The sequence below is a fragment of the Carassius auratus genome, chromosome 50 (genome assembly GCF_003368295.1).
Source record: "Carassius auratus strain Wakin chromosome 50, ASM336829v1, whole genome shotgun sequence".
Lineage (NCBI taxonomy): Eukaryota > Metazoa > Chordata > Actinopteri > Cypriniformes > Cyprinidae > Carassius > Carassius auratus.
This window is the reverse complement of record NC_039292.1, coordinates 6,811,788-6,883,876: the sequence shown is the minus strand read 5'-3', so window position 1 is coordinate 6,883,876 and position 72,089 is coordinate 6,811,788. Positions and strand designations below refer to the sequence as shown.

The 72,089-nt window shown below is 36.1% G+C and overlaps 1 long non-coding RNA gene and 1 pseudogene across 1 annotated transcript; both read right to left on the bottom strand.

Annotated features, from left to right (window-relative positions):
• Positions 1–28,045: 28,045 nt before the first annotated feature.
• Positions 28,046–33,234, bottom strand: LOC113066437 (uncharacterized). Its single transcript, XR_003279162.1, has 3 exons — positions 32,003–33,234; positions 30,498–30,567; positions 28,046–28,593 (listed from the first exon to the last, which is right to left on the bottom strand). It is a non-coding gene; the product is annotated as an uncharacterized LOC113066437 (long non-coding RNA).
• A 9,862-nt stretch (positions 33,235–43,096) lies between these two features.
• On the bottom strand, positions 43,097–48,613 carry LOC113066820 (DET1 homolog; annotated as a pseudogene).
• Positions 48,614–72,089: the final 23,476 nt, after the last annotated feature.

The window sequence follows — 72,089 nt, the reverse complement described above, 5'->3', positions numbered from 1 at the left end:
ATACTACGAGACAAGTAAGACTGCTATACTGAAACTCAACTGACTACAATAGAATAATAGCCTATACACATTTCGCATTCTAGGCCAACACACAGCCATGTCATATGGTCTGACATGACTCGCCCCGCTGGGGTCAGCCATCCACGCCAGATAAACCATTGTTGCAGCAGACAGACATTAAGGAACAAAACACACTCCACGGTGTCCAATCCTGGGATCTGGACGTTGCCATCCAAACGTAGCACCAAACAAAATCAACAGAGCTCATTAACAGACAAAACACAAGTATGGCTCTTTCTGCTTTTATGTTCGACATGGAGAGAGAGCGGGAGGGCCGCCGGGTCAAAAACGCCAGTGCGTTGGCAGTACGGACACAGCTGATGGGCCACAGCACTACAGAGGGAAGAGATATGGAGCGTGTCCGCAGGCATGGCTCAGTCTGATGGAGGAAGCATGGATGATATCTTCTCTCTTTTCATCAGCTGTGTTCACTCCAGCAGAGCACGCTGAACCATGTCCCCATGATACTTGCGCCTTTCGGACCCACCACACGCTGATAGTTCCGATAGAGTGGGTTTTTGAAAGAAATGTCTGCAAAGGGCACCGCAAAATTCTTCTTAAAGGAACAATTCACCCATTTTTTTTTTTTTTTTTTTTGTTTTAGAAAAATACAATTATGTTTTGAATGTATTCATTTTTTTACATTTGAATATTTCATATAAAACTACTGTTTGGTTTCAGAAGACTTGGAGCGTAGCACACAAGACCCGTTTTATTGTGCATTGTTAGTAAGAACTGTTGTTGTATAAAAAAATTATATCTCAATAAATAACACAAGTTTGGAATTATGTGATTAAAATAATTAATTATTATATTTAATCGTATTTATATTAGAATTATCATATTTATAAGTTTAACCCATACAGTATGCTGTGCTACAAATGTCTGACCTATTTTGGTTCACAAATGTAACAAGCTTGGGGGGGGGGGTATTTATATATAGTAAGTTTTAGTACAATGTTCCAACATTAACTAGCATTTTCAGGGAACCAAAACAAAAAAACAACAACATATATTCTCTCCGTGTCACAACATGGGGTTAATACCTATAAAAAAAACTTTGGAAGAATAAAAAAAGAAAAAGAAACAAAAAAAAGATAATACATGATCATTCATCAGCTGTTTGTAGACTGTTTTAATCATTTTAAGCTCAGATAGTCAAATTAAGAATATGATGAATCATTTTTTTTCTCATTTTAATCATGGGACATTAGCCAGGAATAATGCATTTTTAAATAAAGTCTCAGACTTGCAAGGTTGTTTGGCAGCTCTCGGGCTGCCTCCTCTGCGTTTGGTAATTTGCATAGAAGCGGCAGAGTCCTTTAAACTTGTCTCCAGTGTCTCTTGGCAAGGAGGCATTTCCATAATAGTGTCATTGACAGGCTTGGATGGGCCACTACAGTTTTGAACTAAGACTAGTCAGCTCTAAGTGATTAACGTCTTTGAGGGATGAAACACTTGTAAGACAAATGAACCTCTTTTGGCTTGGCAAGCTTACTTCCAATGTGGGTTTGCTTTGTGTGGAATAGTTAAATACACAAAAAAAGTTAACATTGTGACTTACTAACGAAAAAGCTCCAAACAAAACCACATCAGAATGTGCTTTTCAGCAAATTATTTCAAAGGTAATCCACTGTCCATTTCTCAGCAGGTTCCTCAATAAATGTACATGGCACTTTAGTTTACTGCAGAAAAAGCACTTTTTGCCGGCTATGCAAACCTGGTAGACTTCTTTGAACTTAATACATTATAAAGTAAGCTCACTAGGGATTTCTTTTTATTCATTTATTTATTGTATTTTTATTTATAAATTTTTTGTTTATGGGAAGCTCCATTAGAGGCATATGGTTTATTTGAAGTTAATGCTTGTTGGATACAGCATATTTTCATTTTCGCTGCAAGTTTCTAAATCCATCTGTGTGAGCAGAGGTGATTAATGAGATTATTATCATGGGATAAAATGAACTCTGTGTTGCATTCAGAACATAAATCAAAAACAAATGGCCCAGACTTTATGGAGACACATACATTCAAACACTTGCACAATATCCTAAAAAGATATGATGGTTAAAGCGATATATATATATACACACACACACATATATATATATATATCAGCTCTGGCTTAGTCAGACCATCCACTGGTCCCTTAATGCTGTTTTTTTTTTTTTTTGGTAATCTGTGCAGGGTTGTCTTGCCCTGGCAACCAAAAACACACCTCTTTTGTGACATTTCGGTCTCTCGCTCTGATCAGTGAATGTCTGTTGTGCTCTCAGTGCTCTGCTATACAGGAGCGCACGCTCTTCCGGCAGAAGTGCCCTTAGGACCCATATAAGGAAATTCCGCTCCATCTAACGTCACACAGACCCATACTCGAAAAAAACTTTCCGAAACTTGTGACAAACCGGAAGGAGTATTTTTGGAACAGAAATACTCCTTCAAACATACAACTTAATTTTTGAAACTTTGTCCATGTTTAGCATGGGAATCCAACTCTTTAACAGTGTAAAAAACTCAGTATGCATGAAATAGCATTTCACCCCACCTTTAACCCGCGGAAATTAAACATTAGCATTCACACTCTTACCATCCACAATATCTTGATTATGACTACTGTATTTATTTCCAACTTTAATAAGTGTTCACATGAAACCATGCCAAACCGGCATTACACATCACGTTAAAACAGCGACATGGAAATGCATGAGCTTATCATTATTAATCATGCGGCCCACCCATGTAAACGCTGTCTCCCTTGTCCCGCCTTTTAGAGTCAATTAGATCCCACAGTGTAGAAGGGTTCCTGTTCATTGCTCATTAATAATGCACACAGCAAAAAAAGAGAAAAGAAAGTACCTATCACATCAAAGGGATGCTGTCTGTGTGTTTAATTAAAAGAACCTGCTAAGAGCTATTAACTATACCTGTAATGGGCATTATGAGTTTCCTCTGGCCCCCTAGATAGGTCACTAAACAGAAAGCAACTTCCATTTAGGAGCGTATTGTGATCCACTGGTGTTCACGTTCGATAAATTGTGCCAGAACTAGTCCCTTGGGTTGTTCGATTTTACAACCGAAGGTTTACAGGGAGAAAACATCTCCACACGTCCACAAAGAGCAGTTGTTCAAAGAAAGCAATATCAGGAAGACTTGAGAGGAAGATGGATAGTGATAGATAGAAAAACAGATAGGATAGACAGATTTTTTTCAAACAACAGAATGTGGTTGTTTGGAAATTGTCTGAGTCATTGGTAAAACCACTATGAAGTGTAAAACTCGAGAGAAAATTCACTCTATGATCTGTGTTTCCCACCCACTTGTCTTTGCCTCCCTCTAAACCAACAGCGTGTGACATAATGCACAGGAGGTGAGTAGCAGTTGGGCCTTTTTCTGCACTAAAAACAGGTATTAAACACTCCAACTGCTGTTTTCTGCAAGTGGCTCTATTTACTTTAACTGTTGACTTCTCAGGGCACTGAGAGCTTTTTCCATCATCTTTACCTCCCCGTTGAGCAGAGCAACATGGCGGCTACAAAGATGAGGAATTCTGTTTGAATACCTTTCCAGCATGCCAAGGTTCTTTTATGTATTTTAGACAATTATTGATACAAGTTACACTTTGTTGGGAAAGTAGTCCCACTTTAGAAAAGATTAGATATTCATTGTGGTCCAAACTGGCTTTTGTACTGACTTGTAGGTGATAGAATAGAAAGGACATGCTTTTCAGGGTTATGTGCTACTGAGATTAAATTGAGAAGGACTTTAGCCTTCCAATTCAGTTCCTAAATTTGAACTGAAAAGGATACCGATTTTTAAGGAAGTAAAGGGCTCTAAGGAAGTGCAGAACTGTAGATAAACTGATTTAAATAGGTAGGATGATAGACAAAATGATAGAACAATAAAATCATAGAGCAAAAGATAAAATGCTAGACAGACAGGACAAAGAACTGATCAATAGACGGAGACCACTGTCGCTTTCCGCAGTGCTATAGGGTTCTTCTTTGAGATCCAGCACTGGTCAGCAGGTTGCCTGAAGTCCTGCATGGATTCACCTCATGGGCAGCAAAGCCTGCTGATTTATCATTCAGACATATCACAATCACTTTCTTACAGACCAAGTGCTAGAGACGATCACCCACTGATCCTGGTAGGTGGTACCCAGCAGGGAAATGCTGTTGTTGTTTCAATCTTTGCCAACAAATTCCCTCTATTCTTCAGTCTTTTCTGAGGCTTTCTCTTTTTCCTTATCGCTGCATAAGGGGTTTTCTGTAAAGCTCTAGGCTTGATAGCATTCAAGAAATTCGGTGAAATGCCTAGCAGATTTTTTTTTCTCTCTCACTGTATTTTTCTCGTGGTGTTCTTATCTTTGCAGATACTTTATCCAAAGAGATTTAAGTTGCATGTAAAGTACACATGTTATCAATTCAAGCATTCCCTTGGAATCAAACCCATCATGCTCTGTTGTTTGAGCTAGGACTGCTTACAGCCTGGGGAAGGTCTTATGGCCCAAAGATGATCGTAACACCCAGAACATGTGGAAAAGAGCAGACGGAAATCATAATGAAAATATGTTGCCAAAATAAAGGTTTCAGCCACTAGCCACTGCAAAAAAAACACATTTTCAATGGTTTATCAAAAATCGTGTGGCCAGGAGAACAACACAGTGATTAGTTCCTTCCAACTAGCTTCAGCAGTTATCTGGTAAATATCTGAAACCACATGTAGTGTGCTTTAAGATACCTTAAGTGCTAAATATATATATACAGTTTATGTGTTGTATATGTATGTATATCATATACAAGCTATAAACGTATAATAGTGTGTCTATATATCAAACATTCAAAAGTTTTGGGTTAATAAGGTTTAAAAAGAAGCCTTTTATGCTCACCAAGGCTGCATTTATTTGATCAAAAATACAGTAAAATAGTGAAATATTATTAATAATTTAAAATACCTATTTTACATTAAAAAAAAAAATTGTGGAAACCTATTTCATTATTCTTTGAAGAATGGACAGCAAAAATAGAAATTGTGCAAAATTGTTTGATCAATTTAATGTGTCCTTGCTGAATAATAATAATAATAAATCCTACTGTCGCCAAATAATTTGAATGTATGCAGCTCAAGTTGTGTCAAACAATGTGCTCTTGAACCAAGGATGTCATATACCTCCAGGGCTAATGTCCCAGTTGAAGTACATCTGAATGCTAACAGATAGCCGTCTCCAGGTATATTAGACATCCCTTTTGTTCCTTCATTGCCCACATCATATCCCTGTCCAGCTCACAAGCCACTAAAAGAAAATAAATAAAGCAGACACACAACAGACTCCAGACAAATACATGAATAACAGTGCTGACAACATATTACACCCAGGTTCTCTGATAGCTGAACACTGATAGACCAAAGTTCAGTGAGATGGGTAACCTTAGGAGCCAAACAGTATTTGATCTGCTGACCCATCACTAACACATTTTTAATGGGATTACACCGCATCCTTTGCTATTAATTCCTACTTGGGCTGGGTTATCCTGCTCGGCTAATGTCTTTTTACCACTAAATTCCCTGAGCATCAGCACCTTGGCCCTAATCAGCCCATTATCTTGTTCTTCTGATGACTTCACTGGATACTTTCACGGCCCTCTGGATGCTTTTCCAGGGTGCCCGTGGTTTCAAATGCTCCTGGACTTAGCATTCTGTGCATTTGTGGTCGTTTTATGGCTTTTCTCTCAGAGCGAGGCTCCATGGGAGATGTTTTTGGATGTGGCTTCGGAACGCTACTGTCTGGGTGCTAATGTTCCTGTGCGGGCAGTTACAAAATGACCATGTTTCCCCGGTCACAGAAACAATTAGGGCTGTATTTATGGCGGGTGAGTAGGGTGGGTTTGTAATGGACTGCTCCTGCAGAGGAAGCTCTGAATAAATTTCCTGCTTTGTGCTCTGTAGTAAACCAAGTTCAAAGCCAGCTACACCAAATGCTGCAATGCTTATTGTGAATAAGAGTTATGAGCGATTGATAGCCATCATGCACATTAAAATTAACAATTATGTGATTGACAGGGTCAAAGAGATTGAAAGACAGTGTTCAGAAGCATTCTTAATGCTTTCTAAACTGCCCTGCGGGTTTGTATTTCATGAACACTGCAAAGTTTAATTAGTAAAGACAATTTACTAGCCTATTTAAATTAGAGCTGGTAATTTATAAAAAATGTTAATTGAAATAACTGCATGATATTCTGAATAATTAATACTGCATGTATTTTTGTTTTATTTTACTATCATTGAACATAAGATTATTGGCAGTTTCTTCGTAAGCATAATGTAAAACATAAATTGATGAAAATATTCATTAACGTAATTTTTTTTTTTTTTTTTTTTGCATTTTGTTAATTACACTACTTTTCAAATGTTTCAGGTCGGTAAGATTTCTTTACATTTTCAAAAGAAGTCTAATTCTAACCAAGGCTGCATTATATATATAATACAATTTTTTTAAATGACATTTAAAACAATTTTTGGACCCACTTTATATTAAGTGGCCTTAACTACTATGTACTTACATTTTAATTAATAATTTAGTACAATGTACTTATTGTGTACATACATGTTTTTACATTGTACTTATATTTTAAAAAAACCTACATGTAATTACACTTGTATTTAATTTCTGTAATTACATTTATAATTACACTGTTGACCCATACTTTACACCTTAACCCACCCTTAAACTTACCCATACCTCCAACCCCCTCCCTAACCTTACCCCTATCCCACCTCAATAGCAGCAAAAGTGTTTTACAATACAATATAAACACAATAAGTACATTGTACTTATTTTTTATGTAAGTACATAGTAGTTAAGGCCACCTAATATAAAGTGGGACCCAATTTTTATTTTATTTATTTGTATTTATTTTTTTGCTGATTTGGTGATCTAGAAACGTTTATCTTTATAATAAATATTTTTGTGCAAACTGTGAGTTTTTTAGCATGTTTTATCAAAATATTAAGAACAGCATAAAGAAAAGAACATTTGCTTGACATAGAAATATTTTGTAACATTATAAATGTCTTTACTGTCGCATTTAATCCGTCCTTGCTGTACAAAAGTATTAATTTCATTCTTTTTTTCCCCAATTATTCAAATTTTGCACTTTCATTTTACATTTTAAATCACAACTATAATGATAATAATTCTCATTTTAGAACCCATATTATTCAGAAAAAAAATATCACTAACATTTATAAATGGCATTATGAAATACTGACAAAATGTAAAGGATTTTTATTTATTTATTATTATTAAACTTTCTATCAACAGATAGCAATAAAAAAGGCACTGATTAATGCTGCAGTTCAGAAATCAGGTTCAAAAAAGCTTATTCCTAGCAGGTAACTCTTTACGAAAAGTTCCCATTAATTAATTAACGTTATTTAATTCGCATCTGTTACAATATTTTGCTAAAGTTAATTTGTACAAATATGACTGGTCATTCTTTATCATTTTCCTCTATTTTTCCCAGACCGGCAGGAGTGCAGAGTTATCGGAGAGGAAAGAAATGAATTTGATAAACTGAACTCTTCATGTGTTGTAAATAAATAACACAACTGTTTGCATCAATCGTTTTCAGTTATGACAACTTCTATTGAAATTATGTTCAACCAACAGACTACACTAATTTAGAGGAACTTAATAATAGCACAAACACCAAGTTTCTGCAACTATTTTTGTGAGTAATCTTGTGTATTTCAGTTAAAATCAACAAATATAGCTTGTACTAAAAACATATAATAGTGTTTAAATTTAAAATTTGTATTTTTGTAAAATTTGTTAAATATATTTAAAATATCATGTGATAACTATTTTATTTAAATAAATAAATTAATAAAACAAAATTAAAATGCCTCATTTCAAAAACAAGTTATTTATTTATTATTTTTTCTGAAACAACATGGCGAGCGATCAGAAATTTATTTTGTTCTACAAATTATAATTAGCAGATTGGAATGAGAATATTTCATGCAAATTACCCGTCAACTGACGTCAAACAATCATGAGCTGAGCCTAGCTCTCTCCACGCATTGACTGTTAAATAATTCTCACAAATATCTAGCTTGTTTATTTGTTAATTATGCTTTTTTTTCATCTGTAATGAAAATCATTCTCTTCCATATTAGTAGAGTAAAGATGAAAGTAGAGAGCACTTCTTATCTCATCGGGCAACCCTTAAATATAATCAGCACACACACACAATTGTATTTCATCAGCTATCTACTTTCAGTTTCACCAGCACACGCACACACACACACACACACACACAACGAGTGTGTGCTGTTTTTCAGTCAGATACTACAGCCACAATTTCACCTCCTTAGCAAGCCCGATCTTTCCATCCAGGTGAAAAAAGAAGAAAAATAAACAGCACATCTCTTCCCCTCTGAATGCGAGTTATTACTGACTGCTTCAGACCGGTAATGAGATCACATCTATCTGTGCTGTAGATCAACTGGACCATATTTTAGGTGGTTTTCAAGGTTCTCGGGATGCATTTCACATGCTGGTGTCAGAGCTGCCGTTTCTTTTCCCTTCTATCATGCTTGTTTGCGCAGTGTGTCAGAAGCTAAAGAGATACAGACCAGCAGTTTGTCAGCCACAACAACCATAACGCTGTACCTTCAGCTAACTGTACATCTACACCTTTTTTATTATTCATAACATTAGGCACTTATTAATGCAGTTTAGTTTTTGTTTTAGTTTGTAAATGTACATATTTTCTATTTTCTATATTTATTATGTATTTATAAAATATTATATATATATATATATATATATATATATATATATATATATATATATATATATATATATATATATATAATCAGCTTGTTATATATTAGAATATTTACAAATTCAATAGTTAATTAATGCTGTAAAAATACTGTGCATTGCTATTCATGATACTGATAATAAATTTATTAGAAAATGATCATTCATATTTGCTAGTATTTTTCATTGTTCGTTTGTGATGCTTAATTCATTAAATAATGAATTCTAACTGTGAAATATTACAATGTCTATATAATATAAAATATTAAATAATTATAATTTCCCAAACATATTTACTTTCATTTTTATTTGTACATTTTTTGTACATTTACAATATATAATGCATTTATATTAAGTAATAATTAAAAAATATTTATCAAAATAATTGAATGTTAATTGTGTGTATTAATATACACACAATTAACATAACTGATAAAAAGTAAAAGTATTGTTAATTGTCCGTTCATGATACTAAATGCATTTAATATAGTACATAATCTAATACATAATACAAAATATAATACATACATTTTAAAAAGAGTTTGCCATGGTCATCCACAACAAACTGCTTATAGAGCTGTATATATAACTACTATATGTATAAATATATATAATAACTATATATATAAATAATAACTGACTAGTAATAGCAATAACAATCAATGTGTTAAAACATAGCAACCAGCCACCACACCTTAGCAACATAGTGTCGGGATTTGCATTAAAAATCCTAACATTAATAGAAAACTTTAGGACTATAAGATTTCAGTTCAGCCAGTCCAAGCTATCACAGTTTTTCTGCAGTAACAATAACTGTACTTTTTGCAGAAACTAGTTTGGCTGTAAGGAACACTTCAAAAAGCAGCAATACAAAGATATTAACGGTCGTTTGCAAGGGTCAGTCATCGCAAATAGGAGGAAATTGCCGGTCTGTACAGTGAGGTTTGTTCAAATCTGGTTTTAAGAGGCATGCAAAAGCCTGCACACATATATCATGCTGCGTGGGGCTGCAAGAGGTAAATAATTTATCTGCAGATTTATATGGAAAGGTGAAGAAATGTCCCTCTAATGGGTTTAATATAGCTGGCTCCAGGCTTCATCTATCACTATGGGCTGTGCTGATGCCGCGCAGATTTCTCTTTCTTTCCACTTTCTCCCTCTCTCTCCTCTTCTTTTACTGCCTCCATGATGGCCACTGTTTAACCCTGATCCAGGCAGTGTGCCGCACATCCTTTGTCTTAATTACTGTCTCCAGGGGCCTATTTTTCTCCTTTCCTACTCTTCAATCCGTAACCCGTTTGTGTATCTGTTGGTTATTTTCTGAGATTGTTTTTCTCATTCTTCAAGCCCAGATTTCATTTTTCGTGGTCTGCATGTGATTAATCTGCTCTTGGAGGTGCAGGAGGTCAGGACGGTCTGTTGGCTCGCCAGTCGACTCGCTATCAGTGGACACGCTCTGAATTACTCAAACAATACTCACAAATACACACAGACAGAGAGAGAATATAAATTATGCTAAAAAATTATAGTTGCTTTAAATATTTATTATATAAAATATACAGTACAGACCAAAAGTTTGGACACACCTTCTCATTCAAAGAGTTTTCTTTATTTTCATGACTGAAAAAACTTATATGGGACACATATTTATACATAATCCTAAAATAATTATATATAATATAAAGTGTCTTAATTGCAGTGAGATCTAGAAAATGCATAATTGCCCACAGATTGATAGACAAATAGATATAACTTAATACATATATATTAACTATTACTATAGTTATTTATTATATAATATACTATTAAAATAGATAAAAATAATTTAAAAAATCTAAATTAATTGTATGCAAATAATACAAATATATACTTTTGAAATCACAATAAGAAATGTGATTCGCAATAACAATACAACATGTACCAAAAGATTTTAAGTAATAAATTAATATACTGTATATGAACTTTAGAAATTCTTAATTTATATGTAAAGTAAGATTTTAAGAATTTAAGAAATTATATATATCAGAAAAAAAAGTGTCACCTTTTCCACAAAAATATTAACCAGAACAACTCTTTTCAACGTTGTAAATAATACAGTTTTTTTTTCTCTATCATGAAATCAGCTTATTAGAATCATTTCTGAAGGATCATGTGACACAGCTTTGCATCGCAGTAAAAATGACATTTTAAAATATATTAAAATATATATTCACTTATACTAAATTGCAATAATATTTCGCAATATTACTGTTTTTACTATATTTTTTATTAAATAAATGCAGCCTTGGTGAACATATGAATCCATCAATGGTTTGAGAATCTTGTGACTAGAAAATATGACACAGTAAAGCTTCATACCACCTTTCTAGTAGCACTTCACTCTTGGCGATGAAACTGTCAATGTACCTCTGTGTAATTGCTGTGATTATGCTGTTACTGCCTTGTGTAAAATTATACATCTGCAACAGGGTACATCTAGAATTTACTGACAATTTTCAGATGACTGAACGACTGAAGTCATTATACACTCGAGCTGAAGGAAAATATTACACACATTTAGTTATTCCTGAACTCTTCTGTGTGACAGTTGAAATGGATTCGGGGGAATGGAAATGAAACATTTGACATTGAATGTCATACAGTAATTCTGTGGGGGGTTTTTTCATTCTGTGTTTTCATTTTCATCATCATTTGCCTCCGAACTGATAATGACAGCTGTAACTGCAGCAAGCGACCGCTTGACGGGTCTCAAAAAGTGAAATGTGAAAACAGCATTTGCACATTAGGGTTTATCAAATCAAAAGACATTTATGGCGGGGGTGAAATAAAACGGGGCATGAGGGAAAATGAATCACTGCCCAAGCTCAGTTTACTCACAGCAGATAGCGTATCGCCATCTGGGGCATCAACTTTGATTCACCATCTGTGAAGGTACAACAGGTCATGACCAAGGAGTCATCGAGCCACCAGAAGGACGGATAGATTGCGTCTGTCGTTTATTTCAGTGCATAGATATTTTCAGGTCTGGGTGAGACTTCAACTCAAGCTGATATCATGTTACTATAATTATATTGGGATATTTTTAGCTTTACTGAAATGCCATTTGTATGACAAATTTTCATAAGCGCAAGTTAATTTTTGCAAAAGCATCTAGAGTCCTATGATGACAGACTATTAATGCTAATATTCAGTATACTGTATATAGGTTGAGATATAAAAATTGCAAAATTTCAAATCGGAGGTCATTGGCAACACAACAAATGAATGCAAAAAAAAACATAATAAATTGATTTTATTTTTGATTAATTTTGATTAATTGATTTTATTTTTGATTAATTGATTGATATATATATATATTACCTTTTATTTCTATATTTTATTTTTTTTATTTTAATATTGGTTAAGGTTTTAGTAATTTTGTTGTGTGTTTTATTTGTCTTTATTTGTTTTCATTCATTTTTTCTATTTGTTTCATTTAGTTTTAGTTATTGTACTCAAGTTAAACTAAATAAAAATAAGAAAAATACAATTATTATTATTATTCTTAGTTAACATTTATTTCAAGTAACGAAAATGTTTTCATACTTTATATTTCAGATATTCGTATTTTAGTTACCTATAAAAACCACAGAAATTCTAAACATAGAAGAAGAAGAATATAATAAAAGGAAAGGTTTAGAAAATACAGAATCTCATCAAAGACTCTTGAACGATAGTGTAAACAGTTTATTTAACCCTTAATCAGAGGGAGAGCAGACCACTGAGCCAAGGAACAGCAAGACTGTCCTTTTTTTCTTTGTGTATTATTAATTCTGCTTTGCCACCGTCTTCCTAATGAGGTGTCAGCAGGTCTTCAGAAAGTGATTCTGTGATTCAAAATTAAAATGACCGGTTTGAAAGGCAGATTTTATAATGCCTCCCTGCCCTCCTGCACAGCCACGCTTCCTTTAAGAGTTCATCAGCCTTCAAAGATGCCACTGAAATCAAGGATCCATTCTTTGCCCCCATAGCTTAAAGAATAGTGTGACGCTATTAAATATTAAGGCATTCATACAGAGATGGAGACAGCCTTTCACCTCATTATATGACAATAAGCATACTGCATTTTGCCAGTAATGTAAAGCCAAGTCAGTCAAATGAGGATTTTTCCATAAATGCATGAATTATTTCATTTCTGAACAGTATTAATATATAAATTCTTGATGGGTGTATAAACACTGTACAAATGGATAACAATCAAGCTGATAAAAATAGCTTTTCTCAATCAGCTGTAATAGCTAAATTATCTTTAAATTACAAACTATATATGTATATGTATGTATGTATATATATATATATATGTGTGTGTGTGTGTGTGTGTGTATATGTATTTATGTAAGAGATAATATACGGTTAGCTGAGCATTAAATGAATTTTAATTCACAATGCCAAGACAGCCAAGAATTAGGTGGAGTGCATTAAAATCGTTTAACGCACAGCTAGCCTTGCATTATCCTACTTATACCATGGTCATTTGCCAAAGCTGTTAAAGATATTTGCAGTTCAATATTTGACTGGAAAGTTAAAAAGAAGGTTATTTCTGTCAGTTACAGCTCATCAGCTCTAGCATTCTGCCGGCTTCAAATCAGACAAAGAGATGAAATAATGCAGTGAGACCACATTTATTACAGAATAAGTCAGAAACTACTGCATAACTTATTAAGAGAGCAGCGGACGCTGGTAAACAAAGCTCTGGCATAGTACTATATGATACTGATACTGACAAATACAGAGAAAAGCACAGAGAAATATGAGTGTTCCATCGATTTTCATGATGTTTGAAAAAGATCTCAAACTGTTACTGGCGCCCTCTCACCCAGCATTTACTATTGATGATAGCAACCGTTCCCTGTAGAACTGAGCAAACACAATCCTCATGAATATTTCAAAACTATATGCCAGACATCCATTGCTACCTTTCGGACCATTAATCCATGTGGTCAAGGGGGGGGGGGGGGGTTACATCCCTATATTCAAGAGGATCCAGTCCATGCCGGGGTTTAGAATCCAGGAAAATAGCCACTGTTAATACACAACACTGTCTGGAGTCTGATTTTATCCTGAGCACAGCAAATAACAGCATTTACACAATCATATACCATCTGTAAATTATGACTTACAACATGCAATTTTTATTTCTACCTTCTACATTTGTAAAACATGCGCAAATTGAGTACTAGTTAGCTTTCCTTGTCAATTGCCAGCTGCATAATCACTATTATTATAGCTCATACTAGGGTTAAAGATTTCAATATTCCTTTTTTCTCAATACAAATGGAGCTGTCATACAGAAAATCCAACGAATGAGTCTGATGAATGTAAATTAATAAATGAATAATTCCTAAAAAAAAAAAAAGGTGTTAATTGCAAGACACTTTATACAGCTGCAATTATTCATGACATCTTTACATTCTGACATTATCACGTCAGCATCATGTTTATGTGATAACTGATGGATACAACAGCTGACAGATCTGTGAACTTTTTTAGACAAGCATGCAACAAACTCGCATCGCAAGAGACACATTTTCATTCCGCCCGATAGTCCCTCAATAGTAATGCAGGTATTATATTATGCATGTTTCTAATAGTAATAATAATAAAGGAATCAAGGAAGGACTCCAGCCAAGAAAGTTCTCAGCCCAGAAAGCAGTGTGCCATGAAATGGAGGAGGGAGTGCACATCACTCACGCCAGTAGGGGAACGTATGCTTAAGCTCAAAAATATTATTTACTTTGAAGTGTAATGACCCAAGAAGAGTCCACACGCTGAGGAACGATAGGGCTCCTCTTAATTTAAGTGAAGGCTGGGTGAAGGATTCATCACATCTTTTTAATCTATGCTTGGCTGGTTTGGTCTTAATGGTGTGATGCCATTATAACGACAACACCTCTAGATGAGAGATTGTATGCACTCGGTATAAACAAAGTCATTTTTGCCACTTGTTTTTGATACATGAAAACTCTACAAAATTGTTCAATAAAATGTAGATTTTTTTGCAGATTCCAGATTTTCAAATAGTTGTATCTCGGCCAAATATTGTCCGATCCTAATAAACCATACATCAATGGAAAGCTTATTTATTCATCTTTCAGATGATGTATAAATTAAATATATAAACATATTATAAATATAAATTGTAAGGAAATACTGTGCCACAACAGAACTGCAATAAAGCATTTTCTCACTTATTCTCTCATTTAATTATGATATATTTAAGCATAACCAACACAATTATGATTTCTATTTAATGTGTTCTGAAGAAACACAAAGTTACACTACTATTCAAAAGTTTGGAGTCAGTATGACTTTTTGGTTTTGAAATAGTTTTATTCAGCAAAGTTGCATGAAATTGATCAAAAATGACATTTAAGAAAGTCAAGTTAAAATGTTACGACAGATTTCTATATCAAATAAATGCTGTTCTTTTGAATTTTCTATTCATCAAAAAATCCTGTAAAAAAATTAATTGTAATAATATTTCACAATATTAATGTATTTTTTATCAAATGCAGCCTTGTTGAGCATAAAAGAATTCTTTCAAAAACATTAAAAAAAATGCAACTTTTGAATGTTAATGTAAATTTGATGGAAAAAGCAAGAAAAACAGTTCCTCATGAACTAGTGTCTTAAAAACAATGTTGGCTGTATTTCAAGTGTATCACATAATTTTGTCATGTTTTTTAAACGGTTACAATTGTGGGGTCTTTGTTTGTTTTGGGTTTTTTTTTGGGGGGGGGGGGGGGGGGTTTGGCAGTTGTTACAACGTAATGCATAGTGCATTTAGGGTTAAATGATTCTTGTCTAAAAACTGGTATACAAACTTATTCAGATTCCACCTGAGTGTGGTCTTCCATCTAGATCTGCATCACAGCTACACAGTACAGCAGAACAGCAACTGTTGAATACAGCAAATAATATGTATTTGCGAATTCAATTAATAGCTGCTGAGCTCAAACGTCTGTGTACACAGCACACACAATACTTGAGATGCTTTGAAGCACCATTTACTGTACAATTTAGCCACCTGAGATTTGCTAGCTTTTAAACTAAGCTGTTGCCTTTAACTTCATAAAGCCCCTAGTCAACAAATCATCGTCACTAACCTGAAATCCACCACAACCCTCAGCGAGCACATATAAACTCATGTAATGGGTTCAGGATAGCTGGTTCTGATCTAGCTGGACTTTTGTTTATTTAGCCTCATGGCCGTTAGCTTGAACATAACGCTATTTTTCTACAAGCAAAGTATGTTACACCTTTAAAGACATTGGGCTCAATCCGAGTAGTCATTACAATGAAGGCAATAGTTTGAATTCCCACCGTGGCCTGTCCTGTTACTTATGCATCAAGTGTATGAAGTCCGAGTCTCTCTCTGAAGACTGATGAGGTCAAATGCTGCAGACATCAATATTCAAGTTGACTGCAAATCAAAAAAAATTATTCAAAGGGCATTGCTCATTCATCTAAAAGTTCAGATTGACTTGAATTGCAACTTTCAACTTTACTTAATTCTTCAGATTGTAACTCCTTAATCTAAATGTGCAACTAAAACTCATACTTCTTCAAATAATCATTTAGTCAGATCTTCAGGGCTGTCTGGTAGCTTCAGGTAGCTTCTCTAAGCCAGTAGGGTGTGAAGATCTAACAAAATCACACATTGCCAGCTACGATTGTATTGTATTTTAGTCTGTCTGTGAGTGTGTGTGTGCTTTAAACCTGTCGGTGTATTAAATGGCAAAAGGCACGGCTGGTGTCGGTCCCCTGAGTCTTTGTGAATTGTGAATGAGAGTGAAGTGGAGGGTGACCCTGCCGTGACCACACACTGACACTGAGTCAATTAGTAGAGGGAAGTTTATCTGCAGTCCACGAACACCCACAAACACACACAAGTTTCGCTCCCGGCTCGCCTGACCTGATGCCACATCACACACCACTTCTGAGAATTTTCTTAAAAGATAATGGGTCACAGAGGAAAACAAACACCTTGTGCATTCTCTTTCTCTTCGAGAAATAAAACAGAGCACTATGCCCTGCATTTGAAAAGAATCTTTGCCAAGCAATTATTATTATTTTTATTTAATTTTTTTACATTTCTATATTTTTGCACTATAATTATATTATGTTTAAATATGTATATTATATTAATAGTTTTTATTATTATACTTCTTATAGTAAAACTGATCAAATATAAACAATCATTAAAAATTACATCTTATTTTTATATTTGTAGATATGTTATGTTATGGTTTTTGTCTTCAAATCAAAATCGAAAATCAAAATAATTTATCTCCCACAAGCGCCTGCACTCGAACACATAACACCAGTCGGCACGCAATAATTCAAGTTCAAGAAAGATGACTTGTCAATATCCCCAAGTTTGTGTGACTCCGAAACAGTCACGCGCGACAGCTCGAGCATTTATTTATTCAAGCAATACGTTTAAAGACAAACACGGCAATCCACTGAGTGCCGTCTCTGACACGTGTGATAACTCAAAATCTGGGACGGAAAGGAAAGAAAGGGAAAGTGAAAAGACAGGAAGAACATCCTCAGAAATCCCCAACCTGACAAGAAGTCAAGCAGTCAGCTGTCAAAGTCAAAGGAAGAGCTTGCTAATCGTGTGATGCCTCGTAATGTGACAAATGTGGGGGCTCTAAATCTGCTTCTTTGTTTCTTTTTTTTTATCTGGCCTTCATTGCCCTAAGACTCACTTCACTCTGTGACGGAATCACTTTTTTTCTTCCTCTCTCAGCTACCTATCCACCCTGAAGCACATGCTCTGAGCGCTGTCTTCTAATAGAGCGATTTTTGCTCTCTCGCTTTATCATTCTCCAGCTTTTGTTGTTCTCTGAAACTCTCTCAAGAACCAGAATATACACAAATTCACTTTAAAAACATGAAATTGGCATACAGCCAAATATGGTGACCCATACTCAGAATTCGTGCTCTGCATTTAACCCATGCAACGTGCACACACACAGCAGTGAACACACACACACACTGTAAACACACACCCGGAGCAGTGGGCAGCCATTTATGCTGTGGTGCCTGAGGAGCAGTTGGAGTTTAATGCCTTGCTCAAGGGCACCTAAGTCATGGTATTGCTGGCCCGAGACTTGAACCCACAACCTTAGGGCCATATATTACATATGTAGTCTGTCAAGCTCCAAAAAGACAAAAAAACTCAATCAAACATAACACAAAAGCAGTCCATGAAATCCTGTGTGGCACCCGGCAATTCACACTCCAGTCCAGTAGGCGTTGGAAATTATTTAACATTTTCTATATTTTTAGCACTGTAATTATATTTTTATTTTATGAACGTTAAAGGAATAGCTCACCCAAACATTAAAATTTGCTCACATTTTGCTCAACCTAAAGCCAAGCCAAGATGTAGATGATTTTGCTTCTTCGATTTTTTTTTCACAGACTTGGATAAATTTAGCATTAGATCACTTACTCACCAATGGATCCTCGGCAGTAAATGGGTGCCGTCAGAATGAGAGTCCAACCAGCTCATAAAAACATCATGACAATCCACAAGACTCCAGCTCATCAGTTAACATCTTGTGAAGCAAAGAGCTCCATCTTTGTAATAAAGAAAAAAAAAATGTTTTCAAACTGTTTTGGACTGTTTTCAAAGTCCATAATCCATATTATTGCCTTCTCCAGTGAAAAAGTTATCTGAATAAGGAGAGAAATATAAGCACAGTTTACAAGCTAAAACAGTATAAAAGAGTTCTAAATAAATATGTGGAAGGATTTCGATGTGAAAGGACAACAGGAGATGGACCTTTTTACTAGAGGAAGCAATATTATGGATTATGGACTCATATTTTGGCTAGAAGCCTTGATGGATTTGCATATTACAAACACGCAGTTACAACCCCTCACAGCGTTTCAAACCTGTATTAATTTTTTAGATTTAAATATCATATTTAAGTCCCACAAAAATATACAGCAAGCAAGATTTGTCAATTGTCAATGTGTTACTGATCATATGATCATACGTCAGTAAATCACATTTCTGAATTCACTCAAAAGTTAATTCTGTATAAACACTACATTACTGTACTGACAGAAAGATGCATCAAACAGGTCACAGGGCTTCATATTCTGCCTCCTGGCACTTTCTGTATTCACAGAGGAAGAAGAGAATGGAAGATGACGTGTTAGCTTGCTCCACTTATGGCCAAATCTTCAGCACAGCGGGTGGCTCCTCATCTCACTGTACAGCAGTTATCTTTACTGGGGCTTTTAATCAGTGCGTGTGGCCAGTAAGCTTGTTTTAGTGGAGCTGTGGGTTTCTGCTGGGCGGAAGAGAGCAGTTACAGAAGAGATATGAAAGGAAATGGAGGTATAATCGCGGTTTTCTCATTCACATCCTCTCATTTTATCTTTCTTCTGCTTTTTTAATACATTTAGTATGTAAGTCTGAGTTTAGCAAAGGTCAAATGATGAAATGGGTAAAGACATTTAAACACAAATTGATATGTATTGGACAATGCGCCACAGGTTTCATAATTCTCAATATCATCACATTACAAATTAATCAAATAGCTAATAATAAATTGATAATTAATAATGAAGTATACAGCTACTATAAGCGTATCCAATCATACCCGGATATATTTACATTTACATTACATTTAATCATTTAGCAGACGCTTTTATCCAAAGCGACTTACAATTGAGAACAATAGAAGCAGTCAGGTCAACAAGAGAACAACAACAGAATACAAGTGCCATGACAAGTCTCAGTTAGTCTAGTATAGAACGCATAGCCAGGTGTATATAAATATATATATTTTTTTATTTTATTTTTTTTATTAAATGAAAAAGACAAGAAAAGGAAAAGTACTGGTGTTAGTAGGTTAAGTGCAGGCGAAAAAGATGAGTCTTTAGATGTTTCTTGAAAATGATATATATATACAGTACACTCTCGTTTAGTGGTATGTACAATATAGCAAATCTCAACCGCTTGACTGATATATCATTTTAAAAATCTCAACTATATTATAACTTAGCATATATTAAAAGTTGTCTATTTAGTGGACTCTACTCGGCCTGTATTTTGATGTAACGCAAGATATTGTTGCAAAGCTGTTTATATCAGTGCAAAATGTAAACTGTATTGTCTCGCAGCTCTGTATATAAAGCTGGATATATATTATACCCAACTTTTACTGTACTCTGCTAAATTTGACTATAAGGCACAAAGATATTCAGATATTATAAACACATAAAATCTCTATAAATTGTGTTAATGTAATATTTTGCCTGCTTTTTCGACATGTCAAAAGCTTGACCACTTAGAAAAGTAAACCCACTCTACTATTCAGTAAACAGCATCACTTTAAATCATTTATTTCTGGAGCACGAATAGTGTCAAAGCACATGCACTAACCAACCCGATCTCACGGCAATTCGTACATTTTTCACAAGGTGACTTATTCGTACGAATTCGTACGACCACACTCGTACAAATTCATACGATTGTTGCCAAATCGTACGTATTTAACGAGTTGCACAATTCGTATGAATTTGTACGAATGACCTAAACCTAACCGTCACTGGGGTTTAGACAAATCGTATATAATCGTACGAGTGAGGTCGTACAAATCCGTATGAATAAGCCACCTCGTAAAAATACGTACAAATTGGCAGAGAGATAGGGTTGGCACTAACAGCTAGAACACCAACCTTCATTGGAAAAGGTTTCTTTTCATTAACAGTCTTGTCTTAAGGACAGAGCTAAACTCATTGCAAATGACTTTACCTCCATAGACCGTTGCACTGCATCTGTCCTTGAAGTTAATTTGGTTGTTGGTGGAGAGTGTGTTTTGGCTGCATGCAGGGGGTTCCTCGCAGGGGTTCTGAATTGAAATTGGGAAGTTATCCAGAGCTTTGTTTTCCATAATTTTGGCAGATAAACAAATGTAATGTAATTGCTGTTTTCCTTCTCGCCTAAAACTCATATACACAAAAGTCTCACAAACAAAGTCTTTCCACATCCTTCAATCATCTGTATTTGTGCTGACTTTACTGCTGAAACTGTGTCAACATGCATCCCTTTTCGATCATAATATTAATATCACACATTAATCCAGCAGTTACAGGTTCCTGGGAGGATTAAAGATCATTTTAGACAAAGCCAACTGCTGAAGCCTTTAACAATTCATTTGTGTGAAACAAAGAATGAGAATGAGAAAAATATCAATATATAATATATATATATATATATATATATATATATATATATATATATATATATATATATATGTATACTGTTCTTTAGAATCACAAGCAAAGACTCGTTCTCAGGCCACCTTTCCTTAACATCAAACCAGGAGCCATAACTCAGTGCTGAATTGTAAATTAGGCTGTTTATGAGCTTGGGGGGGCTCATTTAAATTTAATTTGAAATGGTATTTCTCTTTAGGGTCTGTCTGCTCAGCAGAACAGCACAAAAATAAAAGAAAAATACATTATAACCCCTCAACCTACAGGTGTGGATGCTCCAGAACAAGGGATTTGGGAACACACCATATTCTACAGGCAAAAAAAAAAAAAGTGAGCTGTGTCACAGTGACCAGGGCTGGGGCAGTATGAGTATAGCTCAGTATTCAATGTGAAAAAGAGAAATAGAAATGATAGGAAGTGACCTAGACAAAACAGCTCTTAGGAAGAAGTCCAATGCTTTAGATTTGGTCTATTATGGTTCATTATATTGGAAGGAGAAATACAGAAACGTATGGAAACACATGAAAACACATGAAAACAATCAGGCCCAAACGAACTGTTTTTACACAAAGCAAGAAGAGAGTGGTTTATGATTTAATACTGTAGCAAATATTGTTGGGAATATTATATCAAATTTGCCATACATAGTGAAAAAAATGAAAACACTCCAGTCTCCATTATGAATAAAACCATTCTTGCCTTTGGAGCAGATTAATACATCACTTGTAACGTTGAGAATGATAGATCTTGCATGTAAAACCTCATTATTGAAATGTCTCGTACTTACAAATTGGAATCAACCTGGACACGAAATGTCTTCAAATGGATGAGGATTTTATGCAAATTATCCAGACATATGGTTTGTTCATATCAGGTCTTGTTCACATCAAGTCCACTGTAGCCCATTTTTAGGAGGTATTTTTTGCACCAAACGTGAAATAAAATTGAAAAAGTAAAGTATTTTATTTTTAAGGCCATCTATAATGTTAGAGAGAGAATGTTAGAGAAAATGTATTGGAATCGGAACCGATTTGGGGAAATTTGGCATTACGTCACTTGCTCACTAATGGATCCTCTGCAGTGAATGGGTGCCATCATAAGGAATGATTTGGAGTTAAAAACATGTTAATAATCAATTTGTTTCTTGGCAACACATAGCTTTACACTTCACAAGATGTTAATTGATGGACTGGAGTCATACTTGTGGATTGCGACTTTCATTTTAACGGCACTGATTCACAGCTGAGGATCCATTGGGGAGCAACTTATGTAATCATATAGATATATGCATAGTTAATTATACTTAAAAATGTCTCTCTGCTGAGTACAGATAATCAGCCAAAGAAAATCCCTCGAGCAGAGGTTAAAATAGGACATCATTTCAGTATCATAACAGCTCAAAATCTCCTTTTCATGCCTCCTACATATTCTGCATGTAGCATTTCCTCCTACATGTCAAACAGTGACAAGCGACAAGAGCAAATAAGGTATCACAAACTTTAGGGATGTTATAACTGTCTTTCTGTAATCTGCCAGACAAATCATGAAAAAATGCATCAAAATGACAAGTGGTAATCAGAGTCACAAACTAAATAGCTCCTCTTGCTTTGGTGGGAAATGTATATATTTAAAAGACCATACATATAAGAAACACTGGGTGTCAAAAATCGGGAAATTTTGCTTCTCGAAGGTCTCAAAAGGTTGAGGAAGCCCTCCCAGCAAATCGGCCTGGAGATTTCTCGCATGTCAGATGATTGTGATGCATTTCAATAAGCACAGTAGGAAGCTTCCTTTTCATCATCCTGCACTGATTCCCCGCGTCTGAATGCTGCATTTCTGCTGTGTCGCTCGGTGTTCTTAGTAATCATTTATCTATGCAAAGCATTTGTGCTATGAATTTGAATATTTATTCAGGTACGCTGGATATAATAAGAGTTTATTGAAGTAGTCAGCATGTCCAGAGGGCTAAGAGTTTGCATAATTTATGAGATTTTGCTGCTGATATTTGTTCGTCCAAAACTGCATTATATACACATACATACAGACACACTGTGGTGCTCAAGAACTAATTGTCAAATTCATATTTTGAGGAAAAATTTTAGTGGAAACTTTTTTTCTGGATTCCTCAATGAATAGAAATTTGAAAGGAATTCAACTTTTATGAACTTTTTGGACTCTCATTCTGACGGCACTCATTCACTTTTTGGAGGATCCATTGCTGAGCAAGTGATGTAATGCTAAGTATTACAGAGAAAGAAACAAACTTATTTACATGGATGGCCTGAGGGTAAGTAAATTTTATTTTTTTTAGGTGGCAGTATTAATGTATGTCCTTCATGTTAGAGTATATGATTTGTAATATGTGAGGGAATAAAAGAAACACATGAAAGTCGATCGGTCAGGGCTGGAAGCGACAGTTCGGTCCTGTAAGCCGTGGACCTCTGACAGTTTAAAATTACCTGCAGGACACAACCCCTGGCCCAAGGTCACCTCTGTGGCCTGCGCAGATGTCATTTTCAAAGAGAAGCCTTTGTGCTGACATGTGTGCCACAGAGTTAAAGATGTCGAACAAAACATGTGACATCTGTCAACAGTCAGAGTATCAAGAGGCCGTCCTGTTCAGAAATGTGTTGGGTTGTTGAGTGAACCTTAAAGTCCATGTATATACAGATAAAAAGGGGAAAACAACGTGAAGTGGTAGAACAATTGTACTCTCCTATGAAGAAAGACAAAAAATAAACAATTTAAAGGGATAGGTCCCCATTTCCATAGTATGGGTGTGGGGGAATAAAAGCACAATGCTAGTCAATGGGGACCAGCAACTGAAGGTGAACTATCCCTTTAAAAAATGCACAGCCAAAGTCCTTCCAATGAAACACAGTTGTTATTTCTCCTTTTGAGGCATAAATTATTCCTAGCATTGAGAGGTCATTTTGACAGAGCTAATTATCTATTGTACCAGCAGAGGGCAACAACATTACTATGATCTGGAGAAACATATGGAGTTTATTTACTCACACACAAACATTTCCACAGTCAAATTAACCCTGGGTGAAAACCAAGATGGTAATATGCGCTTCCATAAATAATATTAAAATGTCTGTACTTTGATTCCCTGCATACAGCCTACTGAATTCACAAGCATAAAAATATGCTTTATGACTCCACATTAGAAACAAATGGAGTAAACTGTGCTTTTGCATCCACAGATGCTATAGACTGTAACATTCTGCCAAGTCGTTCTTTCAAAGCGAAATGCACCAATGTGATTATGCTTTAAAAATACAGCAGGAGAGTTGTTATTTAATGGCCAATTGAATTAAGTATTAAAAAAATGACTGTCACTTACCAAGTCACAAACTAGAATTCATAAATCAGAGAAAGTGGAAATATCCCTGTGTGAAAGCAACACCTGACTGTGTTTTTTTTTTACAATTTGCAGAGGTCAGAGGTTGGGTTATTGACACTATTTACAGTTTAGGCAGTTTCATTTTAAGCAGGAATAGTTTTCATGAAACATTTTATGCCCCTCATATTAACCACTGTGTGAATGAGTCTGGAAGAGTCAGGTAGTTGCTAAATGAAGATCTCGATTTTAAGTCGCCTCTTCGAAATGTCAACACAGTGAAAGACAGCCTTGTATGGGGACAATTGAATTTCTCTGACTGTACCGCTCTTCAATGGAGAGAGTAATAATGGAAGAAAAATACCTCCTCTCACATGGAAAAAACCCCACCTGCATTAATATCAAAGACCTGCCACAGAGAGATGTGAAATCACTGCAGCTTTACAGAGAAACGGTGACAAAAACTCAGTGGGGTGGATATTTAATACCATCTCAGACCTTAGAAGTTAGAACCATCTCCGCTAATATGTCAAGTGTGGGAATTATTGTCAAACTTCATTCAAATTCTCATTCTCTCGTCTCCTCCCCATCAAACCGACTGTTGGCTTTATTTGTTTGTCAGCTAACACATGCTCTCGACAATCCAGCGGAATATAGATTAGCTTCCGGCGTCAGAGCGCAGGTACAGGCATGTGTGGTGCTTGACTGATAGCCTCAATTCACACTCAGAGATGGCATGACAGCAGGCTGCAGGCAAGTTATTTCTTGAGGATGAGGAGAGCGAGCCTGTGGCCCAGTAGGCAGCTGCATCCTCAGAGACTGATGCTCCATCCCCTACTAGAGATATCATGCAGTGTCCATCTCATACCCAAGTCACCTCTAAATCCAACTTGTGCATTTCAAACAAATGTCATTTTGCTCAGAAAAGCGCTTTTATTTCTGCTTGTTAAAATAATCTAAATCTTTCTATACTGTATTAACTCACCTGTTTCTCCATGTAATTACTCTTACGAAAATGGTTTCACAACAAATAAAAACAAAAAACTGTGGTTACTGCTGTTAAACCAGGTAACCACAAATAAGCCATGGTTTTGCTAACCTCTATCCTTAGTTTAATTATGATATATGTAGTGAAACTGTGCAAATGTTAATCAATCTGTCCAAAAAAACGATATGGTTAGGCTACTGCACTTTTACTCTAATTAAATCATGGTTCATTTTAACAAGGGTAACTTCATAGCGCTTACATTTTTGTATTGTTAGATAGGTATTTTTGATCTACTTTGTTCTGTTAGCAGCTTGCTAACACATTTGTTGTTATTTTTTTTTAACTATATATTTCAATCTGCTTTGTTTGGTTATCAGGCGATAGCACACGCGTCTGCATGTCTGTTAAAGATCGCTTCATCTGGAAAGCATCTGCTGTGTACAAACATTTGATACGTCAATTTTCCATCTTGAACGTCTATGTGACATAGGAAATATCCTATAGACGTATTGCAGATAAGCAAACACTGAGGGAGTGTGTCAGCACTTCTATTCTGGATTTCATTTATTAACAGTATTACTCAATGTTTTTCAGTCTACTAGCAATTTGCTAACATTATAGTTAATTTAATGTTAGCTTATTTTGATCTAATCACTTTGTTAGAAGGTTGATAGCATATTCTTGATATCAGTTTTAGAAATCACTTATTTTCCTTCAGTTAGCAGTTTGCTAGCACTCATTGTTGATTTTATTATTAGCTATGTAACTTTCAATCAGATTTTTTGTTAGCACCTTGCTAGCACTTCTATAATTATAGTTAGCTTAGTTAGCTAAGTAACCCCTTTTTTTCTTTTGCTAGCACTTTTGTTGAGTGCTATTTCAAGTAAGCGAGTTATTTTAGTCTTGCTCTGCTATTTTTGCAGATTGCTAGTACATCTGTTGTTAGTTTTATGTTATGTATCTCAATTTCTGCTTTGTTCGGTTATTAGCTTGTTAGCACATCCTTCATGACTACAGATCTCAGTGTATTACTCGAACCGTTAGCGGCTTGCTAGCACTCACTGTTAGTTTTACACACTGGCTTATTTATTTTTTCAACTGATTTTCCATAGTAACTTGCTAGCACTTTAAAATTAGCCATGGTTTTATTGTAGTAAAAAATTTAGTAATCATGTTTATTTGGTGTAGCATATTAATTAATCATTTGTATAACCACAGTTTCACTACAAATACCACGGCTAAATTATGGTTGTTTAGCAAAACCATGGTTATTTGTGCTTACCATGGTTTATAGTAATCATGCATGTTTTTTTTTTGTAGTAAAACCATGGTTAATTTATTAGCTAATTGAATATGTTAGCTATTTATGAATATATTTAATATAAGTATCCCTGCTGAAAAAATAAAATTACAAAAAAAGCTGGTCTCTTAGCTGGTCAGTCAGGTGGTCTCCCAGTCTTAACCAGCTAAAGAAGTGGTCAAAACCCCTCTGAAACCAGCCCTATATATAGTCTAAGTATTTTTTTTATTCATTTTTTTTATTTGCACCACTGAGATCGCATTGTAGATGGAGCTACCCAGACAGAACAAATAAATGCTAATCTGCCAAAGAAATGTCCTATAGCTCATTGTTTCTGGAAGACACATTTTATACATTCCCTGGAAATCAAAGCCATGACCTTGGTGTTGCTAGCACCATGCTCTAGCCAGTGAGCTACCTTTTAAGGCATTTATAAGGCACTGTTTCATTGTGGAGATCAACTAAATGTTCTCATTAAATAGGCCTACAAATGCAGTATATATAGTACAAACTAAATGGACAGAAAATCTATTGAAGAGATGTGACGACTTTCCAAACATAAACCCTTCAGCCAAACTTTCACATAGCAACAAGTAACCTGCAGAGCTTAATTCAAAACGACAGATTGCTTTGCCTTGGCAAGACTTGGTTGATAGCGTAAGATTCAGATCTTCCATTTATAGAACAAAAACCTGCATGCGATAATTCAGTCTTGAGGAAACAATAAAAAAAGAAACACCTGTGTGCAGGGTCTATTTTGGGATTGGAGCAGTCAAGGTCATCCATGCGGAGACAAATTGTGTAGGAGGCACGGCTAACAAAGGGAATATGTTAGTGCTTTCCACAGAGCTCGGCACACAAGCAGGTGGATCTAAGAAACAGACCTGCTGAGAGGCTGATGGGAAGAGAGCTAAAAGGCGGGAAAGAAGTCTATCAGTTACTGAAGAGGAGCCATTATACAATCCGGGCACAAAGAGTCAAAAAAAGGTTTATGAGGGAAAGATGAGGCAATACACTGTGAAGAGGTTACGGTATTGGCAGTCCTTTGATAGCAAAACAGTGGTTAAAGATGAGAAAGAAATCTTACTAAGAAAAAATAAAATAGAGAAGTAAAATACTTATTAATTAATAAATCCTTGATTCAGTTTTTGTCTTTTTAGCAATAATGAAATATGAGAAGGTTTGTCAATAGTATATTTTACGATTCTGACCTTTTTCCTAGAGGTGCAACTTTATATCTTTTTTTTTTTTTTTTTGTCAGCATTGTGAGCTAAAAGGTCACAATTACCTTTTTATTTTATTTATTCTGTGGTAGAAATTGGCTTCTATATATTTTGCTAATTTTAGTTGTAGTTTTACCTAAATATAATTGAATATTTCAGAAAATGCCATGCTACCCTTTTCACAGGTATAAGATGCAGCTTGTCAAAGACAGATTCTCCAAGACTCAATCAGCAGATCTCATCACCTCATCCTCCAGTGCTGTCATGTGACCTTGTCCGCCTCCGCCCTCTTCATCCCACTGCTGCCCTTTTGCAGTTGGAGGCCTGTGTGGCCCCATCACTCTTAGTGTTGGTCTCTCTGCCAAACGCCAGGGCTAAAAATATCTGTGCCAACAAGGCAGAGTGGGTTCAGCCCTCTAACAGGAATAGCAGAGTAGCAGTCAACTGCTGTCTCACAGATTCACTGGAATTGTCAGTTTGTGGCAAGCACAATGCCCTCTCTTTCTCTTTTTCATTTTCTCCCTCTCTGGTTTCCTTCCATACGTTGGACAACATCTCCGTCCCCTAGAATTCATGACATGTTTCAGATCAGACTGCTGCAGAGGGGGGAGTTGTTTAGACAGAAGAACATGCAAATAAATACGCCATGCTGTTAATTTCCTGCAATTTCAATGGTGTCAAAATATGAGCACATACCAAGCACTTAATACCACCCACAGACGCTGCATTAATCACACCATGGACCTTAATCAGGGCTAATTTGACTGATTAGTTCATTAGGTTGTACTGTTAAGTACCTTGGTAAAACATTCAGCCAACAAAACACTGAAAATAAGGTTTTCCAAAAAAGAAAAAAGTTATCTGTTGTGGAAACCCTTATTTGCCAGCTGGGGTTTTGTGGATTACTTCGAAGTTGCCTAAAAATCATCAAAAATGATCCATGCTGAGCCCCGTTTACTTGCATTAGATAAAAATCCTGGAATGTTTTCTCCAAAATCTTACTCTCTCTTTGGCTGAAAAAATATAATATATTGTACAACCTGGACGGCCTGTTGAACGATATATTGGGCAACTTGAATATTCCTTTAACTTAAAGAATTGTGCAATCATGTAATAGCGAAAAACTATTAAATGCATCTATGATGACCCCAATTTAGATAAAAATAAGTGGCATGTTTGCACTGAAAAGAATGTACATTTCTTAAATACATTACAGCACTATTACAGAATTTAGCACCTAGCTAAACTCTATTTTTGTTTGTGCATTGCATTTAAATGGTTTAACTGTGAATTCGCCCCTAAGGTTGTACATCTTATTGAATGGACAGCCTTATTTTCAATCACATTTGGCATCCACATTAAGCGTCAATTTATGGTTATTTTAGACTTTATGAATGGTGTACATTAAATCTGACTAATGCAGATAAGAAATACATGTGTCTCTTTTTCTTCTCAGCTTGGTGAAATCATTGCAAGTCTGAGTCACTCTCTGTTCTACTGTGGTTATGCGAAATATTGAAATACTGTTCAAGAATTTAGAAAGCTGACTATTGCCACCTAGTGGCGAGAAACAAAAAGGCACTAGCAGCCAATTTCAAGCTTATAAATAATTAATCTGATTGCATGAATGCTAAAATGCTTCAGATTTGCTTTGATCAAGCTTTGAAAATGCTAAACAGTCTGATGACAACCTTCAAAGTGCAACACAACTGTTTCACTAATATTTTTCATTTCCTAAGACAGTGGCAGTGAGACCACAAATGGGCGGGGATACTGTCGAACCACATGGGCGCACTGTCATTGTTGTTGTGCATCAAACAGGCCTCCATTTACAAATTTAATAGAGTGCTTATATAATGTCCATGAATGAGAATTTAATTCCTTTTGTTTTGGCTTCTGGTTAACACTTCCTATACTGACACTACACACAACAAACACATCTTTTAAGCCTGCGGTTTCTGTGCCTGTGTAACAGATCTTCGCACAAAAGCTCTGTGACCAACTACATTTAATTGAGTTTTATTAAATGTTCAAACAGCATGAACCGTGGGGATTAACATTAATGCATGTTGAGAGCCTCTGTGTTAACACTGTCAGGAATATTTATTTATGTGTAATTTTAGCCCCCTTCTTGTGATTTCCAGTAGACCTATTATTATAAAGCACAATTATAAGAATTGTTCACATTAAAAGCATTTAATGCTGAATAAACTGTCTTAAGCATGTATGCAAACATGAATACTGACTCACACTTTATTTTATATGCCACACAAAGAATAATTATATTTAATATTGTTTAATAATAATGTGTGTTTGTTTAACAGATTTGCAGTCGTGCAAGTGCATTTTTCATAAAGACAAAACATTTAAAGCAAACACTTATATCCTCTTAGTAAGAAAAAAATAAATAAAATACATTGAAAACCTGTCATACTGCAAGCGAATGCATGTGTTTTAGCTGCAAATACCTGACACAGCATGGTGTTATTCTGCGTTTGAGGATAAACTCCTAGATCTCGTTCTCCAGAGAAGGCTTCCCTGAAAGTAGAGAGAGAAATCAATAACTTGAATCATTAGTCTGGCTCATGTGGGCAAATTATATAAACATTAATTGGATATGACAGAGAGAGATTTTTTTTAGCTGTTTGCATTAAAAATTGTGTTGTTGTAGCCAAGTTGGTCAAGAAAATCAACCATTACTGTGTGTTCTTACTGTAATACAGCTGTGCATAACAAAAAATCTGATAAAATGAAATTGTAAAATAATAAATATGCTCTTATTTCTGTTGGGGTTGATTTAGTGTTTTAATATTGGGTCCCTGAGACTTCAATGATGTTAATAATGAAAATAATACTAGTCATTGTAAAATTAAATCTCAAATTGTTCTTTTAAATTCTCATAATAACATCCTCTGACCTAATCAAATCCAAACAGGCAAAACTGATTAAATATATATATATATATATATATATATATATATATATATATATATATATATATATATATATATATATATATATATATAGCTATCTCTGTTTACTGCAAACTAATCACGCTGTTTTTAATAACATTCTTTATGGAGTCTGTCTGATTTAAAAAAAAGAAAAAAAAAAAAAAAAAAGAAATATAAGTCTCTACCTACATAAAGCAACCGAAGGATGGTATGCGTAACGTGCCAATATTTAGTGTTTTTGACATCATCCATTAAACTTAAGAGTAATCATTTGTGATCATTGCCGCCATCCTCTGGCCTTAAAGGAGAAAAGCGTTGGAATTAAATATGTACATGTGCTTCTGACTGTCATAAATAAAGTGACAGAATTGGATATAAACTGACAGAACCATCATGAATCATTCTCAGGTGTTAGGAAATATAACAACATTTGTTAAACATCCCCAGCGTGCCTTTAATATGAAGATCCGCACTTTCACACATGCGCACTCGCCACATGGTGGCAGCACTGCACCAGTAGACATACCGACTGAATTGTTTTTTCCAGCCTTCTTTCCGGTACAGGGGCTCACCGGGGTATAACCCACCTGACTCGATGCCTATTAATACAGACAACGCTTCACTTTCATCCATAATGTGATTATGCCATCCCGGGGCGCAAAACGATACCCCCGACCGCAACCTGTCAATACGAATCTCTATGTGCCTATTGTACCGCCGGGCACGCGTTGTGTTCTCCCTGTCCCCTGCGGCTAGGGACAGGTCACATAAAGATTAGTCGGGTCTCCTCTCATCAGTAGGGGTCCCATCAGGAGAAATAAGCTTCTTCCAGGGAGGTGACTATTATAAACAGCTGCCTCCTTTCATTTTGTGTGCTGACACACGGTGGTCTAATTTTGCCTCTGGATCTTTCGGCACCATATTGTTTTGCCTGTTTTTTTTTCGCGCCTACTTGATGTTTTGTTGTTTTTTTCGCTCGTGCGCGATTTCTTCTTCTTTCAAATATTAATAGGTCTTACTTATTTTTCCTCCGCCTCTGTTTCTGTCAGATATGGCTGCTGTGATACTTGGGCTCAATCAGAGATTATTCACGGCGCTCTCGATTCAGACATGAATCGACATGAATGAATGACATGAATGACATGAGGCTTTGTTTGCCTCGTGCCTCTCTGACAGAACCAGCCCACGCTTCACCTTCGAACGTGCCTCTACGTCACAACGTGTACCGCACTCTTCCTTTCTGTGACGCTTGCCTGTCCTTAATTATGAACAATTAACGCGTGGACGCAAACGCGGTAAAGCATCCTACTTCTAAATGGCCATACCCTGGAAAATAACATGACAAAACCACACACAGAAAAGGCACGGCATAGTGCAGCAAAATAACCCCAATGAATGTTATAGTACTTATCAAAGAAGGCAATTCGCTGATATTTGTGAGTTCTCTGAGCACATCTTCTTGAAAATAATTACAGCGGTAATGACTTTTTCCCGGTAATGCTGGGAGAGAAGTGAACAGAAGCCGGAGACATGTAGGCCGATCAAATATCCACGGCCAGGCCTCCCGGTGTGCTCCCCTCCGCAGCCGTGCTACGGTCCTATATCTACACGGCTGATAAACCATTAGCGAGAGTCGTGACTCACTCGTTGATCGTAGTGAAGAGCGCTAGCGGCCAGCCTGGCCCAATACTTCCAATTGTTCCCTTAATATCTGTCTAATGGCCTCCATTTAATCTAGGGAGGATGATTATTACGTATCCGTCCCCCCTCCCTTTTCCTCTGGCCGAACACACACACAAAGCCACAGTCCTAGCAGATGAATACATCTCGGTCATCAGTGTAAAGTAAAACATAATTAGTGCATTTTCCTCCAGTGCATGAGTATGCTAATGAGGTAGCTTCGCTGCTTAATTTGAGGTTATGTTCAGATAGCTACATGCAGCGAGGGTGTTTGGAGGTTTGTCTCGGCCCGGCCGGGTGTTGTGCGATCTCTGTGGTTTTCTTCAGGTCCATTGATTGGAATGTTATGCGCTTACTGATAAACTGAATGGAGATTATTAAGCAACTTTTAATTAGACAAAAATCTGGTAGCCTTTATGGTTCTTATACCAAAAAGAAAAATCCTAGGCCTACTGGTTTTCCTGCCTGGCCAAGATAGTTAGGCTTTTCGCACAGGATGGTTACCTCTAGTCACTTGTAGTAATTTCTGAGACTGTGATCTTAATCACGTGCAAATCGGCCACGTCTGTAATTTGTCAAATAAAAAATCCCCCGCAAAAGACCTACCATATTTTGTTTCCTGTGTGCCTTTTTATCCATCTTTCGTGAAGAATGGAGGCTGCACTGGAGTTTTTTGATAGTATTTTGGGTGCCGGGTCATATCGCTATACACCATACAACTATACAATTTGCAGAAAGAGAAATCTGAAAACCATCAGAAGAGCGAAAACAAAGAATGTTTAGATGGAGATAGATGACACAGCAGCATGCCGTAAGAAACATTCATATCTGGAAGTTAAGTCTGTAAATTTGAGTGAAATCACAGGCTTCGCTTAGTGTGAATGTGCCACACGAAACTCAGATTTGGGGGGTCATTTCTAAATCACACTACTAATACTAATCACGTGCTAAAAGGACTTAAACTGTTTCTATGGTTCAAGATGGGGTTTGTTCAGCTAGGAAAATAGCTGAAAACTAGCTTGGTTGGAATGGGAGACTGGTTAAACCATCTTTAACCAGCTAAAACCTGAATTTTTTTAAGCATTCTTTCTTTCCTCCTGTTACGACCCTGTTTAGGGACCAACATAAGAACGCCGTTCTGAAGGCAACAAATACCACAGTGACCAGGGAAAAAAAGTTTTAATATAATGGTAAACGAATATAACCAAAAATAGGAAAAACAGCAAAATATGCATTTAAACATTAATCATGAATAAGGACTAGTGAGCTAACTAATCTAAGATACCACTAACTCAAACGTTAAGAAAACTTCCTAACTCCCATAGAAGAAATCAAACACAGCAAGTCTCACTTACTTATGTTTCTATGTCACAATCACTCACCTTCCTTTAACAACAGAATAAGGAAAACCAAAACAAAAAATCCTTGCCTTCCTTCCTTTTCTTTCCTCTCTTCTTTCTTCTTTATTGCTTTCAACGTGTTTTCCTTTATACCTTCTTTTTTGTCTCCCAATTTTGTCTTTCTTTCCTCACTCATTGTTCATCCTGTTTTTCTTATTTTTATCTTCCCTGTGCAATTTTGTCCTCTTACTGTCTTTCATTCCTTGTTGTCTTCCTTCCTTTTGTTTTCTTCCTCCATCCTGCTTTTTGTTTTCTTTCCTTCTTTTTTGCCTTCCTACGTTACTTCTTCCTTCAAACCTTCCACTTTTCCTTCTTCTTTCCAGTTTTTTTTTGTTTTCCTTCCTTCCTGTCTTTTTCTTCATTCTTTCATGCAACTTTGTCTTTTTACTGTCTTTTTCCCCTCGTTCTTGCATTCCTTTCTCTTTCCTTCTGTTTTCTACCTTCCCCCATGTATCATTCTTTGTCTTTCCGTCTTCCTTCTTGCCTTCCTTTCCTCTTACTTTTATCTTTCTTTCTTTCTTACACCAGATTCAGGTGAGGCGCCCGAGAAGGAAATTAAGTCAGTCCCACACTCACTAGAACAGCCATGGGGCTCGGTGGACATGCACTAGCTTGCAAACCTTCATTCACAATTCACAGCCGGCTTAAAGCTCCCGTACAGCTTGACAAAACTCGAGGAACAGCAAGCTCTAGTCAAATATATTTTGTCAATATTTAGGCTTGTTCCGCTTTTTTTCGCCTCAATAAAAGTTTCATTTTATTGAGTGTCTTCACAGAGGTGCTCATAGAAAATGAACTGCAACTCTCAATCAATATTGGTCATATGAAGGAAAAGTCTACCATGGATGATATTAAATGTTGACAGAGTGTTCAAAACATGAGGTACAAATATTGTGCCAGCATTTGGATACAAAATATGAATGCAGGGTTGGATTTCATTGTCCTCTTAGTTTAAGATACTGTTTGAGGTGGTTAAATAAAACTCACAAGAGAAACACAGACTCTGTATGCGTCGTTCAAAACTAGCAAAAATCTCACAGCAAAAAATTCATATTTTTAAGACAGAGTATGTAAGTAGAGTTGGGTGATTGAAAAGTCTTGTTATTCTGCTCCATTCACGTTCTTTATTATCTCTACTTGATCAAACACAGAGTGTCATATAACTGTAATAGAAGATAGCAATGAAGCCCATTCAGATGAATGAGTAAAAATATATATCACACCAAACATCACATTATTGCATCATGACCCAAATATTGCTATAATACCTTACCATATGTGTATATGTACCAGTTCAATTGAAGCTCCATTTATCTGGAAAACAAAAAAAGAATTGAGCCAGTGTTTTGCAGATCCAGAACAATTTTTGCAGGCATGTTGACTTGGCTTGACTCCAGTGTCGCTTATTTGTTTAGTTAGTTGTTCATCTATAAAAATGGAAGCACACAGCAGAAGCCGTCTGTGCTATTATCCCACTTAACCATGTTTCCAGCATTTCAAAAAATAATATCATCCAATTCATGTGGGCTCATTAGCTCCAACTATGACCTTATGTGCGTTTTCAAAGCGGGAACAATGAAGGTAACACTTTTATAAGTGCTCTTCACTCTGCATACTCTAACAGAGAACTATCAAATTAACTTGTTTCTTTGGAGCGCAGGTCTCGGTTAGCGTACCTGACACATGTTGCGGTGCGTTATTGGGGCAGTTACCTTTCAGACATGTGCTGTGGAGTGAACAGGGAAAGGTTAGGAGGTTTCATTCACCAGTTAAAAATAGTGGAGCCTCAGTAATGGGGGAATGATCATTTCCACCGTGCAGCAAGGTCTTCGATGGCCGCCGACAGCATTAAGGGGCATAGCAAGGATGTGGGGTACTTCAGAAGAAACTAATCAGACACAATACATCTCAGTGAAAAGGTTTTCAGGTTTTGAAAAAGGCTGCAAATGGAAATGGAGAGCAGGAGAACCTATTTAGAAACATCTCTAAATGTGTGTGTATATATATATATATATATATATATATATATATATATAGCGACCAATGCACATTTTGTTAAGGGGTTGGCGAAGGTCCTATGTTCATTAATCAGAAAGATGGATAGTAATAGCATACATAAAACATCTGCAAGAACAAAGCTTTTGTATGGATTGGTTTTCACAAATTAAATATGAATGACCTACTGATTTTTTTTTATATATATATATAAGCATGATAGACATGATTAGCCATAACAATCAAAGTTCTTTGATTGGGAGGCATACATCGATGTGTTATTGACGTATTAATGTTTTAAAATGTCTGCTATACATTCATTGTAAGTTGATGCTGAATGCAAATGTTTCTGGTTTGGACCAGAATATGGGTGAAAAACTGCTAGTTTTGATGTATGCATCTCAGTATGACTCTGTATAAATTACTTGTATGTGACGCATACATGAATTCACACTCAAGAAAGAACAGTGACACAATCTCCTTAAGCTCCTGGTCTGTTTTTAAACTCAGTGTCCACTAAATAATCTCTGGAGAAGGATTTACCTTTTTTTGTTCCTAAGCTGCCGATTCTCAGAAATGATAAACAAACATGGAGTGGTAAATGTTTATAGCATGCTATTTATACTGAACAGTCCATTTAAATGAAGAAATTTGAGCAGAATTTCAAATATTGTGAGTGAATGACAAATTTCAATATAGTGTTAAATAATGTTATACAACTGAGGGTTTCCTTTGGTCAGAAGTGAATCGTTGAACAGATACATTTAAAAATCTAATAAAATCAGTGTTCAAACCCTTGCTTTTGCCTTACTGCATTGTTATGGTAAGCCTGTGTGTGTGTGTGTCATTATGATGATGTGTTTGTGTATCCCCTTTTTTAAGGTATGTTTTCATGTGCAGCCTATAAGGATAACTCTGTATACGTGTGTGTGTTTTCCATCATTTCACGCACTTTTTATCAAATCTAACCTTGTAGAGTTCCCACTGAAAACTTGCAATCACAATTCAGAAATCATTTAAAGAATCTTGAAAATAAAATAGGGCTATAAAACTAAAAAAAAAAAAAAAAAAAAAAGCAACACAAAAGTATCATTAAAATTTGGAAATGAAGATGTTTTGTCATTGCATGGCATCAGACGACTTGAATATAGCACACAAAACATATGCTGCTTTTTATCATTCTGGAGCCCTAATTCACATTAATTTTACAGTAAAAATTATATTAAATAATATTAGCAGCTTTTTAAATAATGCTCACTCTCATAAAAAGTTACACTTAATACTTAATATTTACCCTTTAATTAATAACTCTTATTTATAAATGATGATTAGTTTTTTTGTAAATTAATTTGAAAGCACATTATATAAGATATATAACATTTAATAGTATATTTTTACTGCTTGTGACCAAGAAAGTAATGAAATGAGGGGGAAAAAATGTAAGATAAAAAAAGACTCTTGCAACTTCTATTTAAAATTGACACTGCATACATTTTTTATTTCTAAGTTAAGGTCACCGCACAAATTATTTTTTAACAGGATTTTCAAATATTAAATGGTAGTCTAAAATCTTTAGGATATTTAAATCTTCAAGATATAATTTATATATCTGGTTGGACCTCTTCCTCTTTTTTGGTTATGAAATACAGGCAGTTTTATGAATGTTTAATGTTAAACAACACTAAGTAAGTCAGTTAAAATTTTTGACATTTCGATAGATAATTTTTGTGCCACCTGTTCTTTTGTTTTGTCCTATACATAAATCACAGTGTCATCTGCGTGTATGTGAATATGTGCATCAGGACAAATACCTGGGAAGTCATTCAAGAAAAGTAGGGGTCCTAGGGTAGACCCCTGAGGAACCCCTTTGGAACAGTCTCTTAAAGAAGATATGTGTTTTAATCGGGGTGCATCCAAGTTTCCTTGATTTAAGGTCAGACTCTATCCATTTCATTGTGTCTTACCAAAAATGTAAAATGTTATCTTTTAGATAATTGGATATTATGATTTAGCGTATCAAATGCTGTTTGTAAATGAAGGAGCACAGCACCCACAACCCCTTGTCTAATTTTGACTGCACTTGCTTGATAAAATAGCATACAGCAGTTTCTGTCGAACACTGTTTATTAAAAAAAAAAATCACATTTGCTCAGTTTTTCTACTATTTTACACATTAGTGACAAAACCTTACAGGTATCTAAATGGTACATATTTTTACATTTTGAAAGGGTAATGCCTCAGTGGTACCTTTTTTCTGAGAGCGCTGGAAAAATTATAAAAGCAGCTGGTTGATTATACAGTATATCAAGAATAAATAAATATGCATTGATATACAGCAATAGCAGAGTTTTAAAAGAAACACAGTGGACTGCACATTTAATTTGTACATTATGCAATGAGTAACTGCAGAATTAGGTGAATTACTGAACCAAACATCAAACACCTCTGAATGATGATGTGCTCATCTCACTTGGGTGAAAATCAGTGTAGGTCCTCTCTATTGAATTACACAATAACACACGATGCCACACCAGAGCAGGGCCTTTCTGTTTCATATTACACTGACTGCTGTCTAACAGGTGGCCAGCAGCCCATAGTCGAGGTTGAAATAAGTGTGATCTTGTAAGGTCTCACTTTATTCTAACCTAAAAACACAGAGATTGAAATGTAGTCTAGTCTGCCAAAGGAACGCCAGAAGGGATAGGCTAAATTCTTCTAATGAATACATACATTTGTTGCAGATTGTTACCCATTTTTTTCCAGATTACATTGGGCACCTTGTTGCCAAGACAACAGCAATTAGCAAGAACTGGGTTACCAGGCAGACAGTGGCTACAACAAAGTACACATCGTAACCATAGTAACCATGGTCAGACCAGCAGCACGGGCTTGTCTTCGCATTGCATGTGGTAGGAAATGTATGTGTTTTGGCCTTATATTCTCATAAAGCTAGATAACATGACATATATGCTGCAAACACTAACATATGGTCCATGACCTCCTCTCGTAGTTAACCTCAGGTTAATGTTTTATCAAAACATCTGACTGACACATGAATTTGTGTTGCTATTTGCACTGCCCACTCACCGTTAATTCAAACATTGACCTTATTTGAAACCTTTTACCTAGTTTGAAGCTAATAGATATGTAAAATCCTTTATTTATAGATAGAGGCGGCCATTACTAAACATGCAATCATCTCTTAATATAACTAATATATATCTGTGATAATCTGATATATCTGTTTACATCTTATTTGCATATAACTTAGATCATACAGCCATAGATCTGGCACCATTGTAAAAGAAGGAAACAATTTTTATATTTAAATGGTGCAAAAATAAAATGGAAGGTTTCTTTTTCTTCCATGGAGTAAAAAAAAATAAAAATAAAAAAAAAATTAAAAAAAGGTGATTGTGACTTATTCCCCTCACAATTATTTGTTTTGTTTCGTTTTTTCAGAATTGACAATTTCCAACTATAAAATTGGCAGGTTTAAACTTGCAATTCTGAGAATTGTGAGATATAAACTTGCAATTACGAGACAAAAATAATAATAATAATAATAAAATGAATAAAAAAGCTTGTTCCCGCCATGGAATAAAAAGAAACTATACAGTATATATGTTCAGAGTTAATAAACCAATACTGAAAGTGTTCATTACATTGGTTCATTCAGTGAAGGATTCGTCAGACTGATTTAAACTGATAAACTGGATTTAATCCATTATTGTTCATGATTCAGATTACGCTGGTTGCACTGCACCTGTTCTATTTACTAGAACCAACTCAATCACTTGTAAATTGCTCATGCATACTAAACCGTTCATGCTATATGTTTTTGCATGCATCCTGTGAGGACAGTTCAATAGAAAGATGTGTTTTAATGTTGATGCATACATCTTTTGATGTACAAACTGAACTGTAAACTCACATTGTTTGTAATTAATTTGATGCTGCACAGAATATTCACCAATGCTGAATCTTATATGAGTCACTTGTTTCTGAATCATTTAACACTGGTTGTGCTGTGAATTTTATTTGCTAAAAAAAATTTTTTTTTGTTATCTTAATAAGCAAATTACATTGTGTTTTCTCTCTTTTTATATGATAGGGGTCAGTTTTTTTTTTTTTTTCTCTCAAACCACACACGGCCCGAACCAGATCCCTCCCATTGTCATGTCCAGAGGCTTTCCCCAGGTGTCCAGAGGGCGTCAGAATGTGTTCAATTAGCTTGTGTAACCAGAGGCAGGGCGGACACTTAATCCCACAGCACCTGCTGCCTCTTCACGGGTTAACCCCAGTCAGCCATGTCACCGACCGAGGCAGGATATCACACGTTAACCCAGCTCAGTGGCCCTGGATTTACTTGGCCGTCTGATTGGACGTGATCTCCAAGCTGGCCGACCGGCAAGCAGCTGGACACCTAATTAGGCAACCGAATAAACCCAGATGAAATTTTTCAGGTGATACGTGCCCTCTCTGCATGCTAGGTTGCTGCCATTTGTGCAGACTTAATTAACACAAAATAAGTGCCTGATTACAAGTTTGAAGAGTCTATACTTACAAAAAGTAGAAAAGTATTACAGGACCATCAAACACTTGCCACCTGTGTCGTTTCAAAGGCTAAGGGGCACAGGCAAATTAAAGACACAATGTCAAGTATTACTGAACAAAGATATATTCTAATTATATAAAAGTACTTGTGTATATAAAAGAAACAGAAGTTAGGTGGATTTTTGAATAGGCACATAATAAAAATACTGTTATTGGCCATGAAAAAGATACGGTCTTATAAAACAAGTTTATCTTTTGTGACAACATGCCCTAATAGTGAAATATGTTGCTACACTGTATGGGGTAAGTTGTCGCAATGGAAGCTGCCATTAAACAGCCTATTAATGGCTTCTGAGTAAAATGTAAACATTAAAATAAGAATATAAGATCAAAGTTAATGGGACAGCAAAAATGTAAACAGTAACAAAATATGAAACCAATGTTTTGGCCAACATTGTAAGAAAATCCATTAGAATGACATCACAACTTGTCCAGAGCTCACATTTATGAAAAACAAAAACAAAAAAACAGTTCAAAATATTAGTAAAAAAAAAAAAAAAAACTTTATGTAGTTGAGTCTTGCCTGATTGTATGCCAGTATTTTGTTTGCTTGTTGACCAAAGCACTATTTTAATTTATACATTTAATCTATACAATTAATTTAATATTACTAAGTCTTAAAAGTATGACTTAGTCATAAAACAACAAAAAAAGCTATTTTAATTTGTGCAATTAATTACAACGAAATTGTCTTAAAAAAGTCATGGGTGCATAAAAAATATTTATAAAAAAATATATTACATATAAATAATAAATTAATGCATTTATTTTTTGCATAAATATTTGTTTTGTGTGCACTACCATTCAGCAGAGCCAACATGTATATAGTTTTAAAGGGCAAGCATGCTAAAATAAAGAAAGTGTTCTCAACTGAATTTCAAACAACTATTAATATTATTTTTAATTTTCTTTCTGCATTAACTAGTCCATGAGTACATTTTGATGAAAGTAAATTCTAATCTTAATCCTAAACAGAAAAAAAAAATAAAAAATAAACTTGGATTCAATAGCTCTCATACAAGTTAAAGTCATTCAAAAGTGAGAACCAACCAGCCTATTCACGGTCATCTGAAGTTTTAAATGGCAAAATACTTCAAATTATTCTAGCCAACTCCAAATTAGACCAGAAGGGATTGTAATTACATATCATAAAAGACTTTGTGACAAGTTAGAGAAGAATAACACCTAGGGAGGTAGACAACTGACCTATGCAATGAGCTCTGCAACTTTACATGCGGCAGAGCCGACCGATGCCGCTATAAAAACCCATGAAGCAAGATGAAATGTCAAGCTACTGTACTTTAAATGTTCCTTCTAATAAGTCATTAGGTTGGAGAGAAGTGCAGATTTTCATTTGACGATACACAGATATCCCATGTTTTGCAAAGAGCACCCATGATGGATGGTTCGGGTTCACTAACACCTTTTAAACTGGAGCGATAAAGACTGCCATGAAAGACGCACTGTCTCTTTCTAACAGCGCAGGCAGCCACAACAATGACAGCTATTAAAGCTTGTGACCAGGTCGGACTGAAAGAGCGTGGCATAACATCTCTGTCGGCACCAATTTTGTTGTGGTAAATGTTTTAGTTCTTCTCTCTCTTTATCTAATTAATTCTCTCATGCCCGGGGCAGTGTGGATCAGTTGTGATGGGGACAGGTCACCGCGACGCATAATAGAAACACAAAAGAAGGAAGAATGTGATGGAAAATGTTGAATAATGCAATCTCAATTCACAACGTTTCACTTAATTTTCTCCTCAATCAAGTGTTCCGTACATTTCACCTTTTTTCTCTCTCCCCTCTCTTTTTTCCCATGCAGCGCAAAACTGAACTGATTGCAAGGGGGAAATTATAACCCTGGTACGATTTTTTTGTTCCGTATCGCGGCAGCACCATTACAGATGAATTAAATGAGAGAGAAGCCCTACGAAGCACAGTCGACACCCTCCCACTCCCGCCCACGCCGAACCCTAGGATCACACTTTTAAATCCAGTCCGCGGCTAAAAAGCATTCATTCCTGCGTTCAGGGGCCCCACGCACAACCGCGCCTGGAGCACCTACAAGAACGCGGTCATCTTGCTGGACAGGGGAAATTTCTGTCAGTAACTAGCGGGATATCAGGCATTCGTATTCATAAAGCCTTGAGAGAATGATTACACTTACAGTAGTTGCACTTAGGGGTCCACTCCAAAAAAATGGCACTCTGCGGAAACTCAAGAAAAGAAAGCTTTTAGACCGGTGGGGGGAGATTTGACATGCGACTTTCCCACCGAGATGGGCGACTCCAAATACGAGTCATCGGAGATTTACACGTTCGATTTATTAGTGCTAATTGTATTCTTTCTTCATTATGAAGAGGGAAAAATCTTTCCCCTCTGTATGGAAGCAGAAACGCTGGCGTTTTAAAGCCGTCGCAATCTCCGTATTGAAAATTGTCCATCAATCAGCGCTGAAGTGCTTGTTAAAACAGATGCATTTTCTTCAACCTCTGCTCTATCAACTGAACAATCGTATTCCCACAGGGAAGCCTCTCACTTAGTAAACTGGCTATAATGAATCAATTTCAGAATTAGTTTTTGTTGTTATTATTGTTGCATTAGTGTTGGTGTGGTGTTGTGTGCTTCGAACCCACCTCCATTTTTTGGTTAATGCTGGTTGACTATGTGGGAGCCGGCTTGGTAATGGAAGCTGAACTATTTCATTAGGCTCTTGAGGGAGAAAACTGCTAAGAGGGGGCATTAGCATACTTTATACTTTCTCTGCTATCGACAAATGGCAGATGACGGATGTGAACTGAGAATATCTTAATGTTCTGTCTGTTTAGACTATGTAGAAAAACTAAAACATCTGTTTTGACATTAATCTTTCACCTTCAGTGAGAAAAGACAGGACTATACTGTAATATCAATAAAGCATTTTATTTTGCACATTGCATTTTAGTAAAAGAATAGAAAAGCTAAGATATCACATTTGAAATAAATAAAACTTTTATATAAAAAGGATATGTAAAAAGAAAACAAACAGAGATTTGAATCCAAACTGAGTCTCTCGAATTGCACGTCTCTACTCACACATGCATTATCATACGCATCCATGGCGCATGTGAAAGTTGACGACGTATTCAGCATTGGTGCGCTGTACAGAGATGGCAAAGGGCTCAAAGGGATGGAAGGTGAATGCGACCAGTCTCCTGACCGCATGGTTAACGGGTCTGCCCAGCAGGCCTGCCTGGATCTTAAATTTCAGCAACCCAGAGTCCCTCGCGTAGAACCTGCAGGAGGAAAACAAAAGCAGTAGCAGTTTATTACGCTGCCAAATCGCATGTCGACAGTAAGAAACCAGTGTGTCTTACAGCATAAGCAAACCGTTGTTTGGTACATCAGAGAATTATTGTAAGAAAAATTGTGGGAAATTTTCGAGAGCTCTCAGGAAGTGTTTTAAAGATCGCCTGTCACGGTATGAAATTACACTTCAGTTGCAAGAATTAACAAGGAAGTTGATGCAGACCTCACGCTGGGCCTCATTTTTCACTATACTGGGCATGCACTCCAGCCTCGTCTTTAGACTGTGCATATGTCTATATTTAAGCCTGCAAGGAGATAATAATAAAACTCTCTAAAAGTAACAAGTAAATACACAAAAATAATATTCCAATGAAGTGTCATTATTTGCACCAAAATATCTCACCATTGCACAACTTTTGATAAAAATTTCATTTCTGAGGTGGTGGTTTTAAGCTCAGTGGTACCGTATGGGATGATCGCCGCAGGTCTTTGGCCGTTCCATGACGGACACCCACTTGTCATCATAGCTGAAGAGGGAGAGGTCCAGATACGGGCTGCTGCTGTAGGACTGAGCACTGATGGGCAGCTGCCCGAGAAGCCTCCTGACCGCCTCTGTATGCCCTCCGTATTTGGCATTCACAATAGTGTCTTTAAACCTGAGCGCAAACAAACCAGTCCATAAACCAGAAATGATTCTTTATTGAAGTTATTCGTTCAGCAAGGAAGTATTAAATGGACTTCCTATTCATCAATCCCTATAAAAAAATGATCTTGATTTCCACAAAGTTTCCTTCAACCTTCATAATAATAAAAAATGTTTCTTGAGCAGCAAATCAGTCTTCATGCCACACTGAAGACTGGAGTAATGGCTGCTAAAAATTCGGCTTCACCAAAGAAATGAATAATATTTTAAAATATATTAAAACTGAAATGATTATTACTGTTTTTACTGTATTTTTAATTGAATAAATGCAGCCTTGGTGAGCATAAGAGACTTCTTTAAAAAAAGAAGAACATAAATGGTGCATGAAAGAACTATGCCTGAATGAAGTTTTTCAAAAAGTTTCAGACCCTTTAAGCTTTGTTCGTTTTTGAACCTGCATTTGCGAGGTCTACATAATTAGGGTTTTTAATATCAAAAGGTGCCGGCATGAGCGAGTTCCCACCCAATATGTTGAGTGGCACATTTACACTGAGTCACTGTTATAGCCTTTTGTGAGACAAAGTGAGAGAGGCCTCCTCTGGCTCAACCATCAATTGCTTGATATTTATATCTCACCTGCGCTGCACCTGACGGGCAAAGTTGTTGCTGGAAGCAGAGCAGGGGAACTGCACGGCCTCGCTGTGGAGCGTGGCGTTCCGGAATAGGTCGCAGAAGTTTTCAAAAAGCTCCAGATGTTTGTCGGAAGTATTCTCGAAAACCGCAATAACTTCAGTGGTAAGCATATTGTAAACCACAAAGAAAGAGGGCTAAAATGAAGAGGAGAATTGAGTAGTAAGGTTACACAATATTTTACTTCTGATCCACCAACCACGCAACACAAACCCCACCTGTATAAAGATTCACAACAACGAGTATTATATCTTACACTACCAGAGATTAGCGGATGACGCCAGCAAGGGCATATCTGATTCAATCTCCTGTTACTGCAGTGCATTTGGGTGAGCTGGTGGTTTGTACCTGGGAGGGGTCAGTGACCCTCAGCGTGACCACGTCTTCACTGGTGTACTTTATGAACAGGTGGTGTTCATCCAGGAGCTGCATCTTCCACATGCGCAGCTGCCTGAGCTGATCGAAGAACTGAAAGAACCAGCGTTTGGCCATGGCGCTGCCGTCCTGCTCTGCCCTTCTCCACAGGTACACCAGCAGACGGTGCTTTAGGGAGTTGATGGTTTTCTCCTTATACAGACGGGAGAAACCGGGCTGGCCTTCAGCCTGGGCCTCGGAGTAAACCGCAGACAGTGTCAGCAGGTCATCCTCGTAACAAAAACGACCAATGGTGCGCACGTCAAGGAAGGTTCCTTCTGGTGTCACCTGGTTAGAAGTTACATTTTGTTTAGCAATTAAGGGGATTTTTTTTTTTTTTTTTTGTATAAACAGTAGAGAACAGTAGAGGGACTGGGACACTCAAGCCTACCAAACTAGATTAAAATGTGCTAATGAGCACAATGACAAAATAAATCAATTTAGTTCTTTAAACAAATATGTTACATTTTTAAGTATATACTGGAGATATTTCAGAATATAAATTTTATATATGTTATAATAAAAAAAATATTTCGGTCTTTACTGGCATTTTTGCTATTCATATTTGGCCAAAAAAGAAATGACAAGAAACTACGTGATGGGATTGGAAAAATGACGAGGTAAATTCAAACCTGTGTTGCCTGCCTAAACAACATTTAAAATTATGTTTTAATGTCATTTTTATAAACAATTATGTCAATAACGTTTTAAATATATATCTTATAATGTTTAATATACATCATACTATCATATATACTACAGTATTTATAATATTTATGTTTCCCCAAAGATTTGAGAAATTAAAATACATTATGGAAAAATTTTAATTGTCTTACAATTTTTTTCTAATAAACATGTTTTTAAAAAAATGTCCATATTATTTTTTATACATATACTATAGATTAAATATGTACATTATAATATAATATTCTAAAGAAAATTAATTAATTAATTAATTAATTAATTTGCTACTTAATTGGCTTAATTGTTGGGTCCCTTGGGCACCATGGGCTGATAAATTACATTTATTTTGATAAACAATTATGTCAATAATATTTAAGAGGCTATTTTACTTAATACTTAAGAATTTTTTTTTTTACTTATTTCTCTCTTTTTGGCATTTTATTTTCTGTTTATACTAATACAAAAAATAGATAAATGGCAAGAAATTAAAGGTATCAACTGGATGATGTAACTGGAAAATTATGCAGGCCAAATTCAAACCTGTTGCATCAACGACAATCTGTGACTAACCTATTTTGATAAACAAATATGTCAATAATATTTTAAGACTATATTTTGTTTATATTTTTTAAATATACATCACTCTCTTTTTTGCCATTTTGCAGTTTGGGAAACAAACTGACAAGAAATGGTGAGGATAAACAGAAATAGAAAAACAAAAAATACAACATTTAAGACACCGTTCCAGGTGATTTGTGCTGTACAGTGAAGTCTTACAAACTTACCTGAAAGACATGTATGGTCTGTTGCTGCACAGAAAGCACCGCCAGTATATTTCTGTACAGGTACAGTCCCTGATTGTGTGACAGAATGATTTTGTCACACTTAAAAGTGCGTGTATCACACAGCCGGCCCGTGTGCAGGTCTATAATGTGCAGCGAGTAGTCCTCAAGAGGAGAGCGTGGGTTCGGGGTCACAGATTCATTGTTTCTATACACCTCGAAAAAGTGTGGATGAGGTTCTTCAGGCAAGTAAGCTGCTGAGCCGACGATCACATAACGGCAGTCGTCAGTGAAAAGACTGCACTCTCTATTCAAGTGCTCACCGTTGGAGGCCACATTGGTGATGTGGAGAAGGGAAAAGAAGCGTTCAAAGAGTCTGCCTCTGATGTTAAGGGAGCGCTGGTCATTCTCATTGGCCAGTGTTTCTCCCTTCTGACCCTGAAGAAGATCTTCAGCAGCTTGGCATCCTTGGTACTCATAGATTTCCAAAGAGTCTGATCAGAAGAAAACGCAATAAAGCATCGTCCGTCAGGAGAGAACTTACGCAGGAAGCAGGGCGGCTTCTCTACATTCACCACTGTGAAGTTGGGGAAGAGGTTCTGGTGGAAGCAGCGCACACAGTACCAATGAGCCCCGACTGGACCAGAGCAAATCCGTCGCCATTCTAGCCGGTGGACCACGTTCTGGTTTTGGATGCGTCTCGGCTTCAGAGTGGGGAAATCGTCCTCTGATGTAGTGTTGAAGTGAGCAGACATAATAACAGCTTTTCCACTGAAAATTAGGAATTAAAACATTAGAAGAAATAATAATAGAAATAATAATAATCAAGTTAATAAACGCAATGCATATAGAGCAGATCTTTCTACAAACTTATTTTACATAATATTTTATCTTTATATAACAAAAAGGCAGCCATGATAACAGCTTTACCACTGCAAATGAGAAATTAAAACATTACTGAAAGAGATCATGAATGCGAATCAGATTTAGCCGTTCTCCCTACAACATTTTATTATAAAAATACTGTATGTAACGTTAACCTAATATAAAATAAAATAAATAAGCCAAAAGGCAGGCAGACAAATAAATGCAGAAATTGACAGACATTGCTCCTTAAAATTCATTTGTTGATTTATTTGTTTTATTCTACATTAAAGCTTTAAAAGAATAAGCTCGTTTAAAAGTGATTCATTTAAAACCTCAGTATAAACACATATCTTACCTGTATTTCCATTTAAATACTTCTCATGTTAATATTTATAACTCTCTGAGAGCACAGGCATGGCCAAGAGACAACCTACACCCGCGTCAAATAAAGCACATAAGCGAAAACCTTTGAAAAGGAGGTGTAATGCAGTATAAAAGTTTATTTTGCAGTGTAAACAAGCTCTGTACGTCTATACGCTGTCTAAACGCCGGAAGTAGATCGCATTCGGCGAGCTCTGAGTATAAACAGTGGACATGAGGCGCAGAGAGTGTCTGAGCGCCCCCTTCAGCAGCGGCGAAATAGCGCAACTGCACCTCTGGGTGAAAATGTAAGCTCTGGGTATCCAGGCTGCTAATCGGTTTGTTTTTCTGAGGATATTATTACTTTCAGTGACATACGAGCAATGATTTTGGAAGAGTTCCCTGCTTAAAAACAGTTGAAAACAAACTAAACTAGACTGCTCTTCTCCCAACGTGGTCAGGGTGGTCTCTGAGCTGTGTTAGAATGGTTTTGGGCTCTTTTCAGAAGAGCCCAAAACTATCAGAATATTAATCAGAATTTACTTTTTTTTTCTTTTCTTTTTTTAATGTCTTGCTCAAGGTTGGGTTTGTGCGAATGCTACAACACTGTTGAGCTGGTTTGCTGGTCTAAAGTGGTCTAGGGCAAGATTTAAACAGGTTTTTGAACACTTTCCATATGGTCTACATGGTTTTGCCCTGGTTCTATACTGTATGTTGGGGAAACATTGAAAGCATTAAGAGCCAGAGTGAGTAAACACAAATCTGTCATCAGCAAACAGAACACTGATCATAATCACAGCACTGAACATGTGAAATGCACTGGGATTGAGAAGGTTGTGAAGCTCTGTTGTGATGGAGACATTGACCAAAAATTATTACTAAGGAAGGCATCATTCTTCTTTTTCTTCTTGGTACAATATTTATAAAGATCATCTTTGTGTCTGATGTGTTATTGATCCTATGGTTTCAGTTGTTTTATGATGAGTTAAGCTGGACTTTATTGTTTGATTCAGCAGCAAAACCTTATAATAATCACATATTGTGTAAAATTACCTGATGAGCAATGCATTGACACACTAAAGGCTTTTAGCCGAAACACCTGTTTGCATTTCCCCTATTGTAAACTGGATAAAGAATCTTTAGAGTGCATACTGTGTTTTACAAGACAAACATAAGTTTGGCCAGGATAAGAGACCAGCATTTTTTTCAGTAGGGCTTTCTGAATATGGCACAAAAAAAGAATCTAAAATGTATCTTTAAGGTAGAATATTTGTTTTGGTCAGGGTTTGCTTGGCAAGAGGTCTAGCAAAAGGAAATTTCAAACTGATAATCAGGGACAAAGCACTTCCCATTTAGGCACCCATTAGCAGACAGATGAGGTCATCTCACTCTTTTGTCTTTCCTTTCTGCCATAGCAATAAATGACGAATACTCAAAATGGCTTTTCACTACAATGTTTTATGTACCATTTGGACTTTGTAAATACACTTTTAATTCTGTATTCAATAGGCAAGCATGCCTGTCTTCCATAAAAAAAATATTAACAAACCATTTTTAAAATGTCAATTGACAGGGTAGTTCCACGATGATTAGGACAGAGGTCAATAAATCTTTACTGAACACCACTAATGGAGGTGCCTTTCAGGTACAGTTTGAAATTGTTATGGTGATGTTTTTTTTGTTGTTGTTGTTGTTGTTTTAACTTGCAATATCTTACGGTTTTTACAATTTATTTTACTTTAGAATCTTTATGGTTTTAGATTTGGTTAACTATAATTAACCTATCAGATATAAATTAATTAATTAGGTTATTTATATATATATGCATATGCATACAGGCTAATTCATACATGCATCTGTCTGAATAAGATTTGGATCTTAATCCTATATGCAGTAGTTCTGATGTGGAGCTCCAAAAAGGGAACATGAGATAAAGTCTAATTTGCCCAAATTCATTTAGTGTTCTTTCTCCAAAATGGATTTACGAGTGCTGAAAAAAAATTTGAAAAAGAAAAATGAATAAGAACTGAGCACAGAAGGAAACCTGCGTGGCCTTGAGAGAATGATAATGGATTTGTACCCAATTATCCTCGACCCAAGTATGTAGAGACCCAGTTGGTAGATTATATAAATTGTAATCTTTAGTAATGGCAGGTTGTGAGCAGGAAAGGTATTCCAGTGGAAAAACATGCAAAAAGAACATTAGAGCACTCCAAATGCTACGTGCCAGCATTTTGGGTGAACTCTCTACCCATTGGCCAAAGCGCTTCGTTTAGGGACCAAAAACAAAGCAGCTATAACATTAAGGAATAGGCTTTGCATTTTTCCAAATAATGGCCTTTCATTTAGCTCTTTTCTCTTTGTCAAGGGTCATCATCTTCCCTTTCAGGTTTTGTTTTTGTTTTACATCCCCCCTCCTCACGATCCGACAAAATGCACGAGGATGCAGGAAGATTCATTTCCTTTGCATCCAGAGCCTGAGTGGAAAATGGTGGGTCCTTAAGGTTCTTTTGCCGGAGAAGAAAAACAAAGAGCACCCGGGATATCGCAAATTCTGCAGTAATGAAACTTTCACTGCCGATTCCAGACCAGTGGAAACTCTGAGTACACTCAAACCAGTGGCATATAGCCTTAATTATGAACCTATTGCCTGCTAACGGTAATTGGAAAAAGCTGATTTAAAAGGTTGCTTTTTGCGCAGAAGAGATGAAGATGCTGTTTTTTAACATTTCTGAAAATCTATGTTGCATATAGAGGCTGTGTTTGACATTTAAAAAGAAGCTTTTACCTTCTCAATATAGTTGGTACTCAGCAACATAATAGAATGTTGCGGTAATTGTAGCTTCCTTCAAACTTTAGGGGGATTTTTTTCCCCGAGACACAACTCCTTCTTGATGCATTAATGTCCAACTGATCACATATTGTGACTTGTATTCATGCATATTCTTTTCCTCTTCAAGCGAGATTCGGCAAGCTTCAACTGAAGAAAAGAATAAGAAAAAAGAAAAATTGCAGCAATCATTTTGTAGAAAAATCAAATAGATCAGCCCATCAGGGAGCTAACAATGACATGTTTGAAAAAAAAACCTGAATAATTATAAATCACGACTCTGTTTCCAATCGTTTAATGCATTGTGATCAGAATGAATCATGTAAACGTACAATCTGAGATCAACAGGTTGCATTTTCGTGTTTCATATTATCATGCTTCATAACATAAAGTACTAAAATTAAACCTAAATTCAAACTTCATCAAGTTTCATTGCTATTTTAAATCATATTCAGAAGAAAAGGCCTTTCTAGACCAAACAGATCTATGTAGATCTGCCTGCTGGTTGCTTGGTCAGTGTGTAAATATATTCTCCTAACACTAAACCCTCACAGTTAGAAATAAAGCCGTGTGCTTCCTCATTGGCTGACTGGAATACATGGCTGAATTCTATTAGTCGTCCTGATCAGCTGACAGGACGCTGTTGCTTAGAAACATTGTTTCCTACCGAAGCCAGCCCTTCTCTGCAGCCTTGCCAGTCCAATCAATATGGCCACAGACTGGCAGCTTTTATCTCATGCTGAATTTCAAATATGTCTACTTAATGCGTTAAATTCATACTTTTTATAATGAATTCAAGTTCCACATTTAAGTTATTCAAATGTGACTAGTGGTGTTTAACAGATACTGTAGGCCTTACTGATGAGACTACAATCCGTATGTAATAAACGTTTTGTTGAGTGACTGAGTGCCGGTGGTCGTCAGAAATTGAGTTCTTTATATGCGATACAGACTATAGATGCCATACAACACATGTCAGCCTTTCAGTCTTTAAGTATCAGGCAAATTCTAATTCTGGTTTCCGTGGAAACCTCTCAGAGTCAAACAATGGATGAAGGGTAAAGGACAAGTGCGGGATGCCGATCTCTCTTTTGTGGATGCGTGTGTGAGCATGCATGAAAGAAGGCTTGTGTACGATAGGCGCGTGTTTGTTTATTTGTTAGAGTGTCTGTGTGTTTGTGTGTGTGTGTGTGTGTGTGTGTGCGTGTTATGGGGGAGGGAAACATTCTGGACAGGCATAGTTGGGTTCATAATGAGCCTGTACAGCGTGTCATGGGACTACGTGTAAAGAGTGCGCGCATCTCCTTGTACATCAGTCCTCTGTGAGAGCTGGAGACTGCGGGGCATGCAAATCAGGAGTGATTTTTAACACCCTCATCTCCACCACGGATTTCACCAGATTTTAAGTTTGTTTACTCCTTGTCATATTTCCCTTTAAGCAAATGTACCCATGTGCACCTTTCTTATGCAGTCAGTCATTTTTTAAAAAGACTGTGAATGATTGTAGGCTACGACCCACTAGTGATTATTTTTTAACGTTACACTTTTAAAAATAAAGTTTTTTTGCCCTTGGTGGTTCCATGAATAACCTTTAATGCCCAGGGAACCTTTCCATTGCACAAAATGCTATTTAGAGTGGAAAAATGTTCATTAGATGAATAAAATGTTCTTCACACTAAGAAAAAAAAATGGAGCCGCTCACTGAAAGATTCTTTGGGAAACCTAAAATGTGATTCTGGACCACAAAAGCAGTCTTAAGTCGCTGGGGTATATTTGTAGCAATAGCCAAAAATACACTGTATGGATCAAAATTATAGTTTTTTTTCTTTTATGCCAAAAATCATTAGGATATTAAACAAAGATCATGTTCCATCGAGATATTTTGTACATTTCCTACCGTTAATATATCAAAACATTTTTGATTAGTAATAATAGTGTTCCTGTAGCTCAAGTGGTAGATCATTGCGTTAGCAAGCGCAAGGTTGGGGTGGGGGTTCAGTTTTCAGATGATGTATAAATCTAAACTTCACAAATTTTACCTTATGACTGGTTTTGTGGTCCAGTGTTCTTTATTGGTATCATTGTGAAAACCCACTTTTGTAACCTTTATTTTTAAAAGTGCCAGTTGATATACTGCATTGTTTCATCCAGCAGGACCTTGAATTTGGTCGCCCAAGGCTCCATGGTTCTATGAAGAATCTTTAACATCCATGGAACCTTTGCATTCCACAAAGTGCATTCGAGTCCTTTATAGTGGGAATAAAAGGTTCTTTACATTTAAAACCTCTTTGGCAAAACTGTGAAAAAACTTTTGGAACATTTATTTTTAAGAGAGTAGAAGGACCATTTTAGGTTCCCCAAAGAACCTTTCAGTGAAAGGATCTTAAAGAAAGACCTTTTTAAAAAATCGTAAGAACCTTTTCCACTGTAAAGAACATCTGTGCAATGGAAAGGTTCCATAGCTTTTGAAAGTTCTTCATATTTTATAACAGTGTATGGCATTGCTGCAAAAAGACCCTTTTTGGAACCTTTATTTTAACAGTGTAAGTTGATATATCACAACAACGCCACAACGACACATCCCGCAAGACCTTGAATTTGGTCGCCCAGTGTAAAAAAAAAAAGCCAGGAAAGAATGGCTCCAGATGAGGGAGAAAATGTTTTAGGCGAGTGCCTTGAAATGGATTTTGTCTTGCATTTCTGTAATTGCGGCCACTCTCCTTAGCACTCGCTGATTGCTTCAGAGCCCTGTTTTCTTGTTTTTTTTTCTTTTTTTCCTCTTGTTTTGTTTTTTCTTGTATGGATCGCAAATCTCAAGCTTTTATGGGGCTCCAGGGGCCAGAGTGGAAGAGCAAGTAAGACAATATCTGCAGCTCTTCAGGGAGGACACCGCTCAGTTTAGGTCAGCAGAGATGGACCAGAAGTTTGGAAAGAAATGATTTCACCATTTCATCAAAACACGCTCTTTAAAGAGAGGCAAAGAGAGGTCAAGTGCAGAAACCACACTCAGGTAGAATTACCCTCTCACCCCTTAAGAAAGCTAAGGGGGTTCTCAGCAGGGAAGCCTGGGCGCCGCACCACGCCTGCGCTGAGAAAACCGGCCATCAGTGTGCAGCGGCAATTTCTGCCACTTGGGGATTACAGGTGAAAGGAAATTGATGGGCACTTTTCTATTATTAGTGCCAGTGAAGGAAACATTAGTGTCAGAAGAACTTGTCGAGCTGCTTGTGGTTCTCTCCACCCATGCTCCCCAGAGGGTTTGATACTTTTCTTGCCAGACTTGATGTGTGAGCGCCAGATTTTGCGAAATCCCTCCCCCAAACATGAATGCTGGGAAAATAATCTTCAGCACTGAGATCATTAGCTGATTAGCACGGTTACCTGGAAAGGCTGCACCTTCTGCCAGGTAAACGGGGTTTTCTCGCAGGGGCTGCCGAACAGATGCTGCTTCTCGCTAAATATAATGAATTACTTATGGGCCACTTAACTAAACAAGGAATTGCTCTGTACAGGTTTGCATAACACTGATACGGACATCTGTCAATGTGACTTTTGAACCGCCTCTGCCTCGGCCTGGCAGGTAACCTGACGCTTATCACTGCATCGTTGGGCCGCGGGGTAGATTAGGGCCACCGGCAACCATAGATCTCTTTAATGAATAATACAAACACCCCTAGCCCAAGCTGCCCCTTAAAATCTGGAGATTTCCTCCGCAACTGGTGAATACAAATTAAGAATTCTGCATATATATATATATATATATATATATATATATATATATATATATATATATATATATATATATATACAGTATTGTTCAAAATAATAGCAGTACAATGTGACTAACCAGAATAATCAAGGTTTTTAGTATATTTTTTATTGCTACGTGGCAAACAAGTTACCAGTAGGTTCAGTAGATTGTCAGAAAACAAACAAGACCCAGCATTCATGATATGCACGCTCTTAAGGCTGTGCAATTGGGCAATTAGTTGAAAGGGGTGTGTTCAAAAAAATAGCAGTGTCTACCTTTGACTGTACAAACTCAAAACTATTTTGTACAAACATTTTTTTTTTTTTTCTGGGATTTAGCAATCCTGTGAATCACTAAACTAATATTTAGTTGTATGACCACAGTTTTTAAAACTGCTTGACATCTGTGTGGCATGGAGTCAACCAACTTGTGGCACCTCTCAGCTGTTATTCCACTCCATGATTCTTTAACAACATTCCACAATTCATTCACATTTCTTGGTTTTGCTTCAGAAACAGCATTTTTGATATCACCCCACAAGTTCTCAATTGGATTAAGGTCTGGAGATTGGGCTGGCCACTCCATAACATTAATTTTGTTGGTTTAGAACCAAGACTTTGCCCGTTTACTAGTGTTTTGGGTCATTGTCTTGTTGAAACAACCATTTCAAGGGCATGTCCTCTTCAGCATAGGGCAACATGACCTCTTCAAGTATTTTAACATATGCAAACTGATCCATGATCCCTGGTATGAGATAAATAGGCCCAACACCATAGTAGGAGAAACATGCCCATATCATGATGCTTGCACCTCCATGCTTCACTGTCTTCACTGTGTACTGTGGCTTGAATTCAGAGTTTGGGGGTCGTCTCACAAACTGCCTGTGGCCCTTGGACCCAAAAAGAACAATTTTACTCTCATCAGTCCACAAAATGTTCCTCCATTTCTCTTTAGACCAGTTGATGTGTTCTTTGGCAAATTGTAACCTCTTCTGCACATGCCTTTTTTTTAACAGAGGGACTTTGCGGGGGATTCTTGAAAATAGATTAGCTTCACACAGACGTCTTCTAACTGTCACAGTACTTACAGGTAACTCCAGACTGTCTTTGATCATCCTGGAGGTGATCATTGGCTGAGCCTTTGCCATTCTGGTTATTCTTCTATCCATTTTGATGGTTGTCTTCCGTTTTCTTCCACGTCTCTCTGGTTTTGCTCTCCATTTTAAGGCATTGGAGATCATTTTAGCTGAACAGCCTATCATTTTTTGCACCTCTTTATAGGTTTTCCCCTCTCTAATCAACTTTTTAATCAAAGTACGCTGTTCTTCTGAACAATGTCTTGAACGACCCATTTTCCTCAGCTTTCAAATGCATGTTCAACAAGTGTTGGCTTCATCCTTAAATAGGGGCCACCTGATTCACACCTGTTTCTTCACAAAATTGATGACCTCAGTGATTGAATGCCACACTGCTATTTTTTTGAACACACCCCTTTCAACTAATTCAACTAATTGCCCAATTGCACAGCCTTAAGAGCGTGCATATCATGAATGCTGGGTCTCATTTGTTTTCTGAGAATCTACTGAACCTACTGGTAACTTGTTTGCCACGTAGCAATAGAAAAATATACGAAAAACCTTGATTATTCTGGTTAGTCACATTGTACTGCTATTATTTTGAACAATACTGTATATATATATATATATATATATATATATATATATATATATATATATATATATATATGTCTGTCAACAAACCCTTAAAGACACAACAAACAAAAAAAAGTAAAACCATAAAAGACATTATATTATATTATATTATATTATATTATATTATATTATATTATATTATATTATATTATATTATATTATATTATATAGAATTTATAATAAATAACTCAATAAAATATCAAATGTTAGAAATAATACATATAATGTACCAATAGAATATATATATATATATATATATTATATATATATATATATATATATATATATATATATATATATATATATATATATATATATATATATATATATATTCTATTGGTACATTATATGTATTATTTCTAACATTATATATATATATATATATATATATATATATATGTGTGTGTGTGTGTGTGTGTGTGTGTGTGTGTGTGTGTTTACATTGATTCTCACTTTAAAATTGTGTTTTTGTCTTCTTTTATAGATATATATTTTATCATATTTGTTTATTTTGGCTACAATATTGAGCATGTGAAGCAGCTGTGTGATCTGACATTTTTTACGTTTTTTTACTTCCATCCCTGCTACAAATTGGATCTCAAATTGTCTCTTGTTTTCCATGCATGCAGTTTGACAATTACAATGTATACCAAAAGCCAATTTGCACATATTGAGATTATTGGTTTTAATTAATTGATTGCAATCTCCATGATAAATAGCCTCTTAATTTGGTCCTAATTACCCACATGTCATTTGTGTGGTGTGACAGCAGAAATACAAATTACTAGTGATTATGGAGGATACAAATCTCCAAACACTTGTGCCCTTCGGACATGCTCTTTGTTAAGTGTTATAAATCTTATATTCACGCTTAAGATCGAGTGATGCAGCAACAGTATTCTCATCCACCGTGCATTTCAAATCTGTGATCAGCGTGTGCAAAAAAGCACCAGGGATTCATGCTATACTGTTTTAAAATTCAATCTTGTTAAATCAAATAAACAAAATGATGGTACCGACACAATGACATCTGTCATACAAGCAACCTTGTAGTAAAAAGGTTGAATAAACCGTGCTGAAATACAAAAACAATCATGCAAATGACTGATAATGTACAGTAGAATGGCACAAAAATGCACAAAGGCCCGACAAAACAACATGATGAACCAAACATTTCAGTCCCGGAGTACACCAGAATAGTGCTGGGAACACAATGGGGGGGGACAAATAGCACATTTGTGCCTGAAAATACACATCTTGTGGCTTTTTTCAACCAAATTATGGAAATGTAAAATGGCTGTCTGCACTTCCTTGCAGCAGTCGTCTCCTAAGTGGATAAAATTCATGCTAAGGTAAAAACATAATTTCCCAATTTCTTTGTTGAGCATAGACAGCACTTTAATCCCATTTATTATTGTGAAGGAGATTCTGGCATTTAAAATTGGTCCATCTTATGAAGCACACAAAGGTTCTGGGCTGAAACAAGAACGTGTTAAATTTAACAGAGAAAAGATGTTTAATTCAGCAGGGGAAAAATGACAAACTAAATGTTACTTAGATTTTCAGAGGGCAAATGCACTGTCCTGTTGCTTCCCTTTGGACTTTAAATAAGAAAATGTGAAGCCATAATCAGGTGATCAACACAGATCTACTGCTCTCGTGGAATGAATCAAAGTCATTACAACTTACACCAGCCCCCCTTTAATACCAGAGCATAAAGTCGACTAGGTTTTGTAAACAAGTATAGACTAGCATTTAAATAAAGTCAGAGCAAGAACCGGGCACCTCCTCTGCAGACTCATCAGTGTCTTCTTCAATTGCGTAACATCTTCACTTCCTCAGCACACACCGAGGACTCACATCGATCTCACTTTACTGAGGACAAACGGTCTTTAGGTGTCTATTTATTGAGCTTGGAAATCAGCCTCCTGGATTTTTCGTATCCTAAAAGGCAGTATGAATTTAGTGCATGCTTCAAATAACCAAGTATTTCATTAAACATGCATTTTTTATATCATTTAATATAAACAACTTAAAAATAATAATAATAAATCCAGCTCTCTCAGAAGAGAGGGTGAATTTTTTAAAATCTGATCAGGTTTGCATGAAAATTGGTAGTATTCAGCACCTGGAAAGATGGTTAGCCTGATTTAAAGTCATTTAATGATTTGTCTAAATAATATTATCCTCATTTTGAGAGTAAATGTGGTTGAGCATCATAAAAATAAAGGAAAAAAATCTAAGCAGAGACTGTTTCTATTTAAACCTGCTTATTCCTCAATAAAAATAATCAAAATAAAAAGTCCACTTGGTTATTTTATGCTATTCCTTTTAATATCAGCCCAAATTGTGTGTTAATATGGCTGGGAGCAAAATATGCTCTGAAGGAGGCAGAACCTGCAGCAAAACTGATTTAAATATTAATGAATAAATAAACATTACAGTAAGTGATGCATATTATGTTTGCCTAATTTGCCTAACACAAACAACTAGTTAAATAAAAACCCTTGAGAATGGCTCCTTGCTGCTTTTTATTTATTTATTTTTATTTTCATTGACAGTCTATGTCATATCTATTTTTTCTTGATAGCAAAAAAATAAATAAATAAATAAATACATGAAATCACTGTGTACTTATTGGAAGCAGATCATTAACTTGGGTTGAATCCAGTCAATAAAATGTGACAATGATAAAAATGTCTCAGTTATGTGTTTAATATACTCCTCTTTGCATATTAAATGCAATTATTTACCCAAAGAGTGATTCTTTTTGTGCTATTTTGTGCATTTTTTTTCTTCTGTTAAAGCCAACAGTGTGCTTCCCCTGACACTTGTAAAGGGAACAGTGCAAGCCAAGCCAAAAAAAAAAAAAGCTGCTACCCATTTGCTTCACGCAGGGCTGCGGTGCACCCTGACAAAAGTTAATCAAAGCCCATCAATAGGACAGAATGCTTCATTGTGCATTGTACAGTTTGCAAAAGAATTTGCCAAATTTAAGGTCATTATATTTGATAAAGGTGACTGAGGTGTCAAACTTTATCTGAAACCTGATTTACTGATTTGCATCCATATAAATGCATTTGAGTTATATAATGAAATGCTATTGATATGCAATTCTTATAACACAGTTGTTTGGATGTGTGGCTTATTTAACAGACACGATTTATATAATCTGATCATTAGTACAGGATCCAAAACCTGAACTGAGTGTGTCAGATAAGAGAAACGTTCAAAGCGAGCAGGTCCAGGATTGATACGCTAGTAACTGTGCATGAATAAAAATAATATAGCCTATATATAGCCTGCTATATATATATATATATATATATATATATATATATATATATATATATATATATATATATATATATATATATATATATATATATATATATATATTCTGGTTGAGACTAGACAAATTGAGAGATGTCAAGGGAAAGCACAATGCCAAGTGACATGCTGTGTGCATCTAAATCATGATGTGTGTAGGAGGGCGCTTTACATTACAAACATTAATTGCATGTTTTTAACCTTTCTGGCTGCTGATTTTGATGTTGATCTATTTATGGTGATGAGCTAATCAGCATGCAAACAAACAAGTAATGAAATGAAGAAGTAATCCGTTTTGTAAATAAAATTGTTCTAAATGAAGCTGTAACTGAAACAGATTCTTGGAGTAGGTTTTAAAGGAAAATACTAGATATTTCAGTTTTCTGCTTCACAATACTTGCCCTTTGTCATTGCTTACGGATTATACTAGCAATTTCTGAGTGAAAACTGTTTCTTTTCCCATGTAGTTTTGAATTTTATTAAATCTTTACATTTATATATGTATTTATTTTTTAACATTCTTTTTGAAATGTATTTAATCCAATAATGTAGTTTTCTTTTTAAACAGATTGTTTAATGTAATTGCATTTAACACAGACATGTACCATTTTTTTTCAGTCTTAGCATCTTTTATTAAAAGATGAATTGAGTATGAGAAAGATATATAGCACATTAAACACATTTGTGTATTTTATTTTATGTTTGATCATTATTTGATTAATTGGAATTGGAAATGTTTTAAAACAAAGTGAAAACAGAATTATTTTATTTTAAAAAGTTTTGTTGTCATCCCTAGTGAAAAAAAAGGAAATAAGTAAATTAAAAAGAAATTAACAAATAATAAAGATTAAAAGCAAAATATCCTGAGCTCTTTTCTTCAGCAGGAATGAACAGATATTTTACTTTTAGCTATGTAAGTTTTCCAGTTATTGAAAAATTATTATTTACCTTTTGTTGTAATTTACATTAATAATAGTAACATTATTAATATACAGGGAGATAATCATAAACCAGCTAAAACAGGCAATCCCTCTTAGGTTTATTGACTTTATTTATTTAGATAGATTTATTTATATAATTTTAATTAGTATTATTTTTTAACAACAGGGTAATTCTGAATGTAAAGAAATCTAAAAATACAATCGCGTGACTTTTATTATGAAAGTTGACTTACCGCTTTTCCAGCCATGCAGTGACGTCATTCGGATCCGCTAAGTTGACAGGCCACCTGCAGGGATGCAGGGAGGCTTTAAAGGGACAGGCATCGGATGCATGGGATGCTTTTGTTACAGCACATGGTGAGAAGAAGACGGGCTGTCATCTCCAGCGAAGCGTCCTCCGAAGCGCATCAGCAAAGACACGTAAGATATCCTTCATTTAATATCTTTATATAACAGAAAAATACGTTTTCGAGAGGTTTACCAAAAATGATGTCAAAGTGGTGAGGAAAGAGTTCATGTAAGATGTTTTAATAATTTCTATACATACAACGCCCTGTTGCGATTCGAATGATGTGTTTATTAAATTAAGAAAATCTTGTCTTTATTTTTATTTAAATATAAAGAAAATAATGATTGGATTTTGTAATAAAATGTGTCAGGAATATAATCTACAAAGATTGTGATATTGAATGCATTTGGTGTCAGCCGCGTTTTTACCCAAAAAATAAAATGTGTTTGTTGTAGGGAAAGTTGCATGAAATTTTGATGATTCTGATCAACAGGTGACAAGAGCATCAGCATGTCTTCTTGAAGTCACTTAGATGTAATTTGCGGTGGGATTTGCATGTCGAAATCTCGGTGTATAACATGATTAACGTCTATTGTGAAACCAGCTTATGAATGCACCCCTTTATAAATGACTATATATAAATGCTTATTTTTTTCTCGGTTGTAAGCCTCAGGGTCAGAAAAGGCGATATAATTCATTACTGTTAATTCTGTTCTATCTGTTGAATCAAAATAATCGCTCTCCCCCCAAGTCAATATGCTTTTGCAAAACTTCTATTGATTATAGGAGAGGAGCTCCTTCAAGATCCGCAATTCCCCAGCTGGTGTGTTGAGTGAATGACTACAATTAGATTCGAAGAGCTGTTTATTATAGTTATCCTTGGCAAATCCAATATCAGAGCAGTCCTCTACATCCTTCTCTTTCTGCCGGTGCTAATCTTATAGAGGTGGTCCTGGTGGCCTTCCCTCAACGTTAAGCTCCAGCATATTCTGATGGCAATTTAATGCAATGAACTGAAGGCTGAACTCCAGCCCTCGGGGTGGGGGAGAATATGTGAAATCACACATCTCCAGGTGGGCTTGTGTGTGGAGTCGTTCATATCTTGTTCAGTACTAAGAGGGAAAAAAAGTCTTGCTTGAAGGGATAGTTCAGGCCAAAAATGAAAAATTGACTGACAGCCTTAGTCACCATTCATTTTCATTGCATCTTGCTCCATACAGTGAACCTAAATATTGACTAAGGCTGCCCAAAATCTTTGTTTTGCTTCATTAAAAAAAAAAGATTTAGAACATAAGGGCGAGCAAATGATACCAGGAATTTTATATTTTAGGTGCTCCATTCCTTTCATCATGCAAGATTACCTCTTAAAACACTAAAAACATCTGCATCAACTAGGTTAGAGTTAAGAGTTTATGTATATGCATTTATGAGGGTAAATAATTGTTAAAAAGCTCTATGCTCTGCAAAAATGCTTGTTTTCCACAGCTTGAATGTAAAAAAGGTATATAAAAAAAACACATCTAGGGGGTGGATGAACTCTTAAAAACAACGTGCCCAATGCCCACTCACAAAAAAAATTGTGAGGAAAAGAGTGGAAAGAATTAGCTTCCGCCGGATATGCAGTAGGTGTATGTACTTCAATCAATTTCAGCACCACAGTGCTGGACAGCTCCCAGTGTCACTGCACAGAAAGAGGGAGTCAATGGCAATCATTTCCAACAGCACCGGATCTTGTAATATTTGTTTTAAATATATTTGTAATATGTATATTATTGTTGGTGTGTATAGATCAAGGCACTATTAAGTGCACTAAAATTAAAAACCAAAGGTTAAATATTGCATTACATTTTTAAAGTGAAATCAGAGTTGCAGCCTGCAAGGATGATTTGAATGCCCTATTTGTTGGGGAAGAAATGCATGAAATAGAGTTGAAATTACTATTTAAATGGGTGGAAACAAAGATGTTGTTGTGCACACAATGGGGGGAAAAAATAAAATAATGCTTTTTTTCTATATGAACATAAGTTAGACTGAGCTGTAGGCTGGTTAATAGTCAGAATGAATTACTTCTTGCGTGGGGCTTAGTGACAAACCTCTGAAGCACTGAACAGATGTTCTGTACCACCTGTTAGATGCTGACGCGTTCAGAGTGCATATTGTGAGATCCTCAAAAATTATTCCACTGTTTTCTCTCGATGATGCAAAGATAAATCTCACTCAGAGATGTTTTGTTGAATATTGCTAGCCACTTTTTATGTTTCAAATATAATAAATATACAGTTATCTATCAGGAAATTAAATTAAGTATGCTGTGTGTATTTATGGTTGGTCAACCTTGTGGTCCTATAAAATTTACAGACATACATTATGAGTGTAGCTGAGACTGGGGAGTTATTACACCATCAGTTTAGTCATTTAGAAATGAACTACACAGGACAATCTTACATTGACCACCACCCTTCTGAGGTGACAGTTGTGAGTGTGAGTTTGATTTTTATATGTATTTATTTATTTGAGGACAGAAAAAAATGGAGGTAAGAAACATTGGATTTGATACATAGAATCCACTTAAGCTTTATTATCATTATGAATGAATAACACAATCTACAAATTAATGTTTTCAGTAAGTGTAACAATAGAACAGCAAGGAAGGTTGTAACCCCAACACTTATAATATATATATATATATATATATATATATATATATATATATATATATATATATATATATATATATATATATATATATTTCTATACATTAATGTAGCATATAAATAGCCTATTGGAATATCTTATCACGTTTCAGACAAGAAAAAAAAAAAGCTTACAAGACCTGTCAACAGAACGTGATATTTAACCTCTGAAGTGCGAATTTTAGACCAAAACGTGTATTTTCGTGTATTGGTCTAGTTTTGAGTATCAATTGGGCGGGTTTTGTTGTGAAAGCCTGTAACCTGAAAAACAATCGCAAAAACGCTTAATGGTAGATGACAAACAGCGAAAAAATCGATAATTTCTTGCAGTTTTATTGGCCTCAGAACTCATCGATCACGTGCGGTCGCTGTGGCTGCGCGCGAGCAGGCGGAGGTGACAGGTTGTCTGTGAGCGTCGTATGACACATTTACAAGAAAAACACTTCCAGAAATGGCAGCCCAAATGGTTCGGTGCATGTCGCGGTCTGTACTTCGCAAGCAAAGAAGAAAAAAAATCGTTTAGAGCAGGTGTTCAAACAAGAGGATATGCGCAATTAATGCAATTAGATGCAGCTTGGTTACCAAAATCCTGGAGTAGGTCTGAGTAAAATACAATGTGTTGACTTTTCACATGTAGATAAACTCACTCTGTCACCACAGTCACTGACTAAACGTTAAATGAGGTCGTCATTGCTTTTAACACTTGATTTTAATTTGTGGATCCATTTAAAGTGACACAATTTTTTTTGTTTAAACGTGAGTAAATGTATTTTTTCGCATTACATAGCCTATTTCATACTTTGATATAGTAATATCCGGACATCTGTTAGCTACAGAGTTAAGTGGTTTAGAAACATAAAATTTATCTCTGAACTGTGTAACTTATGTCGTAATTTATGTCCTTAACAAAGAGTGTTGATACTGCTAAGACTGGTTGTAGCATTAGCAGGAAACATTTTGTGCAAGGATTTAAAATGATGATCTTTTTTTTTTTTTTTTTTTTTTTTTACATTTATTTCACTCCCATAATTATCCACATTTAAATTTAATTCAAAATGGTTAACATACTTTAACTAATAAGGTTTAGTTAAAAAAATGGCACTTGCTAACAACTCTAAAAACAGTATACTGAGAAATGTGAATGTTATATGTCAAACTGATCAAGATCCTGAATCAGATGAAACCTGTTCTGTGATTTAAACGTCCTTTTACTTGATCACAAATTATAAACAAGGCATTCGGATTTACTTTTAACACCAAAATTGTTCTGTATATTTTAATCAGAGGCACGGTGGTGATGTATGATAGTGATTTCTAATCGGTTAAACTGACAGTGTTACAGCACTCCCCAATCCAATATCAAATAACAGCTGTGTAAATATATATAAATCCTAAGAGAGCCACTGCTTTCTTAGCTCCCCAGCGGTAACAGGTTCCTCCTAGATAGTGTTTGAGTTCACAGCGCTGCTCATTTGAACTGTTGCTCTGAATTGGATTGGAGCTTCAGGGACCTTTGTGGCTCCTCTTGTTGGTGTTGAGATTTCAGAGTGATATTAGACTGCAGGGTAGCTCTGTGTAATATTGTGGAATCTACTGAAGCATCATCAAGTCCTCAAGGGCCTTTTAAAACAGCCGTTTTCATGTTGGCCCCTAACCTTGAAGATGGCAATCCGCTTTTCCACATATGCAATTTCCAGAGTAGGTTGGACATCAAAACGTGAGAGAATCTGCGTACAAGCGATGGCCATTTGTGGCTGCGTTTGAAGTGCGAATCAGCCAATGCCAGAGACAGTCTAGCAGTGGGGGACGTGGAGCTGTGGAGCAGCTGTTCACTGGGGGACCGGAGGCGATGGGAGGGGTCGGTGAGAGGCCGACAAGGAGTGTAAGGCCTTAAACCATTGTATTATCCTTTAATACAATGTATTCTGCAGAAGTATATATCTATATCCAAATTAATTACCAGTGATCCGGCAAAAACCTTCAATGAAGTCAAGTATCCTCAAGTTTTTGACCATCTAGTTCAAGATGCAAATGTTGTCCGTTTTGAGACAGGAAACTTATTCATGGTCCAATGTGTCATCCGCCTCAACGGAGAGCTAAGCACATGGATCCCAAGGGTATGTAGGCTAAGAAGCTTGCTTTCCTCTCTGTGAGAGAGTGTCTGTTAGGCCGTGCAATTGAATTACAAAGCAGGAAGTGAACAGGACTAAGATTGTGCACAGCAGGGTTTGGCCACAGCGGAGGAGATTGTGCATGTATGCTGTGCAAATCAGAGCAGGTCTCGGGAGAGATACTGTGATATATCTTTTCCGTTCTGGTTTTAATTACAGATAAACACCGACCACAGAGACTTGAAATTAATGCAGAATGCGAGTCGATATGTGCATTTATCCAAAATATAACCATGTCGATCTCTGTTTGGTTGTTTTTTTACCCAGGTTTTCACTAAACAACTGTGAGGAGAAGCGATGACATCATCTGTTGGTGGTGTGTGAGTATATCTGCTAATGAATCCTTAACATTTTTAGTACAAAACAGAGCTCATTGAATCATACTGGATGATATTAGTGTGTGTGTGTGTGTGTGTGTCTATTTAGATAGATGAATAGATAGACATTGATAGGCTGATACCAATAATTATATATTAAATAAATATAAAAAATATATACTGTACAATATTTTTATTTCTTTATTTTTCTTTATTTTTATATCACATTGTGGATGCTAATTTTCTTTATTTTTACATTTAGATTAGCTTTGCTATGATTTAACACAGAAATTTTTAATACATCTCAAAATGAATGATCTAAATTTTATACTGTACATTATGCTGTGATTCCTAAATTCACTTGTAGCCTATATAATGAATGAATTGTGTTATAAATGCTATAAATTAATAAATATAAAATAATGAAATATAAAAATATAATAAAATAATTTAAGTACTATATATATATATATATATATATATATATATATATATATATATATATATATATATATATATATATATATATATATATATATATATATATATATATATCTTAACCTTTATATTTGTACTCCAGCATAAATCCTGACCTTTGCTGCCTACCTGAGTCCTACCTATTGGAACAATGTTTTGAACCCTTTCGTCCTGGTTGCCCTGGTTACAGCCACTTATCAAGGAGAGGTCTTAAAGATCAAACAGGTGTGGTATCCAGTTGCCGCGATCCTCCCGTTGCTATGGACCTTTGTTCGGCGCTGAGCACAGGTGCACGGCAGTGCTGCAGAACATGGCGAGTGTACACAAAAACATGATTGAGGGACAAAAAGCATTTCGCCTCACCGCTGTAGTGCCATAAACTGCCCAGCGACCTATCTGTGCTTCAGAAAGGTGAATGGGGGTGGGGGCGGAAAGAAATGGGGTTGCAGAGTAAAGTCAGTCTGAAATTCGACATCAGAGGAGGGCCCAGCTAGGGGCCCTCCATGACGGTGAAAGCTCGAGTTCACATAGACCTATCTACTGACCTCCCACTGATCGCTAGCACTCCTCACCGTCCACCCCAGGAAACTCCCTCTAGCAGGAATCCACCGCACTTCCCCCACACAATACCACACTATCAAATGGCGCAATATTATTGTCATGTTGCCGTTTTTAACACTCGTTCTCAAGCAGCAGCTGTCTTTTCCACCCTCTCCATCTCTTCAGATTTTAAAACTAGAATCTCCTCTTCACCATCCAAGTGTTTCGATAGCGGCAGGTGGCATGATGTGTCCAGGAAACGGTTCCGTACTTCACTTAAATCTCACTGAATGCAGCCGAAATGTGTTAAATTAAATTTCACTTATCGATTAACAAGAGACGTGCCTGTTCCCAAACGCACAGCTATTCAAGCGTATTGAATTGACGATGATGACTATGAAGAGACAATCAGATTCTGTTTGAGCACAATGGCCATGAGGTCATCTGACTTTACTGCGACATGCTGCAGTTTCCAAAATGGCAGAATTGATTTTTGCTGCTATAAAAACAGGCTCAGATGGTTTGCCATGGACGTACAATCCAGGTAATCTGATTGCAGCTGAGGAAATCTTAACTGAATCAGAGGTTTTACAACATGTGGCACATTCTGACTCTTTAAATAGACCTGACACTTTCCATATAGAAAGATTTGGCGAAATCTTTTTATCTAAAAATGTGGTTATCGTCACAGACAAACATGAAAGCAGCAGATAGGCGTACTCTTATATGAATGCCAGTTACCTCAAACTGAAAATTTTCAGCATCTCTCTGACAGGCAGATTGGGGGGTGCAGAGCAAATTCACCACCTCCACATCTCTCTGATTTCAGCACTGTAAAATAAAAGGAAAAACGGTAAAAGGTCGTTTTGACTGTGCTCCTGGGAGAGAGCATGTTCAGGTAATTAAGTGTAGCTTCACTCAGCCCCCTTGTCAAGGCAATTACCGTAAATCATATGCTCTTACCAGCGTTAATTACCGAGAAATCAGTCTGTACACCACTGACTGACAACCACACTCTGGCTTGCACATATTTACAACAATAACAATTATCCGATGTACCGTTACTTTTGTAACGGTTGTGGTCAAAACAGATGTTTCTTGTGAAACGTAACCAAAAATATTTAAATTGGGGAAGAAGGAGAGAGGGCTATGTTATTAATTTAACCATCTTATTTTACTGAAATTAATATCAAAACTAAATTGGTTACAGAATATTAATTATGATGTATTAATGGCAATAAATGAATTGCAGTTGCATGTACAAATTTTATATATATATATATATATATATATATATATATATATATATATATATATATATATATATATTATTTGTACATGCAAATCCAGAAGTCCAGACGGTCCAGAAGTCTAGAATTTAATAAAAACATTTTTTATTTTTTTTGGGAAAATCATAAAATAAAGAAATACATTTATTTTATTTAATACAATTATAAAATATGTCTAATATTTTTTTCTAAATTTAAAAAGGCAAAATGCCATTTTCACTATTGGACTCCTATGTATACATAAACATTATTATTTATTCCATTTCGTTATTCTTTCCCATTAATGTAAGGAATTGTATTTAGTCCTGACAATTTAGTCAATTCTGATTCCAGACTGTAAATTTCTCATCAACTTTACTATTGTAGATTTGTAATGACAGGAATGGTGCTGAGGAACCACGGGCATAATTTGCCCATCATCTCAGCAGCTCTCTCAACCCCACCCAGGAGCACTCAGCAAATCAGTGAGAGATAGATTCAAGCATCTTTGCAGTGTTTCTTCCTCAGAGACAGAGAGAGAGAGAGAGAGAGAGATGGAAAGCAAGCGAGTAGGAAGTGGGAAGTCACCTCCGTCACTGTAAGTCACCCACCTAATCAGCTCAGCTCGGCGCCTGGGGAGAGAGAGACTGAGGGAGAGAGAGAGGAAAAGAGTGAGAGAGGTAACAATTTAAAGGGGTGACTGAACAGCCTTTAAAGGATGGGTTCACTGGATGTGAAGGGAATCTAATTAAGAGAGGTACCCAGCCAAGGTGGGGCCGACATAATGGTGTTACTGTGGTGTTATTGCATTGAAGAAATATATCAGCAAGTTTTTTGATACATGGATAACAAGCAAAATAACTAGCTATACGAGTTGTCACACTGAGTAATATATGGATCTATCTATCTATCTATCTATCTATCTATCTATCTATCTATCAATATATATATATATATATATATATATATATATATATATATATATATATATGTATATATATATATATATATATATATATATATATATATATATTAGGGGTGTAACGGTTCACAAAATTCACGGTTCGGTTCGATACGATACACTGATGTCACGGTTCGGTTCGGTTCGGTTCGATACGTTTTAGATACAGCAAAATGTAAAAACATCTCAACTTTTCAGAATGCCGCAAGCGCACCGCGGGTCATGTGACAAGAACCAACCAATCAGCTTCATCCTTTCCCGTAACAACGTTGAGAGCTCAGCCAAGATGAAGGAACAGCTGATCATAGTTGTATATGGATTGCAATTTTGAAATAAATTCAGTAGCAGAGCTACTGCAAGCGATTTTTAGAGCTGCAAATCCATTTATCCTTCGCTGAAATTTCCGCGTCTCATGGAGAAAGCACGTCATTGTTGCTTAGCAAAGACAGACGCCTCATGAGCGCTTCTGCCCGAGCGCTTTGGAAAGGAGGAGAAAGACGCGCTTAGCGTTTTCCATGCGTTTTTAGGCACGATATGTGAACGGCCCCTAAGGCGCTCGCTCACTCAGCACGCGCTGAAGGGTCGTTGCAAAATGTCTAATGCATTTAACAGACCAGAAATATAAGATCCTAAAATAACCAACAGGTCTGGTGTTTGGGTTGGATTCCCTGTAAGCTATACTAGTTTCTAAATGCTGCAGGGATAGTTTGCTGCGTGCATGTTTCTCCTTTTTTTCGTCTTTTCCCAGATAGTACTGACGCATATATCCCAGATATTCCCGCTGTTTTTTTTTTTTTTTTTTTTGTAATACCGCTGGTGTACCCTGTCATGTTGCAGATGCGACATACCGTTGTTTTTTTATCCACCACTCTCTTGCCATCACCATTATAGCTTAAAGGGAATCCAAAGTGCACCCAAACACCAGACCTGTTGGTTATTGGAGGATCTTCTCATTTCTAGTCTGTTAAACGCATTGGCTATTTTGCAACGAGCCTTCAGCGCGTACTGAGTGAGCGAGCGCCTGCTGAGTAGCCTAACATAAACATATAAGATGGTGTTTTTTTCTTCTTCGGGAGTGTCAGGGGCGTTGCCTGTTACGTTGTTTGGGTTATTGGGCTACCTTGTTGAACGCATATCATTATATTTCTTTCTCTCTTTTTTTTTTTTTTCAAATATAATTAATTACTCCAACGAACCGTTCGGTATACATAATGCGTACCGCGTACCGAACCGAAAGCGTCGTACCGAACGGTTCAATACGAATACGCGTATCGTTACACCCCTAATATATATATATATATATATATATATATATATATATATATATATATATATGTTTGTTTGTTTGCATTAAGGTTGCCCTCTCTGTTATCCCCCCCATTTTTATTAATTATGAAAGTTTCTAGTTTGCCTTGTAAGACATTGATTAGTTGGTTCAGGTGTATTTAATTAGGGCTGGGGCTAAACTCTGCAGGAGAACCCTGATGTAAACCTTCAGTATTTACATTTAAGTTTTTGTTTTCCTAAAATTTGAAAACCAATTCATACCTGAACTCTCTGGGGATTAATCGCTTCATATGGAAAAAAGGAATTTTCATAGTTACTGGTTGAATAACTGCAATTTTATTTATTTTTATTTTTTTGTAATTATCAGTGTTCCACATCTGCTGTGGAACATTTTCATTTTAACATCTGAATGTGACCTGGACACGTCTCTGACAAGATTTCGAAGCTAACTGGCATCATTATCTGACATTTCAGCTCCATAATCGGCTGCCCTAATGCATTTTTTTTTTATTGTTTTCTTTCCACACCTGAGTAGAGACGGAAAAAAGTATTCTATCTTTCTATCAATTAACTGAACATCTCTTCATCTGCCTGACCAGCTATTTCAGGTCCCTCCATTAGTAAGACATGACGAATCCCGCTGACGTCCTAACTGTCATTTCCCCGAGCCTGTAAAGATCCCTATAACATGCTCAACAATCCAAAAAATGGAGACAATTGATTTTCGCCTGCCAAGAATGAACGTAATAAAGTTTTACAAGCACGACGAATCCCCGGGGTTATGATCTATGCACATTTCTCAAAGAAAAAAGATGTCTCTCTCTTCATTGAATCATCTTTTGACAAATGGTGGCGACAGTATAATTGGACATTAGTCTTAATTCACATGCTACAGGAGCTGAATTGAATGCTCGCTCCTCTTGGCTGGACACCGAGCTCTTTTCTCTGCACGTCGCGTTTGGTTTTTCTAATTGTGCCCGGTGAAAGGCAGCCATCCTAAACTGAAGAGCATAATTTAACTGGCCTTAATAAAGGATTACTATTCAACGTGGAGCCCATTATTTTCCAGCTAGACTCCCGGCCGGAGATAAATAGGAATGGTACTCTCACCTTTTTTTCT